The following is a 67,760-nucleotide window of genomic DNA, read 5'->3' on the forward strand; positions in this document are numbered from 1 at the left end:
TTGCTGTATTCCAAACAATTAATTCCTTAGCCATGAACTGGGCTGTTGCTTGTTTAGTACATGCAAATGAAGCAAATAATGCTCTCTCACATGCTTCACTATAGCTCACATGCTTGCTTTAAGATCATACTTCCACCACCCAGCATCTGATGGTATAAGAGAGGCATGAGCAGCATGTTAACATTCCCGGTGCTACGGTGGAAATTTATTTCTGCTTCTTGAAAAGCAATGGCATTTTTGCAGAACCATAGCAGGGAATTGCTTAAGCAGGTACTGCAAAGGCTTTCAAAAAATATTTACTCAGCGAAGTCAAAACTGGGCTCCGTGGATTTGGCAGAACAAGTCCCATGAAATTGGGCTGTCACTGCATGCCAAGCATGCCAAAACTGACAAGGAAAAAGCTCCCCTCCGGTGCTATTGCTTGCTCTTAAAACATACCTTGCACAAACACAGCAAAATACAGCTGGTTTCTCTCCAGCTTTGCTCTAATATTTTTTTCCATGGGGGTTTGGTCCCCCACCTTCTTATAACCAAATAACTCATCCAAACAATGTGGTAAGCATTCCAACATCACAATAGCTTGAAAAGCTCGGTGAAGAGTAGAAACATTCATAAAAATCAGACCTGATATATTGTTAAAATAAAAATATCTTTTTTTTAATGAGCATGGTTCTTTCTGTAACTTTAGGCACGAATTCCGCTTTTTATCTTAAAACAGACTAATTCAATATTTTGAAGCATTTGTCAAAGGAAGGGGAAAACCTTACTTCTTCTACCTCTCCAATGTTAAATTTTTTTCTTCCAGAAGGAAATTCCAGGGTATTCCTCTTTGTATTCACACTAAAATAAAGATATCAACTGAGTTTTTTTAAAAATCCATGAGCTTTCCATTTGAATTAGTCTGGGTTTTGTTAGCTGTATCTCACAAAGAAGAATAAGTCCTTTAGACTGATTTTCTTAGGCTTTTTCTGTGAGCACAACAGCAACTGGCTTCACATCACCCTAGAGATGACTCTTCAAATCACCTTTCGAGTCTGGCCCAAAAAAAGCCCTTTTGCTGTGTCATAAAGCACATTTTTGAATGAATGCACAGTTTAACTGCAGGGACTAATTTCTACCATCACAAGGATCTCTGTGAGTCCATATTTTTTCTATTTCTTTATTTACTTCAAGAAAAATTGTTTGGAGAGAATAGAGCTATTCCTTTCTCTCTGCTAAATGAAAAGGCTCTGTAGCTTGGGCTGAGTGGTGGGGCTGAGGCACTCACCATCCCTTGTCACTGAGGAGTGGCGGAAGCCATCCCCTTTTCTGTGAGCAGGGTTTTAAATACTGGGAAGTTCTTACCTCTACCCCATAACAAATGAGGCCAGAGCCAGTAAAAAGTCACAGCTTTCTGTGAAGGACTGAGCTGAGAGGAAGCAAAGAGAAAGGACCAGGCCTCTGGGAGCACCTGGGGATTTTGCTCTGAGGTGCATCCCAGCATGGCACACATGGCACACAGACTGATAGAACTGTTTAGGTTGGAAAAGACCTTTAAGATCACAGAGTCCAACTGTTAATGTAGCACTGCCAAGCCCACCACTAAACCATGTCCCTAAGCACCGTCTACATGTATTTTAAATACCTCCAGGGGTGGTGACTCCACCACTTCCCTGGGCAGCCTGTTCCGGTGGTTGACAACCCTTTTGGTGAAGAAATTTTTCCTAATATCCAATCTAAACCTCCTCTGGTGCAACTTGAGGCCGTTTGCTCTCGATCTATCCTTTGTTACTTGGGAGAAGAGACTGACACTCATCTCGCTACAACCTCCTTTCAGGCAGCTGTAGAGAGCTATAGGGTCTCCTCTAAGCCTCCTTTTCTCCAGGCTAAACAACCTCGGTTCCCTGGGCTGCTCCTCATTAGACTTGTTCTCTAGACTTTTCACCAGCTTCATTGCCCTTCTCTGGACACGCTCCAGCCCCCCAATGCCTTTCATGAGTGAGGGGCCCAAAAGTGAACACTGTATTTGAGGTGCGGCCTCATCAGTGCTGAGTACCTGTGGCAGCTCAAAGAGGCTTTTATCTTGGCAGCCCGCTCTTGCTGTCTTTGAAATATGTGGTAATGGCCCAGGCATCTGACCGAGCAAATAACCAACCCCAGCTTTTTCCACGTACACAGAAACCTTGGGACAGAGGTGCTTGAAGGAGTCAGCACTGACGAATGCAGAAAATGTACTCCTCTTGCTGCAGATACCTCTGTTTCCTTGGCTCTGCTTTGTTGTTTTGAGGTCCTGCCACATATAAAGAGGAACCAGAGCAGCCCTTGGCTCAGTCTTTGCTCCAGGCGTCAAAGGCAGCTGAAGAAGCAAGGTGCTCGGTGCACTGGCCAGACCTGCTCATCCTCCTCCCTGCAGCCCCATACCAGCTGGTGGCTTTCCCCCTTGCTGCTCTCTTCTACCACCTCTGTGCTTCAGGGCACCTCTCTCTGACTGTCTGGTACGTGGCTGTCACCCCTGCTGCTGCACCGAGGGCAAGTCCTGCCTGTGGATGCTTTCTGGGGGATCTCCTGGACCGAGGTGCAGCGGCACACATGGTAGTAAGTCCCTGCTAACTCAGGTAGGGACATTTGTATGGCTTGGATGTGAGCCGTCTCCAGTCCTGCCTCTGTGCACCGGGGCCAGATCAAGGTCGTTAAGGAAAACCAGCCAGGCCAGCCACTCCAGTGTTGTAAGAGATGGGTTTAGGGGTGTACCAGGATGAGCACATGGGGAAGGGGAGCAGGGAGGGAATGGGGACTGTCTTTGGTGTGACGAGGATGTGGGCCAGGCAGGGCCAGCAGTATCTATCTGCTGCAGTCCCTCCCCATTCCTGCTTGCGGACACGATGGCACTGGTGATTCCTCAGCCCAATGACAGGCCAAGAGGCAAACTATGGGGGGGCTGTGGAGGCTGTGGAACCAGACCAAGCCCCACTTACCAACACCCTCGCAGGAGCTTCAAGCCTCATTTTCCCCAAAAGGCAGCCAAAGGGCATCTGATCTCTTCTAGGTACATATTCCTCCTTGCTGGAGGATGCCTCCTCACCGGCATAGCCATGGGCAGCTACGCTGTGTTGCTCCTCATCCCTGCCGCTGGCTCTGTGCTTGTCCTCCTCTCCGTCAGCCCAGCTCGTGCCCACACCTGGGTCTTTGCTCTCCAGGTGTCCTGGCAGACACTCTGCCACCTGGGTCTGAGCAGCCTGGAGCTGGACCCTCAGGATGCCAGGTAAGGCTCTGCCTCCTTCCCGTTCCTGCCCTCGGCTGGAAGCCTTCCCGGCCATTTTGTGGGGGTGGAGGCCCCCTGGGCTGCACTGACTGTTCCACAGCCAGCAGCCTCCCCTCTGGCTCCGGCCACATCCCCGTGCGTGGGCGACCCTGCGGGCATGGCAGCGCTCTGGGGACGTGGGACAGCGCTCCCCCTGCACGTGGCCTTGCACCTGTGCCTCTAACGCGCCCTTCGAGGGACTCCCAGCAGCTCTCGGGTGCCCTCTCCTTCCAGGCCAGCCGTTGCCCTCTCTGCCATCATGCTGCTCACCCCGAAGGCTACGTCTCTGGCCCTGGATGTCCACGAAGGGCTCGTGCTGCTCCAGCGGGGCCAGGGGCCTCTGCAGCCCGCGCTGCCCCTCTGCAGCTACCTGCCGCCTTCCCCAGCCCTCCTCGGAGGGCCCCTGTGCTCCTTCCGCAGGTTTCAGGCGCAGGCCGAGTCCTGCGGGGCTGCCCCTGCCCGCTGAGGGCCGCCGGCAGCGCCGCCTCTGCGCCCTGGCCCTGCAGGGGCTGCGTGCGGGCTGGCGGCGGGGCTGGCTGGCAGGCAGGGCTGTGCTGGCCTGGGCTGCCTGCCCCACGCCCGGCCACGGGCCCTGCTCCTCGGGCCGGCCTATTACCTGTGCTGGGTGCTGGATGAGGCCCTTCTCGAGGCGGCGGGCTTTGGGCCGGAGGTGCGCCAGGGAGACCTTTCCATCCGTGACCTGTGGACGCTGGAGAGGACGCACCACCTGGCCATCTTCACCCGAACCTGGAACAAGAGCACGTCCCGCTGGCTGAGGAGCCTCACCTTCCAGCGCTGCCCAGCCCAGCCGCTCCTAGCCACCTTCGCCTCCTCCGCCTGGCGGCATGGTCTCCGGCCCGGGCAGGTCTTTGGTTTCCTGTGCTGGGCTGTCATGGTGGAGGCTGACTACCGCACCCATCCCTTCCTCAGTGCCCGGGCCACCTCTCAGGCTGTGAAGATCCTCTACTATGGCACAACCTGGCTCTTCACGCAGCTCATCACTGCCTACATCCTGGTGGCTGTGGAGACTGAGACCTTCTGCCTGCTCTGCCTGCTCTGGACTTCCTGCAACAGCATCCTTCCCCTCTCCTACAGCCTCGCACTGCTGCTGCTGCCGCTTGCCGAGAAGCTGAAGCAGAACTGAGCCTGTCCTGGGCTAATGTGTGCCACCAGTGGGGCACACCTCTGCACATGTGAGCACGCAGGGTGGGAAGTGCTATTGGCCAAGCAATCTCATATAACAGCATCCCCGGAGAACCAGGTTGGCTTTTACTCCTGGGATATCCCCCAGCTTTGAGGACTGCTCTGAAGCAGGGAGGCAAGGTCACCAGACCACTGGGCAGGAAGGCTTCCAGCCCCACTGCCTACCCAGTGTTTGTCCTGGGGCTTTGAGTCTCATTCTCATCTCACAGAGGAAGCACACCATCTCCCCACCAAACCCATTTGTGCCACTGGGAACCTGAGCGCAAGGAAACAGGCTGGCAGTCTGTCTGGGGACAGCACAAGAAACTCCCCTTTCCCCACACAGCAATACTACTGGGTCGTATGGGTCTGTGGTGTTCCTCCAGCGATTGCTCCTCAGCCCTGTCCCTGTGGCACGTGGACCCCAACCTGTGTTCTTAATTAGATACCTTCTGCAATCCCCACTCCCTGAGTGGGTGACAAGCTTGTCCACCAGGGTGCAGGGTCAGGTGTGTCCTCTGCCACATGGGGAAGAGGGATGATCCATCCCCTCTAGGATTCTTGCAGAGGATCCTGGGCATGGAGGCAAGAACGCCAGCTAGAAAGAGGGGGGCTACTGCCCATAGCATGCTGAGGACAGCACAGTCAAGGGGAAGTAAGCCAGCAAAGTCCTGAAACTTGACTGTGGCATTCAACCGAGGCTTACGTGTCACTTTCCCCACAACAGCTACACAGCAGAAACCCTAATGCACTTCTCCAGCTCATGCATTGGTTTAGGACCCTAAAGCCTAGGACTGTTTAGGCTGGAGAAGAAGCATGAGCTACCACAGGGGAAAGTATCAGGAAAGCATGAAGCTAAGAGTTTCTGTTTATAAGACAGCAAGGAACCACCCACCAAATCTCCAAGTAATATAGCTGAAAATGCTACAAGACTATTGTTGGCCTCTGGTCTGCTGGGCATGCTGCTTCAGGGTACCAGGGCCAACACCAGAACCAGTCTCCAGTGCCCAAACTCAAGGGAAAGCATTCTGATCACGTTAACAACCCTGCCATGCAGGCCCTGTACCAACACCTATATCAGTGTTTGCCACTCAACTGAAACTCAGCACGCAAAATGGATCCAACCTTGTTTTATGTGGGTTGGTTGGATGTTTGGCTACTTCTTGAGTCCTGCTGAGCACTCAGCCCAAGCTTTGCAAGCCACTTGCCCCACATATTATCTCCCCATTGCCAGCATAGCTTGGATTTGTTGTGGCCAGGCCCTGTCTCCTTCAATGCTGTCCTGTAGAGCTGCCTCCAACTTATTCCCTACATCCATGCCTAGAAACTGAGTCATCTCTTCACCCTATCTGAAAAACATGCTGGGCTTCTTCAGGCAGGTTCTCCAGCTGTTTCATCACTCTGCTAGCCCATGTGAGACCACATACAGCAAGCCAGGGCCAGACTCTCCAGGGTGGCCCACAAGTCAGTGGTTCCCAAGTCAGAATGCTCCTGCCACCTATGTTGGAGGGAAGCGGACCCAAGAGTCAGATGCAAGAAAGCCAGTGTATAAGAAAATCCCCGACAGCCGCAGTTGGAGTCATCCCACATTCTTTCAGCAGGCAGGGGCCTGCACAGTCTTCTCCCTAAGGGGATCAGGGGAAATTCAATGCAAATGGGTGCCCAGCCAAGGAACCATCCCCTCCCAGCAGCAGCAACCATAGCCAAACAGATAAAACAAAACAAAAAAAAAATGCAGGTGAGAGATCTGGAGAAGATTCACAGAAAGCGTACGAAGTGTCAGAAAACCTGGGGAATTAAAATTGCCCCAAGAGAACAGGCTTGATCTGGAGGTGAATCAAGGCTGGAGGAAAGTACTTAAAAATTTCTCCCCGTTTTGAGCTGGGACGGGGTAGCTCAGCTAGTGACATCCTGTCTCAGCTCTGCTGATGCTGGGCTCTCTCCACGTGTCCCAAATCCACCCCTTCTCCAAGGGCTGCAGAACTGGTGCCAGGAGCAGGGCAGCTCATCTCCACCTTGTGTTGGGGTGAAAGAGTAAAAGCAACCCGCAACCTTTTGGAATATCTGTTTTTCTGAGCAGTGCCATGGCCTCTTTGCCAAGCTGAGTGGCTGCTGTATGTCTGGAGGGAGGGAGAGGGGCTGGAGGGAGCCAGGCCAGCTTCTCCATCTTCCATCATGCTGCTCTTCCATTGCATCTGTTGGAGTAGCATATTCATAGTGCACCCAGCCCTATGCATTTCCAACTCAAACACCAGCAGCAGTAAGGCCCTCCCAGACCACACGCCAGCTCATCTGTTGATAAAGGGGTTAAATAAATGCTCGACACAAGGGACAGGTGAATTACCAGGTGAAGGGAGGGAGCTGTAGGTATGGGGAAAGCAAAGCAACCTGGCCCTGACTCCCCCCTACAAAGGCCTTGGAGGTGAATTGGGGATTTTCCATTTCATTAACTTTACAAGGGGTAATTCCCAGCATGCAGCATCATCCTCACGAACAGACCCATCCTGGGCTGTCTCTCTCTCTCACTCTTTCACAATCAACAGCCTGCACGGCTGCACCCACTAGACAGGAAAGCCATGCTGTATTAATATCTAATGAATGTAATAGGCAACTGATATTAAATTCCCCACAGTGGAAGATAAAGCTGATACAAAAATTACTACTTGTTTCTGTGTTTTTAAGGCGAGAAGCAAAATGGATGCCAAAACCCACAAAAGATGGGAATCTGAAAGCCCCTCCTGGTTCTCCCTTGCAAAGGAGCGTTATGTGAATTGCTCTTGCTCCCCAGGAGAAGCAGCCAGCTGTTCATCCCTGCTGCCCACTCTGGAGTTTTCCTTGGGGGGGGGAAAAAAGGCTCTGATGCTTTTGGGGGCAGGGCTGGGGAAGAATCAGAGGACTGTCCCGCAGGCGCAGAAATCAACTGAAGTACATTGAGTTCATTAGAAACATGCACACTTGCAGGCAGGAGTTTATTAGTCCACAGACTTACCATAGAAAAAAAAATATCCCCCAAAATAGGGGTAGGTTCCCAGTTTTGCCTGCTCGCAAATTACCAATGCTGAGGGTACCGGACGTGTCTTACACACTCTGATTTGAGCGTGGGGCAGGAGCGGAACATGCATTCGCAGCTGAAATTCAAACCTCTCATGTATAACGGGGCTGTGTACCTTAGCCACAAGGCAACCAGGAGCCCTCAGCTGCCTCCAAGACACATCCAAGGTCAGAGCAGCTGCAGCAGTTTTAATGTGTGTGAGAGGGAGGTTGGCTCAGCAGATGCCAAGTACTGGCAGCACAGCCAGTCCTCCAGTTCAATGCTCCGCTCCGTGTCCACAGCCCTCTCTGCAAACTTCATCATGAGCAGGGCACGCTTCATGTCCACCCAGTTCTGAAGCACCTGGCGGAGGGCTTCCTCGTGGCTGAGGGGCTGCTCGATAAGGTCTTTCCGGGGCCCCCACAGCAGACACTGCAGCATCCGCTTGGCCTCGGTGATCCGCACACGCTTGATGGGATCTGCTTCCAGGAGCAGGTGAGCCAGCTGCTGGAGCCCCCGGGAGTAGATGGACAGGCTGGGCAGAGCAGGGAGGTCCTCAGGGCTGTACTCCTGCTCCCTGAGGTGCACCTTCTCCTCAAAGGGGTTGGGCTGGTGCAGCAGCTCATAGATGAGAATACCAGTCTGAAACTCATCAAACTTCTTGTACTGAGAAGCCGACACAATCTCCGGAGCCAGCCGGGCCTGACTCTTCCTCAGTTTGGAGTCTCCAGTTCCTGGCTTCTGTTTGGCTTTCAAAAAATTGCTGATGATGAGGCGGGGTAAGTGTCTGTCATCTTTGGCTTTCACACAGCTCATGGGGGGCTTGCAGGGGACAAGCAGGAGGTTCTCCAGGCACAGGTCACGATGGATGATGCCATGCTCTTTGAGATGCTCCAGGCCATTGCACAGCTGGAGGAGCAAGAAGCAAACACGGCGCTCGTACAGCTCGGGCTTGGCTTGGTGCAACATCACTGAGTCCCTCACAAAGTCAGCAGTGGTCTGGCTTGGCACCTCCCGGGTAATGACCACCACACAGTCGTGCTCGCTGGCACCGCGGGAGGGATGGAGGCCGTCCCCAGGCATGGTTTTTCCCCCATCTGAGGCCAGCAGCATGCTGGAGGGGACAGAGGCCACAAAATGGCCACAGTCCTGCTGGATGTTGAAGTGGACTGGCACTGCAGGGCTGCAATACGAAGCAGCCACCTTGGACTCCTGGGTTTTACAAATCTGTAAGGAGAGACCAAAAGAAAAGTCTCATCAGTCAGTGACAGAGACAGGGCAGAGACCAGAAGTTCAGAGGTGGGTTCTGAAGCCGAGATTTGCAGATGCTAAGGAAGACATCAGTGGAAGCAGGGTGCGCATTACTCCCTTTAGTACTTTAAACTATCCCCTGGCTCGAGGACGTTTCTTGTCCTGCAACAACCCAACCTTAGCAACCAGATGTCTGGGTTGCATTTCTTGGCATGCTTCCTTTGCCAGGCAATGCCCAGGATTTGCAGGACAGGAGGAAGGCAGTCCTCCCATCAGTAACTTCTAGAGATTTTGTTTCGCTGCCGACAAGCAATATAGCTTTTATATCGTGGACATATAGCATGTCACAGATATCATCGAGATTCTCCCCTGCAACTCAGGAGACATTCTGCAGAGGGAAAAGCAAAGCCTGTGGCAGAAGATGTCTGCCTTCATCTCTGGAGATGGTTCACTCTTGCCTGGGTGAGGCCCCAGACGATGTGATGCAGCTGCGAAGGTGGCCCTGTGTGGAGTGAGGGGTGGACAGAGACCTCCAGCACTTTCTCCCCACCTAACCCTTCGCTGGTCCTAAGCCCTGGAGCCACTTTCACGTCCTCCTCAACGACTCCACTTTCTGGTGTCAGCAACTACTCTCAAACTCCTGATCAATGGCTAAGGGAAACCAGTAACAAGCTGTACTCATCAGCACAGGGGAAAAACAGCAGAGAGAAAGCAGGAGCTGAAAACAGGCTTAGAAATAAGAGAGTGAAGCAAACTCAAGGGAAAAAAAGCATTTTATAATCTGGATTCTCTTAAAGCCACGTGACTTTTATCTTCATTTTGTTCTGTATTTTAGCTTTATGACTACATTAAAGACTAAACAAACTCAAACCCAGGTTTATTATAGGAGTATCCATTAGCTTATGGGGCCTTCTGGCATTTCTATTATACACTTTATACACCGGGGTTTTTTTTCCTTTTATTTAGCAATGTATTTATATCTCACCCACAGGAATCAGCAACAGGCCGAAACTCAGCATAAAAGGTTTCAAACCCTGGAGCGTGCCACTGCCAGTCACAGCATGCGTGCAAAATCGGACAAGAAATCAATTTTGCCTCTGAGTTAAAATAGATGCAAGAATAGAGAGGAGCTGGAGAAATGGGCTGCTTTTGTATTCCTCTAGCAAGGGTCTGAATCGAGGCATTTGCAGGTAATTCACTCAGATGAGACGATACTGTGGAGACGGGGCATTTCAATTCCCTATTGTCCTCTCTTTTCTAAACAAAAATACCCTGCCATGGCTGCATGCTTATTTTGTGGAAGGACAAGCTTTGGAGAGCCAGGCAGACTGCAGATTAATGCAGTGGGATGCAGGAAGATGCAGAAGGTCCCCAAAGGCGGTGGAGGCCTTCCAGCCCTCTGCCGAACAAGCCTACTTGTTCCTCCCCACACAGGGAGGATGTGTAAGGCTTAGGAAAAGAGGAGGAACTGCAAAAGAGGAGTCTCTAGAAGAATAACTACAACCAAATGAACACAGGGAGATCTTCCTTGGCCATCCATTCTTTTGTGACTTTGGCTGCACCAGAGGCATCCTCCACGCACCAAGATCCAAGTAGGAGCCTGGGGCTGGCTTAGTCACGCATCTTTAAGTGGAAAAAGAAGCCAAGGCATGAAGCATATCTTGGCTTAATTCCTCCAAAGCCATTTCATGTAACCCTGGCTCCTTCTGTTTGATACGTAGCTGTGTCTGCCTATGCACAGCCCAAACTCTGGCTCCTACTCCTCAGCAGGCTCCTTGGCTCAAGTCAGATCTTTTTTTTGAGCTCTCCAAGTCTAATTTTAACTACAGGTCTATGATCTCTTTCATATCAGCAAATCTGTACCAGAAGCCAGGAGGGGCAGCTAGGAATCAGCTAGTTGTAAAGTTTCACAATTATTCTCTGCTGCAGCTCCCAAAAGGAAGGTGGCACACAGGGACACTGCAGGAGGCGTATGCATGCACATGTGTAAACACACACACAACTTCACTTTACGCTGGTGGAGAGCGCGGCCCTGTTGGAGTGGTTTGGGCTTTATTAAGGCACTCTGCAGTGTACCAAGGACACAGAGTAAGCCCTCATCACACACAGGGATACAAGTGCAGTCCCACTAAGAGATCAGTATGTGCTCTTTCTGCATTGGCAAGTATTTATGCACTACAGCCATAGAGCTGAGCCTCTGAACCCCACCTAACACGGCACGCAAAAGCACGGGGGGGGAGAGGGGGGTGCCACAAGGAACCACAGATTGCAAAGGAGCACACCAGCTCACCACTCAGCGTTCAGGCTTCAGAAGGAAAGTTGTGATGGATTTAGGTATAACACACAAGTGTTAATCCGAGTGCTGGATTAGGGGTATGGGTACAAGATCTCATCAAATTCCATTTTGGTTATTTACAGCCCCCCTGCTGAGTTGACCCTACTTCCTTTAAAATATGAACTGGCTTTAAAGCTATCACTTAACTAAAACATCCCCTTGGGGTTCATAATGGTGGAAGCAATTCAGCAGAGATATTTTTTTTTTCCCCTTGCTTAATGCATTTCTGACAGTGCTTTTTTGGGGATTACTTTAGTTTTTGAAAACAACCTGAAGAGTAAGCAGCAATAAGATGCCCCTAGGGTTAAGTCAGAATAGAAATTAAAGGCTCTGTATTCAAGTAGCAACATGGGTCAAGAACCCAAAATCCATGGGATGTCCATGGAACGGGTTGGATAAGCTTACTTATCCAGGTTTCAAAGAGCTGAACTATTGCACCTCAAGTTTCCATTTCAAACATGGATTCCATAGAGTTACAGGAAAATATTTCAGACCTGACCTTACACAGCATGTCTAGGTCAGCCTCGCATGGTTTAATTGAGATCTGCGATATCTTAATGCCTGTAGTTTCAAGATCATATAAGCACTCACATGGTTTCTGGGTCAGACCTTCCACTTAAAAGGCAGGCAGAGGCAAAAATGCTGCCTTTTGAACAGCCTTTCATCAGCTTGTGTTATCAGAGGTGAATGCCTCTGAGTTTACAGCATAGTGTATGCCCAAGGATTTTTTTCAGAGAGTCTAGTCTGCAGCAATAAGCATCTGACTGGCATTCGTTACAATGAAAACTACTTCTCCAAATTAACCTTTGCAAGTGGCAGAGGAAAAGTGACCATTTTGGAAGGGGGTTTGCTTGCCAAACTTCACCTGTGGGAAAGACAAGCAGAGAAAATGGGCCATTGTTTGCTGATGGTGCTTCTCAAAGGCGTACCACTGAGCCAGCTTCCCACTCTTTCATTCAAATCCATACACCAGAAAGGGGTAAAAAGAAGCTCAAAGGTTCAGTCTCAGCTTAGCCATGGACCCCCACGTAGCCTTGAACCCTGCAGCTCTTTACCTCATCTTCCCAAGCGGAAGATGGGGATAAGCCTGGATACCTCCTGGATGTGGGCTTACCTTCACAGCATAGGTGGTAGAAGGGTCCTTGGAGCAGGTGGCACAGTAATATATTGCATCCCCCGAATCGCAGCAGGGCTTGTTGCACGCCAGCTTGAAGAGTGACCAGTTGTTCTCGCTGAAGTGCAGCTCATTCTTCTGCTCCCGCATGAAGCAGTCCTCACATTTGGCTACCAGGCGACGCAAGGACTCAGCGTAGAGGGCCCCCAGCTTGGCGTACACCCCCTCCTTGCTGTCCATGTTGCTCAGGAGGTTGTGGAGCTGGAGGCTGGAGCCCGATGACACCTGGCTGGACACACTGAGCTGCGAGGAGGAAAGGGACTGGAGGTTTCTGCTGGGGATGCATGCCCCTGTGCTCTTACTGGAGGCTGAGCCCCAGTAGCTGTTTCCTTTGGAGCCTTTCTCCAGGGACTCGGAGGAGGAGAAGGCGCCGGGGCGGCCCACCAGGCTGGCTGGGTGGATGAAGGGAGGCTCCTCTCGGAGGCAGACATTGCTCTCAGAGTGGCTGACATTCAGCCTGGGGCTGGCAGCACCAGCTGCTCTGCCTGAAGACGCCTGTCCCCCAAAGAAGCCATCTGGGGAGGACACCGTTCTGCTCACTGTCTTCTTCTGGGGCAGAGGGGGTGGGCAGCTGGGGGCAGAGGACAGACCATCCTCACTGGCAGCGGGAAGGAAAGGAACAGAGGGAAACACTTGGCTCTCAGCTGGAACAGGTGAGTGGTTCGGCTCAGACGAGCGCCCTAGGAGACAGCAACACACAAGAAGATGCCGTGAGTGGCTCTCGCGGGCTGGGAACGCAGGTCTCTCTCCGTGCCCCTGCCACCCCTACCTCTGCCAGGGCCCTGGCTGGGAACAAAGGAGCAAACCAGGTTACATCTGAACCCAGCGCACAGTCCTTACCTATTCACCACTGCAAAGCTTCACCAAAGGGGTTAGGGATTTAATCCGGTTTAGTACAGAAAGTTTGCAAAGCAGGTTGCAACCAGCCACCTAGAGAAATACACACACACACACACACACCGCCGCAACCACTCCCCTATGAACTGCATACACAGTAGTAAAAAGCTAGTAGAGGGTAAATATTTAAGCTGTGATGTCATCTACAGGGAGGTAAGAATGAAGCACTCGGGATACAAGGACAATCTGTTGTCACTATGAAACACAGCCCATTTCACCTGGGAGCTGCCACCCACCACCTCAGCAGCACAGCGTGGTAAGGACAGTGACACACTACAGCTCCGGCCCTCTGGCTACACCAGAGCAGCCCCAGGAGTATATTGAACCCACCTCTCTGCCTCACACTGGGTATGGGACACTGGGCAAGTTTCCATCCTCCTGAAAAAAATCTGGCCTCGCCCCTGCTGCATGTCCCCCAGCTTATTGCCAGATCTCTTTGCTCAGAGAGCAGGCTGGCCCCACTACGTACCAGCGAACCCCAAGCAGCTCCACATGCCATCTGCGCATGCATTGGGCTGGGCTGGCTGCTTCATTTCAGGCAGCTGTAGCAGCTCTTCTCCTACCCTGGCCAGGCTGGAGACAGGTAATACAGTTGCATGTCATGGAAGAATGGAAAAGGGGGGGTTGAGGGGCGGGGATGGAGAAAAAGCATGATTTGACATTGAACTAAAGAGCAATGATTTCAGGTCACGGAGACAGAACGAATGAGGAGTGGAGGGGTATGCAGGGGAAATGAAAGGAAGGCACCTTATTATTTCAGAGAATTTTCTATGCCACTTGAATGACAGGCAGGACTCTTGATAAACTTGAGCTCTGCCAACACCTTGCAGGCAAGTATAGACCTCGAAAGGTGCACAGTGGGGTTTTGCCTCAAGCAAGCTCAGCAGATAGTGGGATCTATTGCTTTCTTTGAACCCAGCTTCCGAAGCTGCAGAGTGGTAGTAAGCCAGCCTTCCTCCTCGCCAGGCTGCTGGTGAGGGCAGCTGCCAGCAGGCACTTCCTCACAGTGGCTTGCTGCCTGCTCCACAGGAACGCCCTGGGGCAGCTCCATGGCAGCCCGAAGCAGGCGTTGGTCTCCATCACCGCCCTGGTGACTCACCAGCTCTTCACGCACAACCTCCAAGTGCAGGGGCTCCAGCCCCTGAGCTCCCAGCCTGGCCTGGCCCGTCACATGCAGGCTCAATGCCATACCACCTGGGCCACAGCAGCTGTCCCTGTTAGCTGCTCGCCACCTGAAGACAGGTCCCCCAGTTCTCAGCTACCAGAGTGGATGCTGGCATGATCTGTCCCTGTCCCTCCTCACCAGTTTTCTGGCATGACATTGATTTTTCTTTATCCCCTCCGCTGCCCAGGCTGCCTGTATGCTCCCGATGCAACGTGCCCTACCCCAAACAACAGCATTCAGGGACACCCCAGGAACAAGCAGCACTGGTTTTGGCTTCTGCAGAAGATGAGCTTCCCACACAAGGCAGTTTCAGCACCCCATTTCTGATGACATGCTCAGAAACAGCTCTGTAGGAAACGCTGTGAATCAGCACGTGTCTCTTGCCCCAGTTCCTGGGTGCCGAGCTACCTGCCTCCTGTTGGGCCCTTGTCCCAGCTGCCTGCGTTGCACACCCAGTGAGCAACTGCCTGCTCTCCAGTTTCAGCTGTGCACAGTTAACTCTGGAGCCCATGGCTCAAGAGGTGCACGCCCCAAGCTTCCATGAAAAGCCAGACATCTGCATCATACCCTGCTGGGTCCAAGGGAAGGATCCTCTCCATTAAAACCCTGCCAAAAGCCACAGGCAGGGATCACTCAGCATGGCATCTCTTGCCACTTCCAATCCAAGGGGCTCTGACAAAGGATACAGCCAAGAGAAATTCTTCAGCCTGCAGCCCAGGAGCAGCTCAACATAGGTATCTCTGCCAGGACAAGCAGCTGAATCCCTGTTTCAAGAGGCGAGATTTACTTAGCAGTCTTACGGAACAAACGTCAGCGCTGGAAGCTTTGGCAACCAGTCCACACACCTAGCCTACAGATGACAAACTGCTCTTACCTTTTTTTTTACATGCTCCTGGGCTCTGCCCCAAGCACGGGGTAACAAATGAAACCCTTTCACAAACTTTGCTAACAGTGCTCTGCGCCTTCAGCAGAGTCCTGTATGTCATGGGCTTAAAAGCTCCCCCCCGACCCCGTTCGTATTTTAACATCTGACAGCAAATTAATTCGAGCTCACCTCACTTAGTGATTGACTGCATAGCTTATTGCTTGCATCAGCAAGAAAAACGGCATTCAAGTTATTCATTTAAAAACTCATCTTTCCTGAGGTGAGCTGAAACAGTTGCTTCTGTTAGTGGAGACAGAGAAATCCTCTTGTCCCATATCATTTTTGACAGCAAATTGCTTCTGTGCCCAACAAATAAAGATCCAACATATGCGAATTTTTCTTCCCCCTGTACAATTTCTTGGCATGGTCTCACTCTGAGACTCCAAGTTAACAGTGGATAAAATGGAGTTTCCAGAACTCTGGCTCTTAATTTTATTGCTGCACGTTGTTGCTCTTGGAAAGACAGAACTTCCACTACACGAAGGTTGCTTTTGCAAAGGAAATACTTTCTGAGCTGCTGAACACGTTAGTGCATGTCGAAGTTACGCACTGATGAAAAAAGTGACTTCATAGTAAGTATTTTTTAATCTCAGTTAAACGAGTGCAGGCAGATTTTTTCCCCTTCAAGAAATAACTGGGAACACAATGAGTGGGAGAGATCACCTCTAGCACAAGACTCCTTCTGGTATTCCTCAAATCTACGGAGGACTTTCTACAGCGCGGCTACTCGTGACCCTGTGTGATGTATGAAGCACAAGCGGGATAAGGCAAATTGCTTTCAGATAGAAGTTTTATCCAGACAAGAGGAGAGCTACAGGATGAACAATTCTGGCACTTGCCAAATGAAAGAGGAAGAAGCCTGTGATGTTGCCCTGACTCATCTGAAGTGCATCAAGAGGCAGAAGGGTAGGGGAAGTGGAAAGATGAAAGGTTGCTGGGGGAACTAGGTGATCAGGCCCTCACAATCTGTGCTCTGAAGCTCTGAAGACTCTGCAGGCCTCAGGATGGATGTTAACTCCTTCCTGGGGTCTGATGCTACCTCTCCCACACCCAATGGTCACTTACTGCCATCACTGCCAGTCTGTGTGTCTGAGTCAAAGCTGTCGGTGGAGCCAGCTGTGAAGCTGACATGGATGGTCCTGAAAGGTGGGCTGAGGCTCTCGGCAGAGCTGTTGCTGACCCTCTCCAACTCGGCGTTATTCGGGTTCATTTTCAGAGCATGCCTAGAGACAGTGAAAGAGAACAGTCAGGAGACAGACGGCAAAAGATACCCTGCATGCACTTGTGCATGGAGACTGAAGCTGAGAGCAGCCTTAGCTTGGTCTCTGCCCATCCCTACAGACACTGTGCAGCTTTTTACCATGCCACAGCACCTCATTCTTGTGTGCTTCACTTCTTTCTTTGGCACCTGGGGATTGCACCCCACTGACACTGAGCAGGTTATAGGCTTGCAGCCCCTATGCAGACCCCCACGTCAAACCAGCTGTGCCCGAGCAGAGAGGGAGAGCCACTGAACCAACAGCATTCAGCCCCAGTCTGCACCTCCTTTGCCTAGCACACGGGGGTCCTGGACCACATCCCATCTTGGCCACCATCACTGGGAAATGGGGACCCGCCAGTGTTTGCGTTCAGTAGAGTTCCCAAGGGAAGGGCGTGGCATCACTTTTCCATTTTACAGAAGGGCAGGTTGAGGCTGGGTGTCAGAACCCAGTTCCTTTATGGCAGAGGCATAAGTGGAAGAAGAGTCCATCCCTAGCGGCTGTAGTCTCCTCAGTGCATCACAGTAACAACTGACACCTGAAAGAAGAAGCACCTCTGCAGAAAACAAGTGTCTGCCAAACTCAGGACCTACCATGCAGCTTTTAATGTAAGACCCATGGCTTTCCATGCAGCTTCCATCTAAATAAATAAATAAATAAACTATAAACTGGGCTTATAACCTGCCAGGTCACAGTAAGTGATCAGTTGTAGGCAAGCAGGACTTTTCACTAAGGTAAGAATTTCCCCTGCATTTTCTTCATTTTTTTTCCTCCTTGGAAAACCACAGAAACTGTTGAAATCAGGCAGTACATCAGAGCAGAAACGCTTCTAGCTTTGGTACAGTTCAGAGTCTATTGGCCAGCAAACAAAGGTCATCAGTCCACATTTTTTAAGTAAAACTGTCAATCTGCTGATAAAATTCAACACATTGTTGATTAAGAATGTAAAAAGGTTAGTGGCAGACTTGTAAAAAAAGAAAAGGGACTTCCACCAGCTATCTTGCTGGAAGGTATCCAGCGTTTCCTAATCAGACGGTTGAATGGCTGCTGAGAAAGACAAACAAAAGACATGCACGACCATTTTCTTCTGCCACCCTGTTCATGTGCACAGGAACCCTCCTTGTCCCAACCCCCCCCCAGCACAGCAGATGCTACAAGCAATTTTTATTTGAAGATTGAGAAATGTTCGCTCCCCATCCAGACAAAGCACTTACTCTCATGTCCACACCACCGCATGGAGAGCAGAGTGTATGAGAAGCCCGGAAGAAACTTCTGCCAGACTTCCTCATTTGCCTGAGCAGCTTCGGTCTAAAAATACTCAGGGGCTGATGAAAATAAAGCTCTAAAACCACTTCAGGTATAACTCAGCAGAGACACTGCTCTTGCACTAGTGACGAATTTACCACAGCAAGTCTCTTAAGGATGATTTACCAAACTTTGCGACGCGCCACACAAGTCATAGTTGAGAGAGAGAGAGGGAGAGAGGGAGAGGTTTTCAGCTCTGTTACAATTAATGCCATTGAAAGCTATCCACTAGACTTAAATCCTTTTTTTTTTTTTTTAATTATAAAGATATATAATTATCCTATAGCTTTCTCAGATGCTTAACTTTTAGTGATTTGGGAAAAAAACACATGGGTGCACACCCATGTAGGTGCACTGTCTAACCTGGCCAGAATCAAGGAAGCATTTGAATCCCTAAGAAAAGAGGATTTTGCAAGACAGCCGGCCTGATTTGCACAGATGAGAGGTTTTCTACCACGTTCCACTCCCCCCACTCCCCACCCCCCCACCCCCCCCAAAAAAATTGGTGCATTTCTGTTTCCTTCCCATCACTTAAGCACAAATCCATGGAGCTGCCTTACCATTCCCGCACTCAGAGAGAGATGGGACTTTGCTCAGCGGGGTCCAAGGTCCACGGTGCGCAGCCACACCTATTCCTCCAAGTAACCTGGGTGCAACGCAGCAGCTGCCAGAACCATGCTGGCTGCTGCCTTTGCTGAGCTCAACATTGCGGTGAATGAAGTCAGATGCACAGAGAGCCCCGTTTCCTCTCCGTACCGCCGTGACTTATGTAAAATGCAGTTCCTGAATAGGCACACCGAAATAGAAATTGTTTGCTGCTTAAACGACATCCTGCTCTTGTTTCAGATGTTACAGCCAGGCCAGCTAATACTGCCTGGAAATAGCTCCGCTTTACATCTCCCCCTCTGCTTTACATCTCCCTCTTTTCCTATAAGCTGCTTGAAGCCCAGGCTGTAGCCTGCACAAACTAAAATACCGCCCACTATACCGAAGAATTACTGAAAACACTTGCTAGGGTCAAACTCTCCCATTTCAGTAAAATTCCACCCTAAATGCTGAACATTGCTGTGACAGCCTGTGGGATGGATCCTGTTTTACAGCTAACCCAAACTTTCCCTGCTCTGCTAGTGTTCCTTCCCCCACGTGTGACTGCTAGGGCACAGGTGGCTCTGCTCCATCCTGCCCTTTTGACCCAAGGATATTGGAAATAAAGAGCGTCAATCTATCTTAAACCTGAAGAAATTATTGGGATCGCTCCCGCACTGGCTTGCTCCCCTTCAGAAAGATGTAGCAGTGGTTAATTTACCTCCATTTCAAAAATCCATGCTCAGCACCTTCAATGTAACCGGCAGGTTCAAGAGCAGCACCAGAGCCTCCTTCATGTGCCAGTGTATAAAGAACAGGTCTCAAGAGTCAGTTCTCCCCATCTAATAACGCATAAGACAGTATTTCCAGCTCTCCACATTTTTCTGCTGGCTTTAAATACACTTCAATTATTCAGGATCCTCCATGTAACTCACTGCCATTTCGAGGCAACCCTTCCTATTCACTAGTCCCCAGTCTTCCCTTCCTAAACAATTTTATCCAGCTGGCTTTCCACATGATTCCCACAGTCCTGCCTAAAAGAAGTCACAGTGGAAAACAGCGGTCTTGTTAAACAAACCAAACCAAAAGAAAAACCCAAACCACAGAGTTTCGTGTTCTATAACATTGCAAAGGGACCTGGATCATTTGCCATGCCCCGTGTTGCATCTCTGGCCAGGGTATGCTTCATCTTTCCCGTAATTCATATTTGAGCAGTGGCCATATGTTAGATTTCACATTTCTTAACAGACCGAGGTCCCACCAGGTGCTGCTGCAGGATTCCAGCATCACTAACTGTGCGCCTTGCACTTCTTGGAGAGGGAACAGAGATGGGCACCAAAGCACGGCTTCCCTGACTGCAGCAGACACACGTGCCTTGGGATACCACCCTAGGGATTCCTCAGACCCCAGGTATGCGTTCGGCTTGAATTTCTGGCCCAAGATATGACATGCAGACCTCACTACCTTCCAAAAGCGCAAGAGGCAGGGGGAGGGGGGTTGTGAGCAGGAGAAGGCCACTCAGATGCAAGAGCTGCAAGGCTCCCACTTGGTCCTTTCCAGCAGCCGCCACGTGTGCAGCCTGTTGGCAGTGGTGAGGGATGCATCTCTCCCCCATGCAGAGACCCAACCACAAGGAGTACCCACTCTGCAGCCCCCATCCTGGGGGGGTCCCAGCCTTGCTGTGCCAGCAGGAGGGGGTCGCTGCTCCTCGGCATAGATGGCAGGATGTGAACAGGTAACAGAGATCCTGAGCAACAGAGGAAGGAAGCAGATGAGAACACAGAACACGCACGGATCTCCACAAACTGAACCACGCTCCAGAAGTCTGGTGATAATGGCAACAGGACACCCTCTCCTAAAATAAAATACTGGAACTGATGCATGGCAGACAGAAAAGTCAGACTACATTACAGCATCATAACAGCACACAGCTGGCCATAATTCTTACACAAGAGGAAGCACTGTTGTACCATATGCTTGTCTATCATGAAATGTGAATAATTCTATCTTACTCCTCCTTCCACTACTGTTTGTTTCAGCATTTCCCCCTGGATGCACTGGGCAGTTAAAAACCAGCATACAGGAGCTCACATTTGAGGCTTGGTTTTGTACTTACCCTTCTGCTCACAGCTGATAAATGTGGAGAAACCAAAACTGAGGTGAGGGAGAGAGAGGATTTTGAAACACTCCTAGCTCTGCCCAGAGGACTACACTGTTCCTTGCTGTATCAAAAAGGTTTTATGCAGTGCAGGTTAAGCTGAAACAAGGGTTTGGAGTCTGGAGATGCAAGGGGAAATTCAGATTAGGTGCAGAATTAAGATGGTAGATGGGTCAAAAATTCAATCACTGCATGCTCTGACGTGGTGAGTGGGACAAATCTCATTTCAATTTCCAACTCCGTGCTTTAAGTAGTAAGACAGGAAACACGCAGAAAAGTGAATTACTTCCATTTTAAAAGAAAAACTCCCCTGAAAGATTGGCCGACAAATCACAACCTTTAAAAAATAATCCCATGGCAGAAGCAGCATGAGAAATTCCTGATTAGTTTCAAACAGAAAACACAGGAGGAATCCAAAAGGTGTCTTCCTTCCATGTCCTGGAGCATGATTCTCTCTCCTGCTTAAGCCATAGCCTCCCTTCTTTGCTTTATTTACTTATTTAATTGTTAATTAACTATTTAAATAGACTCCATCCAGAGTGTCTTCTCTATTTATTTATTATGATTTATTATGTTAATAATAATAATAATAATAAATCTGGCTTGTCCTAGACCAAACAGGAGATCCCTGCTGTCACCCACAGTCAGGGAGAAAAGGGTCAAAATTTGGGACCCACATGATTTCCAATTGCATTTGGAATAGCCACAGCAGCTCCGTGTAGCCAGGCTGCTTTTGTCACCGGGGTACGCCACAACACTGAGTCCCAAAGAGAAATGAGTGCCTTGGGAATGGCAAGAAAAGGGAATAATCTGTCTCAGGTACAGCACTGCTCCAAGTCCTGGCAAGGAACAGACGGCACAGTCCCACCAGCCAGCACCACCTCCCCAGCGAGAAGCAATCCTGGCTCTTTTCCTGGTGATCCAATACCCAAAGCCATCAGGTTTTTGTAATGCTTTTGTTTTCTGTTCCCTCTGGCAACAAGCGGCAGTGGCAGCACCATAACATGCAATCTTGGCACACCTCAGGCTCATTTCTCCTGGCTGTTTTCAGCCGTGGCAGGCATTGGGATGGGATGTGCTACACACATTTGTTACCCCAAGTGAGCGCATTCAGCGAATTTCAGAGGCGATCTATGGCGCTGCCTTGTGAAGGTGGCATTAATTATTATGAAAACAGCCCAAGAGCCAACAGCTCAAGATGCAAAACAGCATCACTGTTTCTTGTCTTGAACAGGCACATGAAATAAATTAACTGTCAATGTTGTGCAGGCTAAAAGGAACCATGAGGCTCATTTAGCCTGACCCTCTGCATAAGAGAGACACATTTCAAAGATTCATTCCTTGTGCCAAGAAACTGAAGGCCATGCTAGAGCATTTCATACTGAAGAACTTTTAAACTATCACTGCATATACCAGTCCTGGGGATCCTAGTTCCCCTGGTGAGCCCTTTCTTTAGCCAGCTACCTTCCCAGCTTTTAGAAGGCGACCAGCCACCATCTTCTCTTTCCAATCTCTTTCCTTTTGTCATTAAGCTAATTTTCTATTCCCCTTCAGACCAAGCAAACCCTTAAATATCTATAACATTTCAAACAAGCAGGACAAACAGATTGTATGTAGAAACAGTCACAAAAGGTTCAGAGTAGCTTTATACAGGACAAAACAGGCACAAATTTATTATTTTCCTTTTTTGTCCCAACTTTGAAAACTCCCTAACATCACTCCTTCTGCCATCCAAAAAGAGAGCTTACTGCAAAACCAGAGTTTCCTTCGTGCCTGGCAGGAATTTACCCTGTAAAAACTTTTTTCCCTTTTGACTGTTAGAGCAAAGATGAACAAAACAGAATCTACAGACTCACTTTTTCTTGCTTTGCTTTGAAACTAGTTTGAACACACATGCAAGTTTTCTTTAAAATAAGCAATTAAGTTTAATTAGGAAAGTCAAACAGACAGGCTTCGTTTTCCAGCATGAAATCAAATACCTTGCTGTAGCTTGAGATCTAGAAAGTAAAAAGATAGTTAACGTGCCTTTCCTGCAGCTGAAATGAACTCTGATTTGCTAAGCCCCAAGCCTGTGCCACAACCAGGTTTATGCTGGCTTCATCTCCATCTGTCCATCCATCCATCCATCCATCCATCCAAGAAGCCTTTGCAGCTGTGCCACCAGAGAACATCTTGGGCTGAGATGCTCTGCCTGTGCGGGACTACGTAAGCGTAACAGAAGTATTGGTGGTTCTTCCATTACCGATGAGCACATGCCCACAGACTGCCTGGGCCTAGGAAGGTATGGACGTGTCTCTCAGAGTCATCTTTGTGTGCAAGACCTCCTTCCTCCCTTCTTCAGGCATTTGGCTGCAGCCCAGGAGGACCAGAGGTGATGTTCCTCCAGCACCAGGTCAGAGTCCTATCATGACCTGAAGCTGCAAGCGACAACTGCCCAGGGTAACGCAATTCTGCCATGGTGATTTTAACCAGTTGTGTCCACAGCCATCCCTCCCACCGCCGCACACGGGTAACACCACCCTGGTTCCTGCATCGACATGCTCAGAGAAGCCATGCTTGAGATGAAAACAAGAGCACCCTCAAAGCAAACAAAGCAACCAGCTGGGTTTGCATGGCTTGCGAAACCCTGCCATCTGATCAGATAGCTCCTCAGGCTGGCTGCGCAGGGGGTTGGCAGCCGGAGGGAGGGCTGTGCTCTTTGAGGAAGGCGCCCCGTGGCTCAGCTGAAGGCATCAAGGCGGTTAGGAGACAAATACATGTAGCACAACACATGGCCTACAGCTACAGGGAGTAAAAGCAACGCCAGCACCTACCTCAACCACCTGGCAGGGTTTATGGCTCTGCCAGAGATCCTGGTCACGGATGCCACGTGTTTCCCGACCTCAGTTTCCCTGCCTGCTGTCACACAGGCTTTCCAGCACACAGATGCTTTCAGGATGACTCAGAAGCAACTGTTAGCATTGGCACAGCCCAACCACACCAGGAGCATGAAACAGCCCCTCCAATAAGCAGAAAATGCTCCACGCCCCTCAGGATGGATGGTTGTAATTCCACATGGAGGGCAACAGCAGGGCATGCTCCTGGCTTGGAGCACAGCCGGTCCAAGTCACCCAGCGAGGGAGACACATCAAGTAGCCCCTTGCCTCCACTCCCAGCCTTCACGAAGGCAGAAAGGACACTCCAAGGACTGCCAGGGAAGCATCCTTGCCCCCAGTAGAGAAAAAGGGCTCTGCATGGCTGCTCCTCCATGAGCGGAAGGAGGCCCTGGCACTGCAAGCAGAAGATGCTGCTGGGATATATTTTGCAGAGCTCGAGTGCCACCACTCTTCTGGCCTGCCCAGACCTCTGCTCTGCAGGGGAAGGAATCAGGTTCTAGAGGACTTTCAGCAGGAAACTTGGTGTTTCCTAAATGATCACTGCTCAACAGCATCCGCTGGCCTCAACAACACTCATGTGGCAAATACAACCCCACACCCTAGGCTGATAGGAGGCACCAAGTGGCACCAGCCATGAAAGAAAGTTCACAGGGTCAAAGCTAAAGCACACCTTAGTGTTCCCTTTGATTTTAAAGGCAATAAAACTTGTCTGTGTGCTCACTTGCTTGTGGACCTCTTCTTTCCTCTGACTCCAGCAGCCATGCGGCATCACAGCAGGAAGCCCAGCATTAAGGAGAACTAAAGCCTCTTGTTCATCTCTTCCCTTTCCTTGTGAAACCTAATTTGTTCATCACTCGATCAGTTTAAAACACTAATTCCCTGGGTTAGCCAACCCTAAAAACATTGAAATTCAGCATGAGAACAAAACAGAGCATGGGCCAACTCAACCACGGTCTCAAACTGGAGGTCACCGATGCCTATGCATAAGCTTGACTGTGGATCCCAAGAGCAAGTTCTCCTCCAAACACCCATCCCCTCTTCTCAAATTTTAAAGCAAAGAGTTGGAGCCAAATCTGTTGTGCAATGCACTGTTCCAGGTAACAAAACTGATGCACACAATAAAGCCAATACAGGGCACCCAGAGAATGTGAAAATATCCCTCCCCAGTATGCTCAGACAACAAAATCCACTAGTTGCATGGAAAGGAAAAAAAAATTTCTTCCTCCATTTTATCTTTTTTTTTTCCTTCCCCCCCCCTTTTTTTTTTTGTGATACGCACAAGCTGCAGATACTGAATGCACCCACATATCAGAAGCCTGTTTTTTTAATTGGTTAGCAGAGCTACTGCCTTCCAAATGGATAGCTCTCCCTCATTCACATTTATTTTCTAGGGGCTGCTGTCGCCCTGCCTGCAAACCTGACTTCAAGGAGAGCGGCGAGCAGAGGGTGCCTGAAGCCAGGCAGCTCCCACACATCACAGCCACGTTAGGCAAGCCCCAGTTACTCGCCTGCAGGCAAGGAGTCCTCTCTAGGAAACTGCAGCTTCAAGAGTTAACCTCAAAAGCAAAAAGACATTAGAGCCAAACTGCAAATGAGGATTTCAGAGGCCCTTACTATTAGCACCAGAGACGTTGCCCAGTTCCACCCATAAGAGAAGCTTGCAACCCCCAATTTTCTGTCCTATTCAACATCAAGGAACTGTGCTGAGACAGAAGCAAGCTGACGTGGGAAACATCAGGCATCCTCAGCACAGACCTTGTTCTCACTTAGATATTGGGACCCAAGGCTGTACCCTGCAGCCCTGAAGGGCTTTTGCAACTACGCGTGGCATTTGAGCCAGGACTTGCGAAGATCTGACAGCTTTTCAGGGTAAAAAGGCAAGTAGTTTTTCAGCTGTGCAGTCACCTCCCGTGCTCCTGAAAGCCCGCCTTTGAACTGAAAAGGAAAAAAAAGAACAGAAAGCACCTCCTAGTCAACGAATCCCTGCAGCAAACACCCCAATCACAACTGGTTAACAGACTGCCATGCACACACTCACAGGGCTGTACCTGGACTGCTTTTTTGGTGGCGGTGGCGGTGGCACAAACTCCATGCCATTATTCTTGTCTTTAGGGAAGTCAAAGGAGAAAGATGATGATTTGCTGATCCCAGTCTGGCTCTCCAGCGTCAGGCCATCATCCACAAGGTCGGCACCAGCTCTTCCATTCTCAGCTCCCACTGCCCACGGGTGAGTTAAGAGCTCCTGCTCCTCCTCCTGCTCCTCCTCCTCCTCTATCCGGCACTGCTTGGTCCACGTTGGGGTGTAGTATTTCTGCCTCCTGTCATAGGAGGTGCCTACCAGACCTCTGCTGGGCTCCTCCACAGAGACCCCGTTGACATGAGTGCACAGAGAAGGGGATGCCCCAAAGGCACCTGTATCAGTATAGTTCCGCGGCAGCAGATGAACACCAGCTCCATCACGGCCGCCGTCATCACCAAACTTTGCCACATGGGAGCTTACTGGGGGCAGACGGTTCCCCTCACTGCTCGGCTGGTTGTTTTTGGACATCTTTGGGGGAATGGCTGGACTCTCAGTAACCGATGTCTTGGCAGGAGCTGCCAGATGAAATCTTAAACTGCTCTCACTTCCAGATGATTGAAAAACCTCTCCAGGCTCAATGGTAGGTGATGAAGTACCAAAATCAGGGTGAGAAGTGGGGCTGATACATGGCCACTGAACTCCCACCGCCGAGTCAGGGCTGCTGAGGAATATAGTCTTGTGGTCATCCTCGGTGTGCGCTGTCATCACAGTTATCTTTGCCGCCACCTGGCCGGTGGAGTCCTGGTATTCCTTCTCACCACCCAAAGCCCAGCCACCATCCCTCCACGTCCCTTCAGCTTGCTCCTTGCCAGTGCTGCGAGCCAGCTTCTCCCCTTTTGCTTGTCCACTGACAGCCTTCAACTGTGCCTTCTTCCTCTTGGTGCTCTCGGCGTAGATGGGATCAGTGCGGGCTGGCTCAGCAAGGCGAGAACGCTGCAGCTCCACCAGAGCCTGCTGAGGGGTGCTCGAACCCTCGGGCCGGGGGCCTCCGGTGCCAGAGGGCTCTCCAGGGGGAGGAGAGTCCTCGTCCTCTGGGGACGAAGCAAGGGCAGCCACCTTGCTGCTCCCTGCGCTCTCGGGGAGGGCAGCAGGCTCGGTGTGCAGAGCCAGCTTTTTCCTCTCTGAACACAGGGCATAGGGGAGAGGATCACCCTGGTCTTTCGTGATGCAGAAGGCCACGTTCACAGCTCTGCGCTCCTCTTCACTGAATTTGACCGCCCTGCCACTTGGCCTGGGAATCTCGGGAGCATCCCGCTGCCTCCATCCGCTGGGAGCAGGGCTCTCCTTCTCGCACCGGGCACCCTTCCCCTCCGCACCATGCGGCTCCCATGAGACAGGGCGCTCTTGGTGGCAGTCCGTGATTGAACAGTACTCCCCCCCTTCACTTTCAAAAGCGGCCGAGAGGTGACCGCGGTCACCCTCTGAGGGGAGTGCTGCTCCTTCTCTGGCTTGAGAAGAAGGGTTTCTGTTGGAGTTTGCGGAGCTTCTGTCCCCCAGGGTAGATGGGTTAGGGCAGGGGGGGCGATGTGTCAGGGCAAACTTGTCTTTGGCTCTGTCCTCCTGCTTGCCCACCTCACCCACAAGCACCAGGCTGTGGATGGAGACGTTTCTCTCCACTCGGCTCTCCAGGCTGCGCAGGCCCACCATGGAGTAGCTGGGAGGGCAGCAAGACAAGCAGTCACCGGGCGTGCTGTGGAGGAAGGGCTTTCTCACACCACCACTGCCAAAACTGTCAAGGCAGATCCGCTGGGCTTCTCCTGATTTCAGAAGGAGTTGTTTGCCAGAAACCATGCCCCAGCTGACCTGCAGGTGCCAGAGAGACAAGTGCACTGTCAGGATGCGCATAGGCAAAATGAAAAAAAAAAAAAAAAGCCCAGCTTCACAGAAAAATCCTCTGGCATTCAGAGTCTGTTTTGCCCTGTGCTCACGCCACCAGTAACTACCACAAATATTTTCTACTTAAAGCACACTTGTCCTATTTCCGGAACCATTTGCAATCCTTGCATTATCAACAAGGGCAGTGCACTGAAATAAGGCATTCTCCTTTCTCTTTCTGTGGGTTTGCTGCCAGAAACATGTCCAACCTGTCATCCTCTCCGTGAATCACCATGCAATTAAAGAGTCAGAGAGGGAAGGAATATTTGCAACCCTCTCTGCTTGTTTCATTTCACACTGCTGAAATGACTATCAGGCTATCACAGGTTATGCTGGGATAGCAGCTTGCCTATGCTCAGCAGCACGGACTGGGGAGCAGCTGGACAAACTTATCCAAAATCTTTTCATCTGAGGGAGATCTTTCCTGCTTGCCAAGGCAGAAGTGGGAAAGGCAGAGGATAACATGTGCCTGCAAAGCGACCCCCCCCACTGCCCCCATCCCAGGGAGGCAAAACCTACTCCCATAGAGCAAAACTCAGCCTGGGGCCAAATCTGCACACTCAGATCAAACCCCACCAACAACAGTAGCCTGTGCTCGTGTGCCCTTTGCCCCTAGAACAGAAGCAAGGGAGGGCAACAGGAGGGTTAGAAGAGAGCTGGTGAGCCCTGGCTCTCCTCGGGGGCAAGGGTGGGAGATCCGACCACACCTGCGCCAGGGGCAGGGTGACAGCAGCCCACATTTGGCTGGGGCAGTCCTGGTACCAACTGGTCAGGGAGCGGAGTGAACCACCCATCTCGATTGCAACTCACACCACCAGGGCTTGCCCATTTGCAGGCAGGCAGCAGTGCTGCACCCGGAGGGCATTACTGCTGCGGCAAAGGTTGGGAGCCCAAGGAGCTGGGCTAGGAAGGTAGGGCACTTTCTTCCTCACCCACGAAGACCATGGATCCAGTTAGCATTGCTTGCAACCAGACAGGACTTCTTTTCAGTATATCTTCCCAGGAAAATAACTTTAACCCACATCCTCATTTAACATCTGGCAGCTCCTAAACAGACAATGTATTTTTAAGCTCCTTTGCACATGCCTTATAAGCAACAGCTCATTCAGATTCAGCCAAAGGTACTTTGAGAAGGTACTATATAATTTAACAATCCGAGTCAAGACCAGAAGGAAAAACAAAGGGAAGGAAATCATTTTAGCAGATATTCCTAGCACTCTTGAGGAGAGGTAAGTAACGGGAAGTCATGCTTTGACTGGATTAATCATTACCTGTGACAGATCTGCATTCATATTCACATCCGCCCACGCGTCAGAAACATCCGAGTTTATCATAGTTGGCTTCACAGCAATTGTTGGCTTTGAGAAGGGAGAGGTATTTACACCTTCGTCTTCCAAGGCAGGGCTCTCGGGCTTGGTCCTAACTCCATTCGGGAGCACGCCACAAGCTCCCACGTCTGGGGGTGTTTGCAGTCGATGGGAACTCTTTGGGTTGAAGCAGTTTTTGCAGGAGCCGGGCTTCCAAACGTGTTCCACAAAGTCACTGCACGCAGACATCTTCAAATCCTCGTGGGTCAGACCGAGAGCCCTCTGCGTCTTCTGCACTGTCCGCCGCTGCTCATTTTGCATTTGCTCCCCAGAGCTGCTCTTCAAGATCACCTGGTTATCTGGAAAAGCACAACACTGTCCGATTAGTTTGGTTATGCCCCCAAATTGGAAGATTTTTTAATAGGACAGGTGACAATTACACTTACTCTGCTTTCGTCACAAAGGCTTATTGTTTACAAGGCTTTTTTCACAGCTTAGCTAAAGCCCACACAATCACTTGAAAAGCCTCAACTTCTAAGCATAGCTCTGTAATAGAGAAGACATCAAGCAAGCAGCATTCCTATGTGATTTAATTCCCTGTTTAATGAGCATGTATAACCAGCCTCATGCAAGGTTTAGATCAAGGGTAAAGGAAAGATCTTGGAAATAGCTGTTCACAGCCCCACAAGCAGAGCCAGGCAGGAAAAATTCCTTCTCCGTAGTGGCATCCTCTCTCTGGAAAATAAAAAGGCCTCGAGATCAAGGACCAGAATCGGCAACTGTGTAACCAAGGGGACCGACAACAACCTTCCTCTACCCAGAAGCACCACTGTGATTACTGCCGTGGTACACAAAGGCTTCTCTCCCACCCAGTGCAACGGAGAAAGGCAATCGGCAAGGCTGGGCCTGGCACTGGTTTGAGCAAGTGCCTGGCAGAAAGCTCTTATCTGGTTTGCCAGGAGCCACAAATAACAGTGGCAGCTCGCTGAAACGATTCATTGTCTGCAAAGGGAGAAGCGTTTTGCTCTTGGCTTACTTACAGACAAGGATCCCTTCCCATCTTCCTTCCCCAAGAGGAAATGCCCCAGGAACAAGACATTCCTGCATTCCTGTACCCCCCCCCCCCCTCCCCACACGGCCAGGTCTGCACTCAGCCAGTAGCTACCTGGAGCTAACAACTTTGGAGATACTTCAGAGGAGGACTCCCACAAAGCTCAGTGGATTAGGGAAGAGAAGATCAGAAAACGTGACTAGATGCGGAAAGTTGCAGCTGGCTACTGGGGGTATCAGGGCACACGATTCCCCCACACGGCTCCACAGAGTCCTTCCTCTCCTAACCAGCTGCAGGTCAGCATCTCCCAGCCAGCCGATGCCAGCGCAAACTGAAGCTCTTTTCCAGAGGGTCTCCGAGTGAACAGGCACTTTTACCCCCCAATCCTGATGGCACGAGAGCAAAATTTACCAGCCTGATCCTTCAGCACTTTCTCCACACAGACATACTGCAACACCACCATAGCTATGGACACTTTTGCACCTGCACTTGAGTAAAGCCTCTCGCCTCCGGGCTCAGGGGTGCCCTGGGCAGCCTCTCTGACAGCCACCCTACTGCATGGCGAAAAGACAGACCACTAGTAAGAGCCCGGGTGGGACAAAGTGAAGCGGGGCAGAGCCACTGCCCCACGTGCATAATCCGAATTCAAAGGCCACCATTGGGAAGGGAGGTTTTGCCTGGCTAAAGCATTAGTACCTGCAGACTCGCTCCACCTGGCAGGCTGATAAATTAGGATCTGTTTCGTGAAAACCCAGGAAAAAGGGCAATATTAATAGGATTCACAAATCAGATCCGTGCACGTGTCTCCCTTTTTAGGGAAGAGATTGTTTTAGACAGGTTTTGCCACGGACTTCACAGAGTCCAAATTAACCAGAGGACAGCAAATCACTCTTGGATATACCCCAACACCTTCAATGAGATTATCATTATTTGCAGAGCAAACACGTTTTTAAAGTATTCTATTCTTTGTTTCAGCCCTAGCAAGCGGTGTCCGGCATCACCCAAAGTTGAGCAAGTGTCTTGATGAGCGCCAGCAAAGAAAAAAGAAAAATCAAAGGGAGGAAAGCAGGGACCGAAGCCAGAAAAAACTCTTCGCTTCTGGTGTAACAATCGGCGCTGCCAAGCGCCTTTTAAAGATCGGGAGTTCCCTTTCTGCAGCGAAACCCGCCGCTGTTTCTCTCTGCCGGGGCGCGGGGTGCCGGGGCGCGGGGTGCCAGGACCCAGCCCGCACCAGCCCCGCCGCGCCCGCGCCGAGCCCGGCCCCCCCGGCGCACCGAAAGCCGGGAGCTGGGTCACAGGCACCCCCGCAGCCCCGCGCCGCCCGGGGCACCGGCCGGGACCCGGCGTAAAGGCTACTTGTTACCCAGGATAGCGGTGCGAGGATGCGGCACCAGGATGCTCCGGCGCAAAAAAATACCAAAAACCCCCAAACCCCACCCCAAGCGGCTCCGGTTGGCGGACGGACCCTCTCCACCGCCGGGCACCCACCGGCGCTGGGAAAAGTTTACCGGACAGGGCCCGCCGGGGCTCTCGGGGCAGGCGGCGGTGCCGGTGGGGAGCGGTACGCGCCCCGGACGGGCTTCAGCCCCACCCCGCCCTTCTGCCCGCACGCCCGGTGGGCACCGGCGCGGCCCCAGCGCCCCGGCCCCAGCGCCCCGGCCCCCCGGCAGCCCCGCCCCGGCCCCGAGCGGCGGCGGCGGCGGGGTCCCTCCCTGCCCGGCTTTGTCCCGGGAGGCGGAGGCCCGGCGCCCGCCCCGGCGCTGCTCCTCGGCCCCGCTCCCCGCTCACCAGCCTCCCGCGGCGGCGGCGGCGGCGGGGCTCGGCTCCGCTCCGCGCTGCGCCCGGCCACGGCCGCCGCCGCCACCGGGCGAGTGGCAAGCGGGGCCCCGCGTGGGCCGGGGGCAGCGGCCGCCCCGCCCCGGCCCGCCCCGGTCCGCCCCCTCGGGGCACGGCGTGGGCAGCAGCGCGGGCGGGGGCGGGGCGGCGCCCCCCGCTCCCCCCGCCCCCCCCCCGCTCCCCCCGCCCCCCCCCCGCTCCCCCCGCACACGCGGCTCCCCTTCGCACAAAGCGCACCCCTCACCGCGGGGGCACAGGCAACCCGGTGACGCCCCCCCCCCCCCCCCCCCAGCAAGGCTCACGCAGACGGGCACCGTCTCGGGGACATCCCCCGTGGTACCAACCCCCCAGGGGGATGCAGGCACCCACCTACCCCAGCAGCCCCGCACAGCCCCATCGGGCCCTGCACCCCCACCCCCCGCAGGGACACCCGCACCCGACCACAGGCTCGGGGGCGGGCCTGTCCCCAGCTGGAAGACGCTGGGAGCCACAGGGTTCCCGCATCCTCGCATCCTGGCAAGCTGGCAAGGACACGGGGAAGTTCAGCCCGGAGGGATGCTGTGGAAGGAAGAGAAATTTGCAGCCACCAAATGCAGGATTTGACCCCACCGTGCAAAAAAAAAAAATAAAAATATGCAGACAGCATCTCAGGAAAATCCCAAACTTCTGTTAGTCTGGGGGTCTTTAAAAGGGAGCGGGATGAGGCTTTGCTCCCTGTAGTGTCTGAGCTGCACTTCAGGGCAGGCTGGAAAAGGAGTGATCTTCCCTCACATTAGTGCTTCCTCTGTGGCATCTAGTTTTGAGCATCTAAACTCCCCAAAACTAGGGGAAAAAAAAACCCCAAACCAGGTCTCCCCCTGCCCTTCACGGGCTTAGGCTCAGTTCCTTGCTTAAGCCACCTCTCCTTTAGCTCAACAAAGCATTTCTAGTCTTATACATTTCAGGATAAAACAGTGGATTAAAAAGGCAAATAGTCCTGCATAATGGGAAATTCAAGCCCCGAACAGAAAAGCAGAAGCTGGAGAGGTGCACAGCGCCTATCATAGAAAAAATTTCCTTCTCGGGAACCAATCATCCCACTAAATTCTTCTCCTTCAGGGAATTTTGGCAGTACCGCAGCTTGCAAACCTTTCTGCTTGCACACATCCCAGCTGGCTGGTCTTCCGCAGTTACAGCTGTCTGCTCGTGCTCTCCCTTCTTTTTCGATCAGTTATTAAAATAGACCAGAGACCCCGCAGTAAGCAGAAACACAGGAAAATATGGGAACTCCTCCACTTCATTTGCCATATTGCCGTGAAGACATCTGCTTAACACACCTCCTGCTTCTTCTTTCAAGCAAACCACTCGCAATCAATTTGCTGTGTCTTTTTGCATGCAGGATCCCGGTGCCAGCACGCCCAGTCGAACGAGTAAATTAGCTCTCAGAAATGCTTTCATCATGGCAGAAACCTCTCTTCTAGCACAGAGCCACATCTCATCTGGGAGAGGGGAAAATGAACTGGGAAAACGAGTGGCCCAAATTTCCGACATCTTCCCTATTTTAAGAGGTTTGAATGAAAGAACCCAGCTCGAACCAGCCCAGCTGAGGTTGTAGCTGAGGTCTGTGTGGCCAGCTAATTTCAGAGGACAATAAACTTAACCAAATTCAACCATCTGAATTTCATAGCTGGAACTTTTTTAAAAGAGCCTCCGCTCTTTTCAATAAAAGCACTATAATTTTCTAATAGCTAAGGTGCTGTAATTTTCTCAGAGGGCCTTCTTAGTGAGGAGCCAGGGACAGCTTAGGGAAGGAAAACTGTATTTAAAATCCATCCTGTGTTCACACTGGAACAGCCCTGGACCTGCTGGGTGAACTGTCTACCCCAGGTAGGAAAACCTTTCGCGTGCCAGAGGCCTTGGGATTACAGGATAATGAAAATTTCTTTTTTTCTAGTAAAGTTAGCCTGTTAATGCCCAAAGACTTCGGTGGAAAGTTGAAGAGCCTCAAATTTTCATAAAAAAATTGATCTGTGAGGTCTGAGACCAAGCCTGGTGGCTCTTCACATGGCTGTAAACTTCTGTGGCTTCTCCAGTACAGGATTCATCATTGTTCATTTTAGATTTTTTCCTCAATATCCGAGAAAATTTGCACTAAAGAAGCCTTCCCAAATGGAAAGCAGCACACAAAGCCTGCTAAGACATGACCACACGTCCTGGCCAGCCATCTATCTTCCCATGTGTTGTTTTCCAGAACGTTGACTCAGCAACAAGGCACACGGCTTGGAGCAATCCCGATGGCACAAAGGGAAACTTCAGGCCAACCAGAGCTTCAAGCACAATCCCTCGCTGGCAGAAGTGAGACCATCACCAAGCCTTGTTTTAAAAGTGTCAGCTGTAAGAGAAGACCCCTGGGAACAGCCAGACGAATGGCCATAAACCGACGGGGGAGTTTCTCTGTGGGCAGACAGAAAAAGGAAAGCTCTCTGGACATGGGTTCAGCATCACTCATGGCCAACCAGGCTTCCCAGTTCCCAAGACTGCTGGTGCCAACAGTGCCTTTTACTCCAGGGGTCTTAAAAAAAGACACAGCAACAGAAAAAAATGTGACACCTTTTATCAGTTAGGCTCCACACTGTGTGACTGAGCAAATCTTAGTTTCCACCCATGGCATCTCCTCCTGGCTGTGGTCCCTGATGTTCCGGGGCATCTTCCTGTCCCTTCCAAGATTCCAGCTTCACCCATGGTGTCCCAGCTGGTAGATCTTTCAGGTGGCAGTGGGATAGCACCGTCTGTGCTGCCACCAGTTTGCCGGCTCATAGGCAGCAAGACACACCTGTGATGGAGCCAGGGGCAACCAGCACCAGCACCTGCCTCCTGCCTGGCCAAAGAGCAAAGGGCTGTCCTTCAGCAGGCTCCCAGGGGTGCTGATGCCTGCTGGCATTAAAGCTGCTTCAGTCCATGTGCACCTCCCTGGAAAACTGCTTGTCCGTGCCCCACAGACCTTTTTCCTACTCCAGAGGCTGGTGGCTTTGTTTGCCATACCCCTTTTATCCCCCAGCCCTCCCTTTCCTGCCGGACCAGAGGTGTCAGCTGCCCCCTGCAGCACCTACCTCCCACCCCCAGGGCATCTCCTCAGTCTTGTGGAGATTGTCAGTACCCTGACACCCCATCTTGCTGTTGGAAGAGGATATACATGGGGCCATAGGTGCCCCTTTTTGTTAAAAACAACCCTGTGAGACCCAACTCCAAAACCCCCTCAAAATCCAGTCCCTCTTTCCTGATAAGAGCAGACTAAAAGCATCAGCCATAAAGATTGAAACCCCAATGTGGTACCTTAACCACCCTCCATGGGACTTACCCCCCAGCTAACACCTGGAGGCCCAAAGTATGATGTCTGTAGGACCTGTCCACCTTGTAGGACCAGCGTGAAGGCCTAAATCACTAATGCAACCCCACGTGCAGGCAGCAGCCCCCCATCCCACCCTGGCTGCCACAATGGGCTGCAAATCAGTATGCCAACCAGCAACAGGCACCGCTGTTCCTTTGCTCGGGGGACTGTGTCAAAGCAGGGGGGGGCTCTGTTCTCCGTACCCAAGAGCAACAGTAGCTGTTAAGAAATCGTGGAATAATAACCCTTTTGATGGATGCTCGGCTTGTGCTTTTGGGATGTAGCGGTTGTGGTGGGGCTGGGAAGGGGGAGGGTGCGGAGAGGCATATGACAGTGCTGATAACAAGTGAGCTTTGTGAGCCCTAGCCAGGGGCTCCCACAGCTGCTCCAGTCCCCTCTCCTGCTTGAGGTAGTTTGGGTGGGAGAAGAGGCTACAAAAGCTTAAGCAAATGAGCATGATGCAGATAAGATTTTAATGATTCAGTCCCTGCCTCTCTTTAAAAAGCAAAACTGTGGCAGAGCACCTCCTTCTGTCATTCACGCAGGGGCTCTGGAGAGGAGAGGCAGCTCTGGGCTGGTGGTCTGGCTGCTGCTGTGCCTCCCGGACAGGGAATGCCCTCAAGCATGTCTGTCCAGTTTGTTTCCTTTCCCTGTGTAGCTGGCTAATATTTGCAGCCCATGCTGGCCAGGGCCCTCACCTGATACTTGCCATCACTCCAAGGGCCTTGGTGGTGCTGACACGGAGCCTGGTGGCAACCTGGAGCATCCCCCTGGGATAGGGCAAGGCAGGACATTGGCTCTGAACCAGCCTGTCCCGGTGAGTGGTGCAAGAAAAGGAACAAGGCTGGGGGTGGGCACCATGGCAGAGGGAGGACCACTGGCACACACAGTAACTAACTGATATTAACTCCATGTATCCCTGGCTTTACTTCACTCGTCATCAATTGTTGACAGTGTTTTTTTCTTATGACGCATATTCTCTGTGGATGGAGAGATAATGATGATGGCAGCTGGCTACAGCTTGCCAAAAAAAATACTACACCCCACAAAAAAAAACCCAAGCAGAAAAACACCACCCCAAAACCCCCACACACTTTGTTTCTGTAATCCCTGTCCCAACAGGACGTGAGTGTAGCCTCCCAGCCGGCATGTGTGGTTGCTCTTATTAAGCTTTGAACAGCTGGGGGATTTGAAGATGGGATTAGCTAATACAATCCAGGCTCAATTAGCAAAGGAAGCATGGAGATTCCAGCTCCCATAGGGACAGATGTGGGCAGGACCCCCCCAGAGGGTTAATCATAGTGCAACTTGTGCTTCATCCACAAATAACCAAGCTGTTTCTGTCCTCCCATCCCACCTACGGCTGCTGTTGGAGTGGGAACACTTGCCATTGCCAAACACAGCCTTACCCCCTGGACCCGGCTAAAACCCCCTTTCCTGCCCATGGGCTGGGAGAGGGAAGGACTAACCGCAGCGGGGAGGGAGAGCAGGCGTGCATGCAGGTGCAGAAAGCTGGCAGCCAAACAAAGGGAGATCACAGGAGCAGATATGGGTGCATGCAGGCTACAGTCACAGCTTTCCATGAGCAAAAGCAGAGACAAGGGGAAGGAGGGGGGGCAAAGGATACGGTTTCTCATTGATGGGAAGATGCTAAGATGCACCAGCTATGGGATGCCAGTGCTTTGTTTAAAACTGGGAATCCTGGGCAGAACTTTTGTTGTCACAGATGCTCTTGGCTTGGCCAGCTTGGAAAAGCAGTGGACTTGCCAGCCTGCTGGGGCATTCTTCAGGACTGACATCCAAGTGTTCCCAGCCACCTTTGGACAAAGCAAGACCCACATCTCTAAACAGCTCAATGGGCACTGGCTTCCAAACTTCCCCCCCATCAGTCTCCTTGAAAAGCTGAACCAAACCCACATGGATGCCTGCTGAGCATCCCCAGCCTCAGTTGCTTCCTCATCTCCAAAATCTGCCTTCAAACCTCTCATCTACCTTTCTGGGGCATTTTAAAGACACATAGCCCCTCATGTACCGAGACATAGAGACTCCCTTGCCAGAGACAGGCCTCCACTTGCAGAGCTGGTGAACCGGTTCCTGGGGTAAGAGCTGCATGGGCAAGCTCTCCCACGCACGGATGGGTTTCGCATGGCCCTGTTGGAGACTGGCTGCTCAACACCAGCTCTCTGTGGAAAGCAATGGGTTTGGATAGGATGGATGGGGCCACCCCAAGGCACTTGGTGCTGTGGAAAAGGTTGGTCCTGAAGCCAGGGCTGACAACTGCCAAAAAGACAAGGTGTTCATTGATTTTTCGGTTCTCTGAAGGCAGGAATCAGGAATCAGACCAGGGAAGAGTGGTAAGGGATAGGGCTTGGGCCAGGCAAAATGGCTGGCATGGGAGATGCAGCGAACCAGACGTTGCTTTCCCAGCCTTCCTTGGATGGGGAAGAAGTCTTGCAGAGAGAGCTAATGGTCCTTGACCAGTGCCAAGAGAATGCAAATAAACGTCAAGCACCTTCCCAGGTGCCGGCTTGGGAAATAAACCCACCAGCCTTAGTCCAGTTGCTGGGACTCTCATGGAAGCAGCAGTAGCTTCCAGCACTGTGCAGCAGCTTTGCAGGGGGCAGCAAACACCCACCTGGCCTCCTGTCAGAGTACCCCAGGGTCTGACGCTCCTGCTGCACCCAGAAAACACAGCTAGGTCTGGAAAAGCCATCAGCACAGGAGGAGCGGACACATAGACACAAGGCACCACGGGAGAGCACACTGCTGATTTCTGCCTCTCTCCAATAAGTCTGGCTTTTTTCCTTGCTCCTCAGCAGCATTCGGTGTTTACAGGCACTGGGAAACATTTGCTCCTTGCACTCTTTCCAATGGAGCGTGGGAAAAGCTCTCACCCAAAGTAAAAAAACACGGGAATTTGCTTTCAAGTCTATTCTTCTCACTCTCTTTCTCTCCAAGTGAAAAGCCCTGAGCTGGCTTTTTTTTCTTTGCAAGGCAAGTTTTCTGGCCAAGGCAAACTGGCATTTGTCTCTCATGCTGTCAGCAGTGTGACAGGCATCAGTACACGCTGAGAGGCAGCAGCAAATCAACCAGGACAGAGGGAGTGGTAGCAAGGCAGATGGGGCCTGTGTGCACCTTCCCACCCTATTAGATAAGGGAAACGGCACATTTCAGCTTCAGTAGAAATAAATCACGGCTTGATCTGGGGGGCATTTTACCCCCAGAGGATATACAAAGACCTTTGGTGCTGCGCTGCTGAGGCAGGCAAAGAAGAAAGGGAAATTAGCATTTAAAAAAAAAAGAGGAGATTGGCGCCCCCCCCCCCCCCCCCCCCCCCCCCCCCTTTATGGGCTCTAGAGTGAATAGGTAGTGAGTGGAAATACAAAAGCATCCTCCCCTGTCAGGAACACCACCAGGGTTTCTCCTACCCTTCATCTGGCTGCCGTGTGCGGGGTCTGTCTGGTGAAAGCAGCCCCTGCAGCAGCACCTGGCACGTGCTGGCATCAAGTGCCATCAGCCCTAAGTGCCGAAAGCTCCCGAGGGCTGGGACGGGAACACACACCAGTGCAGCTGCTCGGTCCTTGCCAGCCCCTCAGCCTCCCAGGAGGAGGCTTCCCACCCCACCAGCCAACCTGTGCCTCCTCTCCTGGCCTCTCCACCTGGCCCAGGAGGCCGCAGGAGGGGAGCCTGCGGGAGGGCCAGGGTGGGCTGTTTGCAACAAGGCTAGGGTGGCGCAGGGAGGCAGGGAACTTGCAAGTGAAAGAAGGAGGCAAAGTCATGTACTTCCTTGCCTGGGGGACCAGAAAACACTCCTCCAGAAAGCCAGGCTGAGGGACTCAACAGGAATTGGCAGAACTCACAAGACGGTGACAAACCTGGAGAAACCAGAACCGTCGGGGACTTGGCTAGTTCCCCAGTGCAGGCACCATAGGAAAGATGCTCCCCAAGCCCCAGGATGCTGCTAGGAGGGGAATAAAGCCATGGCCCCTTGCCTTCCCCCCATAGTCCTCTTCCCAATATTACAGGGCAACCATGGGGACCAGCAAAAGGACAACTGTAAACCCTGGTATGACCCAAGAGATCCACTCCATGCCCAGACAAAAGAAGGAGGAATACCCTTTATACCCCAAGGCCAAAGGCAGATCTCACATGCTTCCAAACCCCATCCTGCAAGTAACCAGATGCCCCCAGCAGAGTTTATTTTGTGTGCAACTCCCTCTGCAAGAGGTGCCTTAGGTAAGCAGCTGCAGAGGCAGCCAGATCCCAGAGGAGGTGTTTGCTTTCCCCATCTTCCTCACATACACCCACCCTCTTTTTAATTGTTTGCACATCAAGAAACAACTTGCCATATTGCAACCTCCCAAAGGGAGGCAGGCATTGAACTCGTAACCTGAAACTGCCTCTCAGGGAGACAGCCAGCACCCACCTCCCTCTGTTCCCACGTCCTCTCCCCAGGGAGAGAGCTGGCACCCAGCTCCCTCTGTTCCCAGGTCCTCTGCCCAGGGAGTCAGCCAGCACCCACCTCCCCCCATTCCCATGTCCTCTTCCCAGGGAGACAACCAGCACCTACCTCCCCCCATTCACCTGCCCCCATTCCCAGGTCCTCTGCCCAAGGGAGTGAGCCAGCACCCACCTCCCCACATTCCCAAGTACTCTCCCCAGGGAGGCAGCCAGCGCTCACATACCTCTGTTCCCAGGTCCTCTGCCCGGGGAGACAGCCAGCACCCACCTCCCCACATTCCCACGTCCTCTCCTCAGGGAATCAGCCAGCACCCACCTCCCCCCGTTCCCAGGTCCTCTGCCCAGGGAGACAGCCAGCACCCACCTCCCCACATTCCCAAGTACTCTCCCCAAGGAGACAGCCAGCACCCACCTCCCCCCGTTCCCAGGTCCTCTCCCCAGGGAGACAGCCAGCACCCACCTCTCCCCGTTCCCACGTCCTCTCCCCAGGGAGACAACCAGCACCCACCTCCCCACGTTCCCAGGTCCTCTCCCCGGCTCATCCCCACCTGAGCAGCAGCCGTGTCCTTCCTCACCCTGCTCAGCTCTTCTGCAGCTGCACCCTTCACTGTTAATGAGCACAGAGAGAAAAAGCCCAGAGCTGCCGTTCAGGGCCTCTCACAGACACCAAAACATCTCTGTGCATTAACAATCCCTTTCGAAAACCTCTTCCTCGCACACGTCCCCCCTACACCCCCCAGCCCCCAGTGTTTTTCAGGAGTGACTGTGATTCATCTGAGGTGCGAAACAGCACGGTAAAATTTTAATATAGCCTGAACATGATGTGAGAGCGCTCAAGTGTCTTTTAAGCAGCCTGCCTGTCTCCAGCAACCGCTTTGAAGGCAAGATCGTTTCAGCACTGCATGAAGAGCTTCAAAGAGAATATTTGGGGCTGATTTTGACATGACTCAGAGAAGGCAGGAAACCTCCAAACACAGTTCCCTCAAAGGACGAGTGCCAGCAAAGGAACGTGCCAGCTCTCGCCATGCCTCCCTGCTGAGGGTTGGTCCAGAGGACCACAGCTGTGTGTACCTATAAGATACCTGCTGAGTGCTGTGACCTGGTCCCCTCCACAGATTCCCATGGGACAGAAGTTTCCCTGACCACTGGTTATATTGCATGCTCATAGCCCTGGGACCGATGGTCTGCCCCCAGCTGTGACTTCAAGGACTGGAAAACGGGGGAGAGTTCTCTATGCCCCGGGGTACGTGTGTTGATAGGAAAAGTATGAAAATAAGGAAAAACACTCAGGTTAGCCCAAACAGAAAGATGCTGATAGCACCCAAGGACTCCTCTACAGCCAGTAAGCAAAAGGGAAACAAAACCAGTGTCCCAGAAAGTGGGGATAGGAGATGAGTGAACAGGAGGAAACAGCACAGGCAGAGGAGGGTAATTCCCAAGAGAGGCTTTGGAAGCCTCCACGAGCTCAGCCAGCAAATATCTCTCAGCTTTGCTGCTTTTCAGTGTCATGCACTGTTCCTTGGCTCCCTGGACTGCCCCAGAGCTGTGAACAGCAGAGCACTGCCCTCACGCAGGGAAATGCTCCAGCCCTAGAGACCTTCGAACTGAGTCTGGGAACACTGAGAGCCAAAGCAAGAAGCTGAGCTCTGCAACCCCAGGTGTCCTGCCACAAGGCAGCTGGCAGCTTCTGGTGATCTTGTGTTGTCCCTGCTCCCGCACCACAGGCAGAACATCAACCAAAACCACGGTGTCCCAAGTAATGGGATCTGTGTCGGTATTGAGCAGCTCTCATAGCTCCTTCCCAGACCATCTGTTCCCATTTACCTACCAAACTGGCCCCAGCAGTGCATGTCAGCCCAGGGCTGCTGGAAGGATGTAAGGAAGGTGCAGGCTGCAACCCTGCATATCCTGTGCCATCAAGGTGAAGCCACTGAAAGAGGTTAGAATAGGTTTGAGTTGATAAAATCCCTGGTGGGACTACAGCCTTTGGCTTTTCTTTGCAAATTATGCAATGTGCCACAGTAATTTGTATCCTGGGCCACCGCAAAAAGGACTCAGAGAGGCAGGAATGCATTTCTTGAAAATTTAAGAGCAAATCACAACAGCCCCTGTCCTCAGCATGGAGATATAGGTGAAACTGCCCTTTCCACCGGCAGTGCCAGCACACAGGGCTGGCAGGGAACAGGGTCTAAGAATTGGCCCCCTAAAGAGAGTGGCCTGACTCAAACGAGGGTGGGGAAGGGACAGAGCCAAACCCAAGGCATGGGTAGCACAGCTGGCGGCACACAGGCTCAACGGGCTGGGAGGGCAGGGACCGCAGCCCTCACGATTTGGAAGAAAGGGGTCTTTCGACATCCGCGCAAGGCAGCCCCACTGACTGCAGAGGGGTGTCTGGGTGAGTTCAGGCCAGCTAACCCGTACTGCCCTGCAGACACAAGCTTGAGAGGACCCCAGAGCGCACAGACACGGGCAGGGCTGAAGTGAACACAACCACCTGAGCCATAGGTTTACATGAAAATGGTGCAGTTGTTGAAGGTCTTTTGGAGTCTAGAGCTACCCATGGAGAGGGATCAGCTTAGTATCAACCTCAGGGTTACTTCTCACTCCGTGAGACTATTTCTCTTGCCAGGGCTACATTCATGACCAGGTTTCCCTGCAGAAACATCTTCACATAGCAGAACTAGCATCTGCACTGACACGCCCTGAGCATTTGCAGTTACTCAGAGGAGAGCAGCTGAAGCTCTTGGCCTGGCTATCAGGGAGCAACAAGCACAAAGAAGATCCCACCCTAGGCTGTACCTAGCCTGAGAAATCCCAAAGGGGGCTTATTCTGGGGAAAATCAGTGGATTTCAGAGCTGAGCTGTATTTGCAAGAGGTTTTGATAACCTGTCTCCTAGAATGCTTTCAAAATGAGAGCTCCCCAAGTCAACCGAGAAGTGAAAAAGGCACACATACCAACTTTTTATTGGCATTGGCTCTGAGAGGCACCATCTCACCTGCAGGAGGGCTGTTTAAATGTAGTCATCAACCACTTAGCCCTCAGCAGGACTGGGCCACTCCTAGAAATAAAAAGGGTGCCTGCGTTGAAGATGAAGCTTGTTATGCCTGGTTTGTGCTCCTTCAGTTGCAGAAAGATGCAAGACAGTGACCTATCTGATCCCTGGAGGCCTGTTGCTCATGAGAGGTTGCAGTCAGCAGCATCTCACGGGAGAATGGAGACAACTGAATGCAAACTGTGTCTTCAGTGCCGTGTTAGAAAACAGCAAAACTCAATTAGCTCGTGGGCACGCTTAGTGTTGGCTGACACACCCATGAGCACAGGTATGTCTGTGAGGAAACGTCAGACCACGCGTGTGCTCACACCCCTTGTGTTTGAAAGCCACCTTCCAAACCAGAAGCAGCCAGCAGTCCTGTGAGGGAGCGACAGACAGGATGGCTGAGCAAAGGGTGGTGTGATGGGAAGACATCACAAAATCAACAAAAAGGGGCTTGAGCGGGGTCACTGCCACCACTTGCACGTAAGCGAGGAATCACCTACAAGGCACGATGTGGAGAAATCCCCCAAAGCCTCTCCAGGAATGCAACGTGCTGGGGAGGCTTTGTAATGCACGCAGTATGGGGAAGAAACATGAGGGAGATCTGTGCATGGTTGCAAGGCTGCAGTCTTGTGGTGGGATGGCTCCCACAACTAGAGTGTTGCAACAGATGGATACAGGCTCTCTAGGAAGGATGGGGTGGGAAGATGAGGAGGGGGAATTGCCCTTTATGTAAGAGAGCAACTGGATTGCATGGAGTTCTGCCTGGAGATGGATAAGGAACCAGATGAGAGCTTGTGGACTAGGACTAAAGGGCGAACAGGTAAAGGTGATATTATTGTAGCGGGTGTCCACTATAGGCTACCTGACCAGGAAGAACAAGTGGATGAGGCCCTCTACAGAAAGGAGCAGCCTCATGTTCGCAGGTCCAGCTGTGGTCATAGAGGACTTCAAGCACCCTGATATATGCTGGAGGGACAACGCAGCAGGTTGCAAGCAGTCTGGGAGGTTCCTGGAGTAAAGTCCTCTCCCAAGTGACAGAGGAGCCAACATGGAGAGGTGCTCTGTTGGACCTCATACTCATCAACAAGGAGGGGCTCGTTGTGGATGTGAAGATCAAAAGCAGCCTTTGTTTCAGTGACCGCGGGATAATGGAGTTCAGGATCCCAAGGGGAGGGTGGAGGGTTCACAGCAAGCTCATAACCCTGGCCTTCAGGAGAGCAGACTTTGGCCTCTTCCAAGATGGGCTTGCTAGAGTCCCATGGGATAACACCTTGAAGGAAAGAGGGAGAGGGAAGAGGAAGGGGAGAGCAAGCAGAGAAGCTGGTCAATATGCAAGGAACACTTCCCCCCAAGTTCAGGAGAGCTCCATCCCAACAAATATGCAGCCAGGCAAAAATGCCAGGAGGCGAGTGGATGAACAAGGAGCTCCTGACCAAGCTCAGACACAGAAAGGAAGCATACACAGGGTGGAAGCAAGGACGGGTAACCTGAGGAGAATACAGACATTGTCTGAGCATCCCTGTCCAGATTCAATTCCAGCTGGGCTTTAGCTTTCCTAACTCCAGAGAGTGAGGTGGATTGAAAACCGGCCGAACAGCCAGGCCCAGAGGGTGGCAATCAGTGGCAGGAAGTCCAGCTGGAGGTCAGCCACGAGTGGTGTACCCCAGTGGTCAGGATTGGGTCCTACCCTGTTCAGTATCTTCATTAATGATAAGGATGATGAGGCAGAGTGTGCCCTCAGAAAGTTTGCTGACGACACGAAACTGGGAGGAATGGCTGATACACCAGAGAGTTGTGCTGCCATCCAGAAGGATGTGGACAGGCTGGGGAAGTGGGCTGATGGCAAGTGAAGTTTGATGACTTCATGAAGTTCAACAAAGAGAAGTAGAAAGTCATGCACCTGGGAGAAACAACCCTAGGCACCAGTACGTGCTGTGGGCCACCCAGAAAGAAAGTAGCTTGGCAGAAGAGGACCTTGGGGACCTGGTGGACACCAAGTTGAACATGAGCCAGCAATGTGCCCTTGCAGAAAAGGCTAATGGTACCCTGGGCTGCATTAGGAGGAGTGCTGCCAGCAGATGGGGGGAGGTGATCCTTCCCTCTGCTCAGCTCTGGTGAGGCCACAGCAGGAGTGTTGTGTCCAGTTCTGGGTTTCCCAGCCCAAAAGAGACATGGACATAATGGAAAGAGTCCACAAAGGACCACAAAGATGACAAAAAGACTGGAACAACTCTCCTTTGAGGAAAGGCTGCGAGAGCTGGGAACTTTCAGCCTGGAGAAGGGAAGTCTCAGGAGGGATCTTAGTCATGTATACAAATACCTGAAGGGAAGGTGTAAAGAAGGTGGAGACGTGCTTTTTTACAAGCAGAGTGCAATACTGCCTGTCCCCAGGTAGGTATCACCTATGGAGAAGGCTCATGCAGAGCGTGGCGAGAGTCCCACCAGCACCGAAACAAGTCAGGAGACACCAGTCTGATTGCTGCCAGGAATGCTGAAATGCCAAGGTACCGTGCCAGGCTGTAACGGGCAACAGGCACGGTACCTTGGCATCGGTACAAACTGGCTCTTGGGAAGTGCAGAATTAAACCACGGAGGGATGAGAAGATATACAGTATGTTTCTGTGCTATTACCTTTCCCAGGGGCTGTTTTTGCTAAGATAAGATTTGACATCTCAAGAGCAGCATCGGACAAACCCAGCCGCCCTTGGTATTTTATCACTGGGCAATGATTTATGGAGCAGTCCAGGAGCAACTCCTAGCAACTACCTAGCCAAGGTAGAAAAACCCAGCAGGATCAGAACTAGATCCCATTTTGCTTTGTAGCTATAGCTGACATCAAGCTGAACATCTTTCTGAAAGGTCAGCCCTGCAAAGACAAGCCTGCTGGCACAGTACCGGGCTAGAGCCATCAGTCACCGAGTGGAATTCTCTGTCTGGTGTAATGCCAGACAAACTCTGAACCAAAAGGGAACCTCTGTCACGAATCCTCGCACCTCCTCTAAAAATGAGCACCAGGGGTGGATACTGATCTCTTCCTGAATGGAAGGGAAAGCCTTGGTCCCTGTGCGAGGTTTACAGCTGCTGACCTTGTCTTCTAGCTATGTGGGCCTGCGTGCCTTCATTGAGATGGGCCACAATGGGACTGGGAAGGGCTGCATATACTGTGCGTAGAAAATCTGCAGAGCAGCTGAGAGCTGGAATTTGTCCTGTGAGTAAGATGAGCTCCTACAGAATGAGTTAGCGGATGTTTTAGGTGATTCATTGTCTTCTGATAACTGCCCAGGTCCTGAGGCATTGCTGGCATGCAAAAACAAGGTAAGTCTGGGTGAATCAGAGGGCTGAGGGAAGAGTATCAGTGGTAGTTAGCAAAGATGTGCACAACTTCATTCAGGAACCAAGCTGTAAACTGCCATTCCAAGGTCTGAAACTTCCTAGAAAATCTGGCTCTTTGCTGCCAGATTTGGGGTGTGCCTTGGGAGCAAGCCCCTTGCTTCATCCACCAAAGGCAGGTACTGGTGTGAAAGGCTAGAAAAGCCAGGCTGAGCTATCTGTATGTGATACTTTCTGCCCACCCTCCAAAAACATGTCCAATGAGTCCTCTGTGCGAGGCAGCAAGAGATAAGGCCTCACGAGTGCTGCCTGGATGACACTGGGTGTCTCCAAAAGTTTGGAGCACCTTTGCTCCCATCTCCTGCTGGCCTCCAGGACACAACTCCAGATTCTTTGGCCTTGGCTTCTCCACCAGGCACCTAAGCTACAATAATTTGTTTGCATCTACAACTGCCAAGGATATTTGACATCTTGAGTATCCACAGGTTACTTTGGAGAGGCCAGATGAATGGAGAGGTCTGGAGGATGAAGGAGGAAGCAAGGAACTCAGTGCCACCTCATACCTACATCACCACTAGCTTCTCACTTTAAACCAGAGGTCAGGCATTTGTCATGGAATGAAAAGGAGCAGAAAACCCAGAAGACTTTACAATGCAGCTCAGTGGCCTTGTATATGTCCCAAGGCAAACTTCATAATTATACCTTATCCTAATTACTGCTGTAGCAGCAGAGACAGCAAACAACGGAACAGGCACCAGCACCCAGGGCACCCAGGGCAGTCCTGGCCATGGGAAAGGATGCAGGCATTCCCAGCCCTAGCTATTAAATCCCAAATTCTGGTGCTCAGGAAGCTCAGCAACAAGCCTGCAAGTTCAGACATTTCAGTAAGGCTATTTCAAATGCAGTGGCAGGCCTGAGGGAGGAATGCAAGGTCAGCTCTTCTGCATGCGCTGTGCTTCCATTGTACGTATGAATAATATGGGGCCACTTCACAGGGCACCAACACCTGGCCAGAGAAAAAGGAAGGACTGCTGTGTCCAAGTGCAAGGCAGATGTGTTCCTGATGCAGAAGAATAACCCAGCTTTGGTAAGTATTGAGTATTTTCTTTTGCAGACCCATGGCAGCATTGTGTGGTACAGCCCTCCACAGTCTCTGGGCCAAACTCCCTCTCAAAGCAAGACTATTGCCAACACTGGTGCAGGCCAGACAGCTTTGTCTGACCAACACTCAGAGACCCCCACGTGCAGCAAGCCACCACCACTCGGAGGACCTGTCCCAAGGCTGCCTCTTCTCTTGGGGGAGATTTTGTTCCTAATGTCCAGGCTGAAAGCCCCGCGCTGAAGGAGCAATCGCCTCCAAGCTGCTTTTTTATAAAAGGGAGGAAAGAGGAAAAGAGAAGAGCAGAAGAAAGATCTGAGAATTAGCAAAGCTCAAAAGTTTGCAGGTGGCCTTAGGCTGAATTGACTAGCTCTGTGCCTAATGTTTGCCTTGCCAATGGTGGCTTACCAGTGAGAAGATAACTTGTATGCTGAAAAACTAGTGATGGGCATAAGAAACAGCAGTAGGAGGGTGAAGAGGAAGGACCAAGGGGTGAGACCACACCATTGTTCATTTGAGAAAAGCAAATGGAAGAAACTGATGACTCTGCTACCTTTCTTGCATTTAACTTTCACATAAAAGTTGAATCTAGAGTTGAATAACTCACTGAAGGGATCAATTACCCTCCACAAACCACCAAGATAAAAAGATAACTAGCTGAGACTTTGCAGTCTCCCTCTTAGGCACCTACAGCAAAACTCTTGCCCCGGCATTTAGCCATGACGATGAACAGAAAAGGGGTCGGGAAATGGGCCAGGATTGCGAAAGAAGAGGTTCACGAACTTTCATCTAGGTGAAATGTGTATGAGCTACAGCAAACCTCATTATCAGAGGAGGAGTCGTCTCCAGTTCCCAAGCCATGCTCTCCAAGAACTGCTGGAGGGCTAGAGTGGAACCAAGGAAATGTCACGGAACGAGGCACGGCATCCTGTTTAAAAGGCTTGAAGACAAGTTATAGATCCATATTTCAGTGTCTGGAAATGGACCTGCACACAGGATTAACTCAGAGTCACCAAGGGGTGTAGTATGGGGGCTGAGGAGCAGACAACTGGGATTTCTTAAGAACTATTTTACACCAAACCATTTAAACTTCCTCTCTCAAAGATCTGACAGATAAAGGGGAAGCAGCAGATGTGATAATTTTGACCTCCACAGAAGACTTTGTGTTATCCCATTCAGACTTCTTGTCAGAAAGGGAAATACCATCTAGATGAAAGTTGGGTGTAAAATTGGTGCAAAAATAGCACCTCGATCTGGTGACAAGAGCTATTCATGGCTTACAATCAGACTAGAAGGACACATACAGAAAGGAACAGCAGGAAAACGGTCCTGGCTTTGGTATTATTCAATGTTTCCATATTGTGGGCTAGAAGCCACGCTACGCTGCCTTACAAATATTACGGATAATGTCAAAGAAAACAAGACCAGAGGAATGCCAGAAAGTAGATTCATCAGATAACCTTAAAGACCTGGCAAAACCAGGCTATTACATCAATCAGATGAAATTCAATCAAGTCAGGTGTGAAATACCTGGAAAACAGATGGATCTAACCCAAGGAAAGAACGGGACATGGGATGACACAGGCCACAAACCAGGCAGGGGAGCAGGCTCGAAGCAAACCTGCCTCTGGCGGTGGAGGGGAGGACGTATTGCATGCGTTAAGGATGTTTGTAACTCTATTCCCATCCCTGAGTAAGTGTCAGGGACCAAATCAGTGCCACAAAGGGGTTCATAATTAGGGGATGGAGACAGTTCACCCTAGCTTTACCCTGCCTATGGCTGCCGTGTCTGTCTGCCCTCTCCTTCCTGCCCAAGTGGCTGGCAGAAGCAGGGGTGATTGGGACAGGCAGCTAGGCAGGGCCAGCTGCTCTCGTTACAGGTTAGCCTTAATGAAACTCCACTGGGTTGGGAATAGCGTTGCTTACCAAATTTCCATGCGGCACGCGGCTTATGCTTGCTTCAAGAGGGAGCCGATTCCTGGAGGGGGCTGTGGGCAGTGAGTGGCAGCCTGCCCTTGGACACCCCCAGAGAAGGGCAGCCCTGCAGCCAGCCACAAACACTGATCACCAGAGCCAGATCCATGAGAAAGTCCCATCTGAGTGGGGCACAGGCCAACGCCACCAAGTAGAAACCTCTCCTACCTGCCAGAGCAAGAATGATCAGGCTACCCCATCCTGGAGGCAAGACCATCATCCTGCAGGCCTCCACACTTTCTCAAGTGCCTAAAATCCCATCCATCCATATGATGGCTTCCCACCATCACCAGTATTAAGCCCCTCAGTCTCTGAGTGAGGGCACCCTGACCATCCCAGGGCCAACCGGCAGGCAATTTTCTACTTCATGTGAGCAGTAAGTCCTGCCAGGCACTTCATTCAGGCTGCGGCACACTGAGCATCCTTCTGGGAGCCAAGTGGTTTCTTGGAGCTTTGAAGCAGCCTGGCATTTTAGGAGAAGAGAGGATTTCTGTGACATTTCATAAAGAGCTTTCTCACCCTGGTGATTTTTTCAGCCTTTGAAATTCAGGAGCAAAAAGTCCTCCAGGTAGGGCTACCAGAGATGCTGTTTACCCAGTGATTACTCATTTTTATTACAAGAGGATAGGAACCATGGTGATCGGTGATATTCCCACTCACAGTCTCCTCCTGCCCCAGCCCGTAGGTCGGTGGGTGTTTGGCCAAACGTGTATTTGAACGTTCAAATGACAGTTCTGGGCAGCACACAACACTTTGGGATTGCAGGGGTTGCCTGGTGTCCTCCACAAGGGAACACAAGGCTAGAAAGAAGCAGACGCTGGTAGAACTGCAGCGTGCAGATCTAGAGGGGTGGGGTTTTACCTTGGTGTAACAGGGAAGGCACAAGGTACCCAAGACTAGTCCTGCTCTGTCTGTACCTCTGCTTCACATTCTCTGTGGCTGGTGATTTCACTGGCTTCTCCATGCCAAAATCAACCAGTTTTGTCTCCGCTAATGTACTCACTGCCTCAAAAGTATGTGTTGATGGTATCAGGCACGTTGAAGGCAGGCTGTACTGCATGGATCTGACACCTTGCCAAGAAGAAAAGTATTTTCCTTTCACTTGTAAGATTTCTCTGACTAACCTGGAAGAGTCCTGTGCTTTCCTCCAAAGGGGGCAGAATCCTCTTGTGGAGCAAAACCGGACAGTCTGTTCACCAGCAAATCACAGGGGAGTGAGACGCAATTATCTTTCCATCCAAAACTATCAGAATAAAATACTCATAGACAAGAAGTCCCACTGTTTCTCAGTCCCCAGAACAGGCATGGGACACAGCCGCCTCCTGCCCAGCGCTTTCTCAAGAGGAAAGGTTTAAGCAGGTCTTTTATCCTGCAGCCTTGGCCATACGTCCAGTGGTTTGACCCACAGAGCTGACCGAACTGCTAGAAAATACGTCAAGGCACAGTCATGAGCCATCTGCTCTCTGGTTTCAGGCCTTTGAGCCTGACGAGAGATCAAAGTACGTGCAGATGAGTCACATTTACAGCAACTATATGAACCCCATCACAAAGCACTGCTTTTGCCTTGCCAGTTGCAACATGCTCTGCACTCATGGGTATTGGCATTGCCCTTTAGCTCCCAAGCTCTGTGGCCCAGGAACTGGACAAACATGCAATTTCCACAGCCAGACACAGCTTAAACCACCCTCTTTTCCCTGTCTGAAAAGAGCTGCACCTCCAAAACCCAGCACGAGACATTCGTGTCCAAACCACTCTCAACCATTTCAGGATTGAGTCAGACAAAAAATAGACATTGCTGCAAAAAACACTTCTTATATAAGCCTCTGGTTTGAAAGCAAAGACTCAGAAGCAGCACTGGGCAATCTGGCAAGTCCAAGTGCAGCAGTTTGGAAGTGAGGGAGTTTGAGGGATGAATGAATACCTGGGGGGCGTCTAATAAGGCTTTCAACAACTTATTCCTAGGATCTAGTCTGAGTAGTGTTCAGAGTCACAGCTGGGCTGCAGAAACAACCTCAGTGCTCACTGATGGATTTGCTGCTCCCTGCAGGTGTTAGAGGATGCTGCCCCCCAACTGCACGGGTGTATGCAGCTCCCTCACGCTGGGTTTTCAGCAGGGGAACAGCCAAGACACTTATGGGCCACAAGTCTGAGTACGACAAACTACTTCTGGGTCACAGCCCTGGCTGTGGGACCTGGCAGCACGGGGCTTGCAAGCCCTTGCACACCTGACACATCCCTGGCGTCTGATAACACCTCTAAAGCGCATCCTCGGGGCTGCCGTCACCACCGGTCTGGAGGCTGGCAGGTCAATGGGCAAATGGAAGGCTAATAAATCTGCTTGCAGAATTCACGCCCTGACGGCTGGAGGGCTGGGACAGACCTGTGTGCTGGGTGCCAACCACCACTGCCTGTGCTCTGGAGAGGACACACAGATGCCTGTTCCATATTCAGCAAGCAAGGAGGACTGCAGACCCTGTCTTGCCTGGGGGCTTGTCCTTGGCCTCCCGGCGGGCACAAAGGCAGTAGTGTGCGTGTCCAGGGAGGAAGCTGGGAGCCGCTCTGAGAGAAGCCCATTGCAACTGCAGCTGTTTGCACAATGCAGAGAGTGTCCCGGCTGCACTCGCATTCTGCCTGGCCTGTGGCTTGAAAGCAATGAGTCACCAATGGGGAACCCCCATTTTGCACTCTTAGAAACTCCCCCCCTCCAAATTCTAGAAGAAAAAACCAGCAAAATGTAATGGTCAGAACAATATCCTTCAGCTTGGACACCTGCCTAATGAGACTTTCCTGTGGGACAGAGACTGAGGAGAGGCTTAGACGACCAGGTCTAGTGTTAAAAAACCAGTACAGGCTGTTCAAGCCCCCCTGCTTTTCTCCCAGCCTGCAGGGATTCATGGTTCCAACAGAGAGGCAAACACAGGTGGCTAACGGACCTGTCCAAGGGGCTAGACCAGAGGAAACTACAACTTCCCCCAAGTTCCCCCAGGTGCTGTTCCCAGCCAGTCCCCATCTTCTGCAACACAGAGGACACTGCCAGGCTCTGCAAAGTGAATTCTCCTAAAGTGAGAGAAAGGGAGAAGGATTCGCAGCCAGAGTTTGTTGTTGTGCCTGCTGGGCACCTGCCAGACATAGGGCAGCCCAGGGAGGTACAGCACATATGCCGTGTCCGCAGACCCACCTGCCACATAGCCTGGTGTCCAGCGTGGGCTGAGGTCACTTTGAACCCAAGAAGCAGTCAGGTACGATGTCACTTGCGTGACAGGCAGGCAGTGTGGTGGTATGGGAGAGAGCTTGCCATATGCGATGCAGGCAAAGCCCCAGGGTCAGCGGGATGTAAACAGGAATTACCAGCTGCAGGCTCCTGCTAAATAGCCCTGGCCCTGGGTCTTCCCCGCATGGCAAACAGGATGCTGAGAGATCCTGCTGCTGAGGACAAGCCCTGCAGTGGTGAAGGGAAGGGGGTCAGAACAAACCCCTCACACGCAGGTGCTCCACCATGGTCTCGGTGTCACAAGCTCAGCAGACAGCACAGGGGCAGAGCTGCCTTTGTGCAAGGAAGGTCTTCTCTCCAGAGACACTTTTGGAAAGCTCAGCTGAACCTGGGAGTCTGGAACAGACCTAAGGATTGCAGAGGAAGCTTTGGAGACTGTTGCATGCCTGTGTCCCCCAGCTATGGTCATTTCTGGCATCAGGCAAGGCCTAGCTATTACACCAAACTCTGCTCGGTGTGATAATCCTGTAACCCAAAAGCCACTAGTCCTACCCACACTGATCCTACACTGAGCCACTGTCAACAAAGATACACTAATACTTGTCCAGTCTAGGGTCCCGTCACCACCAGTGGCTGGAACTGGACACCCAGGGAGGCAGGAAACAGGCTGAACACAGAAATATAGCCCTGAACACATTCCCAGCCTTCAACAATGCAGGGTGTCAGAGGCTGGAAGCAGCAATCTGACATCAATAGCCCATCATCGATATCTCCCCCACCCCCGCCTTCGAATCAATCTCTGGTCTGGAATCTGACCATCCTGCCCTGGTTCTTTTCCAGTTCCAGTTAGCTCAAGGCCTTCTGCTGCTCCTCGAGTTTACAAATGTGGTGTTAAAAACTAGTAAGAATAAAATGCAAGCTAATTCAACCAGACCTGGACAAAGTTTCCAACGTGTTCTTAAAGAGGTGACTTTACCAAGGTAGGAAAAACTAAGTCACAGCCTTGAAGAAGTAGGAAACACCAAGTAAGGTGGCCCTTCCCACCCAGCAGCTAGGGAAGTGTGGGAAGGAAGGCAGTTTCAGCCAGACCATTTTATCTCTGAGACCAGATGGCTTTAAATGCTTCCCCAGAGCTTGGAAAGGGCCAGGCTCTGCTTTGAATTGCTTTTCATACCACATCATTAGAAAGTAAAAGGGAAGAAATGAACAATCTATAACTTTGTGGCATCGGGAAACAGCTCTGTTAATCCTGTTTCCTTCCCCAGGTTTACTCAGGGCAGGTCATCCAGCATCAGGGCCCCATCACCTAATCTGCTTATCACTGCCCTGCAATCAGGAGCCTGGGCACCAGTCCAAAGGGCAGATGCATCCTCCTGGGCATTGTTCATAAATTGGAAAGGGCCAGGTTGTTAAACCCGACCCTGTACTTAATTGCAATTCTGCCAGCACCCAGTTTCTACTTTCTGCTGTAGATCCAAGCAGTGGCCACCTCCCAAACCCAAGCCTGTAGGAGCGAGGGCAAGAGGGGCAGAGCATCACTGGGGGAGTGGACAAGAGGAGAAGGAAGGTGCTGCGGGGAGAGGCACCCTAGGGCAGGCACTGCAAAGCCCAGTGGGGGGGTACCTGTGGCACCCCTTGCATCCTGAGCAGTAGGTGTTTAGGTTTCTTGGCCTTGTCTGGGAAAAATGTGGGCAAATCCAACAAGATGCAGAATTTCTCCATCTCTAGCAGGGCTGGCACACAACCCACCCATACAACTGGGGTGGGGAGTAAAGCCCTCACCAGCCACACGGGTAACCTTAGCAAAAAACCACCTGATCTCAGGAGGAGCCAAAAGGCACTGACAGGCCTTCATCCATGCCATCCAGCTTCCTACCAGCCCTTTCCCTCTGCCTCCCTCTCTCCCAGGAGGACTACATCTTCTCACCGCCAACCTCCACCTTGCATCTAGATGGAAAGGAAAACACAGCCTGCTGCAAGAGTCAGGACTAGAAGATTTCAGGCTCTTTCAGTGCCTGCTTCAGTCAGGGGTGGGGGTCCCATAGCAGAAGGCAGCCTTGGGCAACACATCAGGCAGGCAGCATTTGCTGTGTTGGCTGGGCCCACAGCTCCAAGGGCAGTAACGGGTGGCTTGGCACGGAACCAATGGCTGGAATAGGGTAAAAGTTAAAAAAGTTAATGGGACAGAAAAAGAAACAGCAACCTCTAGCTTAGTTTTTCAGTGGAGGAGTGCCAAATTTTAGCAAACTACTAGCTGCGTACAACAAAGCCAGGTGTCCTCAGTCTGGAGCTACGCATAGCTGGCTGCCAGCATTGCTGCCCTGCAGATGTGGCTGGGGACACGGGCCCAGCCCACCCCTGCCTTCCAGCTGGGCTGAGATCCAGTGATCCACAGCTCCACAGTCATCCCTGGAACGATTTAGCACCTAGAGACCAGAAGGGCTTCGGGGGTACCTGGGGAATAGCTGTAGGACACAGGAGTGGGGAAGGGAGCCGGGGAGCAGCTGGTCCAGCACAGACCCACCCAGCTCTCCAGGTGGCCAAGGCCACAAGAGCAGCCGTGCAGAGATGCCGTGGGGCACGCGTGGGGAGCCCTCCGCATCCCCTGGGCTTGCTCATGCCGAATGAACCCACAGAGGATGCTGCCCCCTCCTGGGCTCAGCGTGACTTGCAGAAATTCAAGGAAACCTGGAGAGGCCTAAGACCGCTGCTTTGGGGGGCTCAAAACCCCACTTACGGGTTCTCAAACGCGTTGACTTCCCCCACCTATCTCAGTGGACACTCCAGGGACTTCTTCCGCCGAGAGCCAGGCTGCTGCACCCGCGGATGGCCTCCGAGCGCAGCCTGGGAGGGGAAGAGCAGGGCCAAGCTCGGGAGCGGTCCCTAAAGACCAGGGAGATGCTTGCTGGGATGAAAAGCAAGATGATGAAGGCCAGGGGCTGGGAAGATCTCCTGAGCCTGGGGAGGACCACGGGGTCCTTACCAACTGCGAGAGCTGCTAGCTTTTCATCTCAACTAATGATTTTCATAAATTAATTCAGTTGACAATAAAATAAATTCCCAGCCAGTTTAATTGAGCCATAACAGGGTCCTGTGCTTCCTCAGCAGGGCGGAGTAGGGATGGAGCGCTGCCAAGTCCCAGGGTGACGCCGAGACATCCCAGTGCCACCTGCAGTGGAGGGGTGTGTGTGTGTGACTGCCCCCGGCATCCCAACCCCGCGTAGCAAGGGGACAGCGGCGGCCAGAGCTCCCGTGGGTCCCCCAGGCTCTGGGGAGGTGCTGCCCCGCCGGCCCTGCCAGCCCCTGCCCCTACCCTCCCCTGCCCGGCCGGCCCTGCCCGCCCCTGCCGCCGCTCTGCCTGCCCCTGCCCTCCCCTGTCGTTGCTCTGCCCTGCCCGGGCCCTGCCTGCCCCTGCCCGCCCGACCCTGCCTGCCCCTGCACCGGCCCTGCCCCTCCCTGCCCGCACTGCCCCTGCCCCAGCCCCCCCGGCCCTGCCCGCACTGCCCCTGCCCCTGCCCGCCCCTCCCTGCCCGCACTGCCCCTGCCCCAGCCCCCCCGGCCCCGGCCCTGCCCGCCCGGCCCCTCCCTGCCCGCACTGCCCCTGCCCCAGCCCCCCCGGCCCTGCCCGCACTGCCCCTGCCCGCACTGCCCCTGCCCCAGCCCCCCGGCCCCGGCCCTGCCCGCCCGGCCCCTCCCTGCCCGCACTTCCTGCTGCCGCGGGCGCCTCCCCGCAGCCTGGGCACCGCCGGGACGGTGGCTCCGCGGGCAGCGCGCCGCACCGGGGGTGCCTGGGACCGCTGCCCTACCGCGGGACAGCGCCGGGGCACCAGTTCCACCTCTCCTGCCCCCGGGTGAGGGGGCGGCAGCAGCGAGCCCCCGCTTCCCCGCGGCCCCCCACGGACGTTCCCGGCCAGCAGAAGCTGGAGCCCGCTTCGCCGACCTGCCCGGCATGCGGACACCGACGGTGATGATCGTGGGGCTGGTGCTGTGCCCCTGTGGGCTCCTGCTGACGCTCACGGGCACGCTGGCACCCAACTGGAGGCAGGTGAGCCTCATACCCAACCAGCCCATTGACCTCGTCCTGGAGCACGGCATCTGGGACATGTGCAGAGAGCAGCAGAGCAGCCACGACCGCCGCTGCGGGCAGGCTGATGAGTTGGGCTACTTTGAGCAAGTACCCGTGCGGGTGGCCCAAGGGATGATGCCCACCTCACTGGTGCTCACCCTCGTGGGGTTGCTGGTGGCTACCCTGGGGGTTCGCTGCTGGCAGAAGGAACCACGGCACCCGCTGGCTGGGGCGGCAGGGCTTGTGCTGCTCCTCTCGGGGCTGCTGAGCCTCGTGCCTGCCTCCTGGTACACCCACGAGCTGTGGGCGCTGCCCGCACCGGCTGGCAGCACCCTGGTTGTAGGCTACAGCTTGGTGCTGAGCTACTTGGGAAGCTGCCTGGAGATCCTGGGGGGGCTGACCCTCGCCCTCAGCTTCCATCACTGCTGCAAGGAGCACAGGACCCCCAGGCTGCCCCCCAGCCCTGTGCTGGAGGCTGGGTCGTGCTCCACCGTTGGGGCTTACCATAATCCCCGGGATGTGCTGGAGGACGAGCGAGATGGACAGCAGAGGAGCACCCTGCCTTGTGACTCTGACTTCTAGCCCCAGTGCAGGGACAGCAGCGGGCACCGGCCAGCCTGGCTGCCTGGCACCGAGAGCAGTGCTGGCTCCTGCCCCTCCAGGCTATGCCCTTCCCATGGGGTACCTCGGAGCTGGCTGGAAGCAAGACCGAGGACCCGGCTTGAATCTCTGTAACGTCCTCAAAAGACTGCTGTGCTCCAAGTCCCACAGCTGTGCCAGAGCCGTGCCGGGTTGTGGACCAGCCCTGGCTCCAGCTCTTCCATGCAGCTTTTAAGCTCATCCTCCTGCACCATGCAGCAGCTTGGGCAAAGGCAGCTCCAGTGTTCCCTTGTGACCAAGGTACAGGTTAGCACCATGTAGCCTTCAGGGCTGGGAATAGTGGAGGGGAGCACCTCCCACATGTCTCTGCTCAACTCAGGGCTGTGCAAACAGGAAAATAAATGAAGGGGAGCGTGTCTATGCTGTGGGACAGTTATGGGATTTCTGCTAGGCGGGCTGGGCTGGGAGCCAGTGGACACAGGTAACCCTGGGCTTTGCCTGAAGCAGGGAGGAAAGGTCTGTAGAAGGGGACAGGTAGCTTTTTAGCACCTTCCTTAAGGACTTTTCCCCCATGGTCAAAAATCAGCTCTGGAAGAAGTTTCTCTTTCCTTGAGTACAGCCACTTTTGGGGGGCAGAGATCACAGGGGAATAAAAATAGCACGTATTTCCCCTTTCCTCATCAGCTTGGTGGGAGGCAGTAAAACTGGTCTCACTGGTTTGTAAGGGACACTCAGGAGGTCACAGCTGCACTATAAAATCCTGCTTGGCACCCTGCATAACAGGGCAAGAGCTGAGCCAGCTTCCTTGCAAGTCTATTCAGCCAGATTTCTGCCCCAGGTGAGCCCAAAGCACCCTGGTCAGCAAGCCTTGCTGCAGGGGGAGGGTGAATCAAGATGCCCTGAGTGTGGTTAAGGGATGGTACAGGATGCACCCTGCAGCAGGAGATCAGATTCAGGTGGCTCAGAGAGTTTGTCAGGGTTGGAGACTTCCCGAAAAACCTCCCAAAGCTTTTTGCTCTGGACTGCAAGTTCTCTAGAGCTTAGAAATCTGGGAAGAGCAAACCAACCTCTCCTCCCCGGCCCACACACAAACTACAATGGCACTAGAGGTGCTGCACAATGTTCCTTTATGAAAATACAGTGTTCGGGTGAGATGGTCCCTTCCTCAGCGGGGCTGGCAGCTCCTGCAGAGATCGTAGACAGGTGCATCAGGGATGAGTCAGAGCCAGCCTCCCTGGGCACACCGGGCACCTTGGCACAGGGCCTCCGGCCACAGGCGGAGGGGACAGCCCCTGTACCAGCTAGACTCCAGGCACCCCCAGGTCTTGTCCCTCTTCCCCAGCTTGCCTCAAGAGTGGGCACCATGCCAGCACTGGGCCTGGGGAGGGATCTGCATGGCGGGTGGGTGTGTGTGTGGGGTGCTGGGGGTGTCCTTGGGGCACCCCAGCATGGCAGTGGGGTCCCTACCAGGGCCTCCACCAGATGCTGCTCACCTCTTTCCCATCGTAAGCTTCATTCACAAAGGTATCACTCTTGGGGGGAAGCTCTTCCTCCTCATCCTCTTCCTCAGGGTCACTTTCGCGATGGTACAAGGTCAGCACCCGAGTGGAGGCAGTGCTTGAGGTCCTGGGGAGAGAAAAAAAAAGTACCTTGATGATGGCCTGGCCATCTTCTAGAGACGGGGCAGATCCCAAAGTCCTGCCACAACCCCTGGTAATAGCCTGCTGGGGTGACTGGAAGTTTCCACGTAGCCCAGGAATGCCCCAGGACACCATGCTGTCCCTGGGCAGGGAGACCCTGTCCCTCTCCAGCCCCAGTTGTACCAGGCACGGTCGAGCCCCAGAGCTCACCTCCTCCGCCCGTCCCGCCTCCGCATGTAGGCCAGGGCCCCCACAGCAGCAGCAGTGAGCAGCAGGAGCACAGCCACCCCCAGGACGATAGGTCCTGCCACGGGCTGCACCTCTGCCTCCTCGCAGTAGTCGCCACGATAGCCCAGGGCACAGTGGCAGGTCACTCGCCCAGCCTCGATGGCGCAGTCCCCACGCAGGTTACACGTTTCGCTGCTGCACGGCATGGCCCCCAGCACCTCCTCAGTGCTGGGGGGTTCCAGGAAGGGCTTTCCATACTCCCATGGGCCAGAGGTGGTGGGCAGGCTGGGGCCGGGCTGCCGAGGCTTGGGTGCAGCTGTGGGTAAGGCTGGTTTTTGTTCTTCCACATGGGACATTCCTGATGGTGCCACCACGGGGACCTGTGTTCCCATCTCTATGGAGGGACCTGGAGGGAGATCGGCAGAGACCCAGGTGAGACCCCCTTTCCCAAACTGGGAGACACTGGGCAGAGCCCCCCTGTGCCCAGCCAGGCCCCCCTGTGCGCCCCGGCTGTGGGCAGGCACTCACAGTCAGCCTCATCAGAGCCATCAAGGCAGTCGGGGCGCCCATCGCAGACCTGCTCTCTAGAGATGCAGCCCTGGAGGTCAGGGCAGGCCTGGAGCGGGGCTCGGCAGGGCAGTGCCAGCGTGCACGCCACCCCACGCACCAGGTGGTAGCCGGGGGAGCAGCGGCACAGCCGCCCTGTGGGGTTGGGCAGGCACAGCTGGGCACAGCCCCCGTTGTTCTTTGCACAGCCGTTGGTGCCTGCCAAAACAGCACAGGTTAGCACGGTCGTTGCAGGGCATGGCTCAGCCCCCTAGATGCCCCGGGCTGGGGCAGCCCCAGACCCACCTTCCTGTGAGAACTGGCTGTAAATCCTCATGGCGACCAACTCCTGCTCCATGGGGAACCACCAGCTCTCAGCCCGCTCCAGCCGACTGTGCCAGATCTTGCTGGAACCTGGAGAGACATGGGGTCAGCATTGCTGCACATCCCCCTACAAGGGTGCAGGGGGTGGGAGGTGGGGTCCCCCAGCCTGCCCTTCACCCCGGGGAGGGGCAGCCTGCACCCCACAGGGACTGGCAGAGACCCCTGTGTCCTGGTGCCGTAGGAGGAGCCGGACAAAGCACAGCAGATGGACTCGCCATTGTTTGAGGTCGTGCTCCAGAGCAGGAAGCCTTCTCCGATGGCAAAGAGCGAGAGGCCGTGCAGCCCTTCCCGCACCACACGATAGTGGGATCCATTCAGCTCAACGCTGCTGATGGTGCCTCTCTCTGCAGGGCACAGATGTGGGGACATCAGATGGGGGGGCACAGAGGGCTCCAGGCTGCCCCTCAGGGCTGTGCCAGGCTGTGCCCTGCAGACTGAGCGCCTGCACCACTGCTGGCCCTAGCGATGCCCCGGCCCAGCCCACACTCACCACAGTCCGCCCAGTACAGCCGGGTGCCAATACCCCCGAAGGCAAGGCTAGTGGGAGCCCAGGCTTTCCTCCAGACGGCTCTGCGGTTGGTGCCATCCATGGCTGCGCACTCCACCGCAGCGCCCGGCCTGCGGCTGCCAGCCGCCGTGACAAAGCACATGCTGGAGGCACGAGGGCTCAGCGCCAGCCAGGCGGCACCCTGCAGCCCCTTGCTGAGCAGCTCCAGGGCCCACCGTCCCCCGGGAGCTGCCACATGGATGCTGGGCGGCTGCCCCCCAATCCAGTACAGGTTCCCACTAAGCCAGTCCAGGGCCAGGGATGTAACGGTGCCCTCCACAGCCACCACCAGCTTCCAGGACAGCCGGCCCCAGTCCTTCAGGCGCAGCAATCCGATGGAGTCGCCCCCCACCTCTGCAAAGTACAGGCTTTTGTCTTTCACCGAGTAGTCGATGGCTGACAGGCGGCCCACCTTGGCCAAGGGCAGGGCCTGGTGCGGGGGAAGGCCTTGGGATCCAGCCGTCGTGGGCAGGTCCTTCAGGTAGACCTGGAGGAAGGAGGCAGCACTAGGAGGGGGACCCCACTCTGACAGCAGGAGGACAGCAGCCCCCAGGGCCAGCTCCAGAGGACAGTACCTGTGTCACGGCTGCCGGTGACACCAGGAGGGCAAAGGCCGAATCATGGAGGGGCAGGCAGGTGGTCTCATTGGTGGCCAGTGTCAGCCCAGTGGGGCAGCGGCACTGCCCAGCACGCCCGGCGCTCAGCAGGCACAGGTGGGAGCAGCCACGTGCCGCACAGGGGTTGGGGACCATAGGGCGCAGGGCTGGGTGCATCACCTGCGGGAAGGGCAGCCTCAGCCTCACAGCCCCGTCAGCACCCAGCAGCGGGGCTGAGCACAACTGACACCACGCTGTGCTCCCGAGGCCCAGGCACAGCCCAGCTGGGGCAGGACGGTGAGGCAGAGATGCTCAAAGAGGACCAGAGACCCTTGACCACAGGTACCGCTGCCCAAGGGCCGTACAGAGGTCCAGAGTGCTCTGCACTCAGAGGACAGCAGGGTCGTGCAGGGTCTGAGCCCCAGCAGAGCCGGAGCAGCAGGGTGCAGGGATCCCCCCCGTAGGTACCTGGAGGCCATGGGGCTGCCCATGTCGCTTGAGCAGCACGGTCCTGTTCTTGCCACTGGCCTTGTCCATGTGCTGCACAGACCATGCCTTCCTCTCTGACCAGTAGAGCTGTTCCTCGCACACCACCGCCGCAAAGGGGCTCCGGACCCAGCTCAGGTGCAGGACCTGGCAGAGAAGCCATGAGCGCCCAACCCCAGCCCCCGTCAGGGCCCCATAACCAGAGCCCCACCACACACCTTCACACTGGTGCCATCCAGGTGTGCAGAACCGACACTACCCAGCTTCTCATCCAGCCAGAAGATCCTCCAGGTGGGAAGGTCGAGGGCCAGTGCTGTGGGCCAGCCCAGCCCCTGGGCCAGCAGCACGTGCCGCTGACTCCCATCCATACTGGCCTTCATCAGCCGCGGGTGGCTCCCCACTTCTGACCAGTACAGCAGCCTGGCGGGAAGAGAGGTGCTGGCCCCTGGACCTGCCACAGCACGATCCCAGTACCAGGGCAGCCCAGAGGAGCAGTGTGGAGTTCCCATCCCATCCGGGACACACTGAGAGCTCCCCAGGACAGGACAGGTGCCTGGGTTCCTTCTTCCCCAGTTGCACAGCCCCCGACAGCACCCGGGTGAGGCCATCCCAACTCTTCCCCACCCCATCACCTGCCTCTGTGGAAGAAAATGGGGCAGGGATGGCAAGGAAGTCCCCAAGCCTTCCTGTCCCAGCCTTACCCTGCCAGAGGCTGAAGCACAAGGGAGTGGGGCTGGTCCAGATCTCCATCCATCACCACAGTGTAGTCTGGTATCCCTCGCCAGGCAGCCCCCAGGTGAGTGGCCAGCACCTGCCCTGCTGCCCCATCTGTCCAGTACAGGTTTCTCCCAAGCCAGTCCACTGCTATACAGTCTGATCTCACACCTGCAATGCTCCCAAGAGTCAGCACCCATGGGTTACAGCTGCATGGCCTTCTGGCACAATGCTCCCAGCCCACGTCCCCTCCATCCCAGGAGCTCCAGCTTCCCCCAGCCCTGCTCCCACCAGCACCTCTCCATGGAAAGGGACACAGTCTGGCACCCCGCTGCTGCCTGGAGATCGCACAGCCATGGAGATGCCGGCCCTGCTAACCTCACGCTGTCACAGCCCACCTTTCACTACTGTGCCTTTCTTGCCCAAGTCAAGGCCCTGCCAGCGGATGCTCTCTGTGGCCAGGTCCATCCAGAAGACTTTCCTCTCCACCAGGTCATAGTCGAGTGAGAAGACAACGCGATCCTTGTCAGTGGCCAGCAGAATCTCCCAGTGCCCACTCCGCAAGCCATAGGAGAACAGCTCTGACTGCACAGCCACCAGCAACATGGGCTCTGGTCCTGGAGCAACACAAAGCCACCCGGACCCTGCTCAGCACTGGTGGCCCTGCAGCCCCAGCGCATGCAGGCAGGGAACATGGCACTCGCAGGCGTCGGAGCCTGCTGGGACTTGGCCCTACTGCACAGCACGCTCCCCAGCTAGTGCAGGTAGATTTGCTGACTGGCCACGGGCTGGCAAGCAGCAGCTCACAGCTGAGTGGGGCCTTGGGGGCCACGTAGCAGAGGGGACAGGGCCATCTGCAGGACTACAAGGCTCCCCATGGGGAGCATGCACAGGGGGACAGGTACCCACCAGCTCCTGGTGTACCCTAGAGCGCCAGGGACACTCGGCACTGCTGAAGCGCTGGGCTTAAGCAGGGCTTACCGGTGAGTTTGCAGACACGGCCGTCGGGCTCCAGCAGGTAGCCAGGGAGACAGGCACAGCTGTAGGACCCCGGCGCATTGAGGCACGTTTGGCTGCAGGCTCCATCACCCCGCTCCACACACTCATCTATGTCCACACAGGACAGACCGTCCTCGGCCAGGCGATAGCCTGGGTCACACCAACACCGCTGTGGGGAAAGGGACTGTCAGGGTACCCCCCTGGGGACACATGAGGCATCCTCCTGCAGCTGGACCAGGGCAGCATGACGGGGCAAGCCCCTGGCCCAGGGCTGCTGACACTCACAGGGCCCTGGGGCGAGGGGTAGCAGAGGTGCGCGCAGGACCGCTGGCAGGGCACAGAGCAGTTCCCCCCCTCATCTGAGCCATCCACGCAGTCCTGCCGTCTGTCGCACACCAGGGATGCATTCAGGCAGGCCCCCAGCCCACACGGGTACTCGTGGCTCTGGCAGGGAGCAGGCTGGCCTGCAGGGACATGCGGGGAAGGCTGCCCTGAGCCTTGTCCATCAGCTCCCTTTGCTCAGCTGGGGCAGAATCAGTGGCTCCCACAGGGTGCCTCAGAGCTCACTGCAGTCACGTCCAGAGCTGTGCCTGCAGTCTGGCTTCAGGCTATCCTAATCCCAAGGCCACCAGCCCTACAGGCATCACAGCTATCTAGGGCCTGGAGCCACCACAGATGCTGAGAAGAGGCCTTTCACCTCGGCACAGACACATACCCCCTCCCTCCATGCTGGGCACCCACCAGCCACCCCCAGGTGAGACACAGAGGGGATAAAAGCAGGGTCTTGCTCACAGCCAGCCTCGTCGCTGCCATCCGTGCAGTCACGTTCCCCATCACAGCGCCAGACATCAGGGATGCACCCACGGCCATGGGAGCATCCCCACTGCTGGTCCCCACACGGCTCTTCCTCCCAGGGACAGCCCTGCAAGAACAAAGGGTGAACAGGGCCACCAGCCCTCCTGGGAGCGAACGGGGACATGCTGTGTCCCCACCACCCCACTCACCTGCTCATCTGTGCCGTCCCCACAGTCAGCAGTACCGTCACAGCGCCAGGCCTCTGGCACACACTCCTTGCTGTGGGGACATGCCACCTCACCGGTGCGACAGAGCAGCGGCCGGGGCACGGTGCAGCCTTCCTCATCCGAGCCGTCCCGGCAGTCATGGTCTCCATCACAGCGCAGGGCCAGGGCCACGCACTGCCCACTCCAGCAGGAGAACTCAGCCGGGCCACACTCCTTCGGCACTGTGAGCAGGGACAGGGCTGAGCAGGGGCACCATCCCTGTCCCCGTCCCCATCCCACCAGCACAGACATGGCACTGAGCAGGGCACGGCTCCTCTGGCTGCTTGGCAGGTTGCCTCAGGCAGTGCCTGCTCCTGGACCCACGGGAAACCTGGTGCACCCGGCTGTGGGGGCAGACCACCCCCAGAAGCCCCCATCCCATCCAGCCCCAGACTCTCACCACAGCCCTGCTCATCGGTGTAGTCCAGGCAGTCGGCATGGCCATCGCACAGCCAGCTCTCGGGGATGCAGCGGGTGGCGGTGTCACAGCGCAGGGCGCACTCCGGTGTGGGGCTCCAGCAGCCTGTCTCATCTGAGGCGTCAGGGCACTGTGGCGTCCCATCGCAGCGCTCCCTGGCCTCAATGCAGGTGGCTCCGCTGGCACAGTGGAAGGCTCCTGGGGAGACAAGGGGCCTGGCTAAGTCTGCAGCAGGCAGCCAGGGTGCCCAGACCCTCTGCTAGCCCCCCAGCAACCTAGACTGGCTCCACACTGCAGCGACAGGGCTTGATCCCTCCCTAGTCAGTGCATCTCTGACAGCCTAGCTCCCGAGCAAGGTGACCGAGGCAGTCTCAGCTCAGCCACATCTAGGTCACTGCAAGCAGTGGGGCCAGCCCTGTCCCCTTCTGACAGGGCCTCCAGCCCAGTGCCAAGCTCAGAAGAAACCAGTATGCCACATCAGAAGCATGCCACATCACAAGCACCAGAGCCCAGGACACACTTAGACCTTCCCAGATCACGATCCCACCAACCCCACCAGAAAGCAGCCATAAGCCCTGGTACAGGGCAACCCAGCTGTGCAGGTGACTGAAGAACGGCTCCTACCTGGGGTGTCACAGAGCTGAGCACACCTGTCCTCATCAGAACCATCTGCACAGTCCTTCTCCCCATCACACACATACTCTTGGGCCACACACTCGGTGCCATCATGGCAGGGCACGTGTGTGCGAGGACAGGACAGATGGAGAACTGGGGTCAGGGGGTGCGCAGAGCTGGACGGGAGGGGTGGGGTAGGTGGTACTACCCGTGCAGGACTGGTTGGGTACTGGGTGGTAGCAGCTGCTCTTGGGGCAGAGGTCTTGGCTGGCAAGGACCGAGTGGTGGCGGTGGTACTGGTGGTGGCTGGCCGCACAGTGGTGGTCTTGGTTGGTGTGGTCCGGGCAGTGGTTGGTGCAGGGGTGGTCTTGGTTGGTGTGGTCCGGGCAGTGGTTGGTGCAGGGGTGGTCTTGGTTGGTGTGGGCTGGCTGGCAGTTGTTGGTGTTGTGGTAGCCTTGCTGGTTGGTGGAGGAGTAGTGGTGAGTGCAGTGGTGGTCTTGCTTGGTGTAGGTCTCCTGGTGGAGGTTGCGGGCTGAGCAGCAGTGGTGCTTGTGGTTGTCTTCATAGGGATGGTCACAGGTGGAGGGAGTGGCAGGGCAGACCCCTTGCTTGGTGGCACTGGCAGAGGCACAGGCATGGGAACATGAGCCTGGATTTGGGGCTGTGCCCTCCCCACAGCCTGGGCACCTCCAACAGCACCCGGCATGGCCACCAGCAGCCGGGCACCCAGCCCCAGCTCAGAGCAGTACAGCCACCCAGCCCCATCAGGTACACCACCAGCACCAGGCACAGCGCCAGGGCCACTCTTACCAGCCTGCAGCTCTGAGCCCACGAAAGCCACCACTCCCTGCACGCCTGCTGCCGGCACGGACAGCAAGAGGGCCAGCGTCCTCCGGTCCCACAGCAGCAGAGCTGTCCCGTTTGCCGACACCAGGTATGGCTCGAAGGCAGCCACGAGGCCGTGGGACCAGCTGGGTGCCAGGGTGACTGCTTGCCGCTTGGTCAGACTGAGCGCCCGCAGGCCTGTGGGGCAGAAGTATGGTAGGACCCTGGGGCCTGCAGGAACCCCTTGTGGCTCACCCCACGCCCCCAAAGCCCACAGCTATGGCAGGGACCTCATGGCTGAGGCCAGGGGCTCGGCCATGGGACAGAGGCTGTCCCACGAGCACCCCACTGCCCAGGCAGGGACCTGCTGCATGTAGGACATGGCTGTCACTCCTGCCTGTGGTGACTGCCTCCGCTCTCTGCTCCAGATACCGCCAAGGCTCACCCAGGGCTGAGCTCCAGAGCAGGGTGAAGGCTCTGCTATCCATGGCCGCAGGCAGGTCTCCAGGCCACGTTTCGTTCCAGACATCCCACGGAGCACCTCCAGACAGGCTCAGCTGCTGCAGGGGCTGCCCACGGGCTAGCCAGTACAGCGTGCCCCGCCGCCAGTCCAAGAAGAGGTGCTGGATGCTGCTGCGAGCACGGTGCAGGATGCGTGGGGACATGTCAGATGCCCGGATCACCCCGATGTCCCTCCGGTTACATGCAAGCCAGTACAGGTCCCCTGAGCGGATGTCCACACGGGCAGAGCAGACTGGGCAAGAGTAGGTGAGGGAGCAGTTACGGGGCTGTCCCATGACCCTTCTCCTCCACCTGGGTCCCCCCTGCCCCTGAAACATGCACAGCTGCCCAGTGCTTTGGCACGGCCTCAGTGTGGGCGCCATGGGACTGCTGTGCTCTGCACCCAGGAGACTCTCAGGTCTCAGGGAGCACCAGGAAGGGCAGCGTGCCCTCTGCCACTCCATAGGGTCTCACCTGGCAGCCTAGTCGCAATGGCCTCTCTCCTGCCAGGGTGCCCCACAACACGCAGCAGCGTCCCATAGTCATCTGTCCCGTAGAGCACTGACCTCTGCCAGTCCACATCTTGCAGGTGGAGTGGCTCCTTCCACTCCTGCACCCGTCTGCTGTGTGCTCCAGGACCCACCTGCACCAGGAAGATGGCCTCCCCTGATGCATACACGATGGACAGCTCTGCAGGGTACAAGGGCAGTGTGTGAGCATGGCCCCAGGGGCAGTGGATGGGGTTGCCAGCATGAACAAAGAAATGTAACAGCACTGGTGTGTGCTGGGAACATCATCCCATCCCTCTGACTCCCACAGGGATGCATCCCACCCCAGACAGCCAAGCCCACCTTGCAGACCCTGCTCACCTGTGCACTTCCCCGAGGGCAGGAGGAAGAGCCCCTCTGGACATGCACACTTGTAGCCCCGAGGGTGCACAGGGGACAGGAGGCAAAGGTGACTGCACAGGCCTGGAGCACACGCAGCAGTGTCCCCTGGGAGAAAGGGAACATTAGAAGCTCAGGCAGCCATGACTCCCCCTGCCCCCGCCCCCCCTCCCGATCCCCAAAAGCCACAGGCTGTCCTGGGGCTACATACGGGCCCCAGGCAGGGTAGTACTGTCACATCAGGTAGGAGGGCTGAGCTCTACCCAAAGCCATGGGACTCAGCAGCTTTCCTAGGGGTTCATATGTCCCCTCTGGCGCAGCTCCTCGCCACAGAACCAGGAGAGCCATCGCGCAGGTCCTAGCGATCTCCAGGACCCAGCACAGCTTCCCCTAGCACCCAGCGAAGTGGCAGGGGTGCTGCCAGCCCTGCACTGGTGTGGACGCCCAGCAGGGTACTCACGGGGAGGCTGCTGCAGTGCGTGTAACACAGAAAAAGCTGAGACAGGGGCACGGAGCAACACTGCGTGCTCCTGTGGAGAGGTCCAGGTGGATGACACCAGCTCTGTGCCATCGGTCCAGAAGAACCGGCTCTCG

At 54.0% G+C, this 67,760-nt stretch overlaps 6 protein-coding genes across 7 annotated transcripts in view; 2 read left to right on the forward strand and 4 right to left on the reverse strand.

Annotated features, from left to right (window-relative positions):
- The first annotated feature begins 1,964 nt into the window (after positions 1-1,964).
- On the forward strand, positions 1,965-4,877 carry MBOAT4 (membrane bound O-acyltransferase domain containing 4). Its single transcript, XM_056326585.1, is given in 7 exon segments — positions 1,965-1,977; positions 2,267-2,474; positions 3,026-3,241; positions 3,515-3,729; positions 3,732-3,755; positions 3,758-3,817; positions 3,820-4,877. Coding segments are annotated over 7 exon segments (1,494 nt in total). The 3' UTR covers positions 4,578-4,877.
- Positions 4,878-7,397: 2,520 nt separating this feature from the next.
- On the reverse strand, positions 7,398-31,638 carry PRAG1 (PEAK1 related, kinase-activating pseudokinase 1). Of its 2 annotated transcripts, none has more exons than XM_056356971.1 (6): positions 31,525-31,638; positions 28,650-29,044; positions 25,472-27,306; positions 16,306-16,463; positions 12,194-12,933; positions 7,398-8,720 (listed from the first exon to the last, which is right to left on the reverse strand). In XM_056356971.1, exons 2-6 carry the CDS (start codon positions 29,004-29,006, stop codon positions 7,683-7,685), a joined length of 4,128 nt encoding a protein of 1,375 aa, XP_056212946.1. In that variant the 5' UTR covers positions 29,007-29,044; positions 31,525-31,638; the 3' UTR covers positions 7,398-7,682. The 2 variants fall into 2 exon arrangements, with proteins under 2 accessions (XP_056212946.1, XP_056212937.1); XM_056356962.1 differs by lacking the exon at positions 31,525-31,638 and adding an exon at positions 29,132-29,750.
- Positions 31,639-55,787: 24,149 nt separating this feature from the next.
- CLDN23 (claudin 23) lies at positions 55,788-57,119 on the forward strand. The gene has a single exon (XM_056348823.1). It carries the CDS (start codon positions 56,003-56,005, stop codon positions 56,699-56,701), a length of 699 nt encoding a protein of 232 aa, XP_056204798.1. The 5' UTR covers positions 55,788-56,002; the 3' UTR covers positions 56,702-57,119.
- Positions 57,120-58,182: 1,063 nt separating this feature from the next.
- On the reverse strand, positions 58,183-59,569 carry LOC130143732 (protein crumbs homolog 2-like). Its single transcript, XM_056326601.1, has 4 exons — positions 59,440-59,569; positions 59,116-59,352; positions 58,570-58,993; positions 58,183-58,345 (listed from the first exon to the last, which is right to left on the reverse strand). Exons 1-4 carry the CDS (start codon positions 59,489-59,491, stop codon positions 58,183-58,185), a joined length of 876 nt encoding a protein of 291 aa, XP_056182576.1. The 5' UTR covers positions 59,492-59,569.
- LOC130143737 (low-density lipoprotein receptor-related protein 4-like) lies at positions 59,508-62,178 on the reverse strand. The gene is made up of 7 exons (XM_056326607.1): positions 61,848-62,178; positions 61,365-61,566; positions 61,129-61,293; positions 60,640-60,840; positions 60,008-60,551; positions 59,678-59,861; positions 59,508-59,547 (listed from the first exon to the last, which is right to left on the reverse strand). The coding sequence occupies exons 1-7, from the start codon at positions 61,898-61,900 to the stop codon at positions 59,508-59,510; spliced, it is 1,389 nt and encodes a 462-aa protein (XP_056182582.1). The 5' UTR covers positions 61,901-62,178.
- A 44-nt stretch (positions 62,179-62,222) lies between these two features.
- The window catches only part of LOC130143739 (prolow-density lipoprotein receptor-related protein 1-like), a 9,226-nt gene continuing 3,688 nt past the window's right edge, over positions 62,223-67,760 (reverse strand). The window contains exons 10-20 of the mRNA XM_056326609.1: positions 67,627-67,760; positions 66,754-66,969; positions 66,224-66,532; positions 65,764-65,976; positions 64,963-65,571; positions 64,321-64,536; positions 63,864-64,102; positions 63,652-63,781; positions 63,145-63,323; positions 62,842-63,028; positions 62,223-62,477 (exon numbers count right to left, since the gene is read on the reverse strand). The exon at positions 67,627-67,760 is cut by the window's right edge and continues 92 nt beyond it. Of these exons, the coding sequence (XP_056182584.1) occupies positions 62,248-62,477; positions 62,842-63,028; positions 63,145-63,323; positions 63,652-63,781; positions 63,864-64,102; positions 64,321-64,536; positions 64,963-65,571; positions 65,764-65,976; positions 66,224-66,532; positions 66,754-66,969; positions 67,627-67,760 (2,662 nt within the window). The 3' untranslated portion in view covers positions 62,223-62,247. The remainder of the gene's footprint in view (positions 62,478-62,841; positions 63,029-63,144; positions 63,324-63,651; positions 63,782-63,863; positions 64,103-64,320; positions 64,537-64,962; positions 65,572-65,763; positions 65,977-66,223; positions 66,533-66,753; positions 66,970-67,626) is intronic.

The sequence above is a fragment of the Falco biarmicus genome, chromosome 1 (assembly GCF_023638135.1).
Source record: "Falco biarmicus isolate bFalBia1 chromosome 1, bFalBia1.pri, whole genome shotgun sequence".
In the NCBI taxonomy this organism is placed as follows: domain Eukaryota; kingdom Metazoa; phylum Chordata; class Aves; order Falconiformes; family Falconidae; genus Falco; species Falco biarmicus.

Excerpts from the sequence above, each read along its gene's own strand:
- LOC130143737 (XM_056326607.1), bottom strand. The coding sequence starts at position 61,900 with ATGGATGGAGATCTGGACCAGCCCCACTCCCTTGTGCTTCAGCCTCTG. Across the intron at positions 61,567-61,847 it reads GTGCTTCAGCCTCTGGCAGG|GCTGCTGTACTGGTCAGAAG; the intron begins GTAAGGCTGGGA and ends TCTTCCCGCCAG. Across the intron at positions 61,294-61,364 it reads TGGATGGCACCAGTGTGAAG|GTCCTGCACCTGAGCTGGGT; the intron begins GTGTGTGGTGGG and ends CTTCTCTGCCAG.
- PRAG1 (XM_056356971.1), bottom strand. The coding sequence starts at position 29,006 with ATGCAAAATGAGCAGCGGCGGACAGTGCAGAAGACGCAGAGGGCTCTC. Across the intron at positions 16,464-25,471 it reads CCACCAAAAAAGCAGTCCAG|GCATGCTCTGAAAATGAACC; the intron begins GTACAGCCCTGT and ends CACTGTCTCTAG. Across the intron at positions 12,934-16,305 it reads ACAGACTGGCAGTGATGGCA|GGCGCTCGTCTGAGCCGAAC; the intron begins GTAAGTGACCAT and ends GCTGTCTCCTAG.
- CLDN23 (XM_056348823.1), top strand. The coding sequence starts at position 56,003 with ATGCGGACACCGACGGTGATGATCGTGGGGCTGGTGCTGTGCCCCTGT.
- LOC130143732 (XM_056326601.1), bottom strand. The coding sequence starts at position 59,491 with ATGGAGCAGGAGTTGGTCGCCATGAGGATTTACAGCCAGTTCTCACAG. Across the intron at positions 59,353-59,439 it reads CAGCCAGTTCTCACAGGAAG|GCACCAACGGCTGTGCAAAG; the intron begins GTGGGTCTGGGG and ends CTGTTTTGGCAG. Across the intron at positions 58,994-59,115 it reads TGGCTCTGATGAGGCTGACT|GTCCCTCCATAGAGATGGGA; the intron begins GTGAGTGCCTGC and ends ATCTCCCTCCAG.